Source organism: Felis catus, chromosome B1, assembly GCF_018350175.1.
Source record: "Felis catus isolate Fca126 chromosome B1, F.catus_Fca126_mat1.0, whole genome shotgun sequence".
Taxonomy (NCBI): Eukaryota; Metazoa; Chordata; class Mammalia; order Carnivora; family Felidae; genus Felis; species Felis catus.
In genome coordinates, this window is record NC_058371.1 from 131,109,949 (window position 1) to 131,182,037 (window position 72,089).

The 72,089-nt window shown below is 37.4% G+C and overlaps 2 long non-coding RNA genes across 3 annotated transcripts; both read left to right on the forward strand.

Annotated features, from left to right (window-relative positions):
• The first annotated feature begins 1,534 nt into the window (after positions 1-1,534).
• On the forward strand, positions 1,535-8,881 carry LOC111560166. Of its 2 annotated transcripts, none has more exons than XR_002741830.2 (3): positions 1,535-1,634; positions 5,519-5,607; positions 8,220-8,881. It is a non-coding gene; the product is annotated as an uncharacterized LOC111560166 (long non-coding RNA). The 2 variants fall into 2 exon arrangements; XR_006596953.1 differs by having other exon boundaries at positions 1,554-1,932.
• A 15,076-nt stretch (positions 8,882-23,957) lies between these two features.
• LOC109499073 lies at positions 23,958-50,265 on the forward strand. Its single transcript, XR_002741829.2, has 4 exons — positions 23,958-24,190; positions 25,994-26,098; positions 44,093-44,188; positions 49,667-50,265. It is a non-coding gene; the product is annotated as an uncharacterized LOC109499073 (long non-coding RNA).
• Positions 50,266-72,089: the final 21,824 nt, after the last annotated feature.

Genomic DNA, 72,089 nt, shown 5'->3' on the forward strand with positions numbered 1-72,089 from the left:
AGATTCTTTTAAAAAGGGGAGGGATCCTATCCCAAATCCATTAATTAAAATGAAATGTGAAGAACTTAAAACTTTGAGGTGCTTATTGAACATCACTTGCCCATGAGCAGCCAGCTCTTAGTACAATTTATCATCCTTTGCTCTTATGAAATACTTAGACATACTTTTATTTGAACTTACAGCAGTATCCAATTATTTCTATATCTGGAAAAGCACATAGCATGAAAGACAATTTTCAAAGCCAAGAACATGAAATAGACACAGTTCAGTTTAAATGGAGGTGGACTTTTTTTTTCCTTCATCTCTATAGATGAAGAAATATATAAATATGGGGAGGAAAGAGACGCACTATAAGGGGGAGAAGGAAAAAGTGATTTGGGGAAATTGCTGGGAAAACTATTGTAGCTAAAAAAAAGTTTAAATAAGTCAAAAAAACTTCTTTACTGAGTTCGAAAATCTCTCACGGACTCCACATACCTGTTCAGTTAATTCAGACTAGCTCACAGTGTTTAACTGTGTCTTTATCAGCCTTTTCCAATGGCTATTATAAAAAATCATTAAGATATATGTGCTTATAAAATTTTGCAGAACTAAACAAAAGGACAGAAATCAAGCAAAAAATTATTATAGACAAGAATAGCCAACAGAGGACATCTAGTGGTGGTCAAGAGTAGTGCTATGTTCTTCTCCAGTATGTTTTGTGTTTCACAATTACACAAGAGAGGTCAACTGTAAGAAATTGTCAGATGCCTGCTTTCTATGTCACTTTCAACTGAGAAAGAGGTGCCACAAACAGTGAATCCAATTAATAAAATAAAATTTAAAAACTACTGTTTGATTTCTATTTGAGAATTTGTCTTAAACCATTTAAAAATGTAGTCTGATAGACAACAAAATTGTATTATAAACATAAAATTGCTTAGAGATTAGAACTTAATTGTTTCCACCCTAGAAGAAATGATAATCATGTGACATGAAAGAAGTGTTAGATAATGCTACAGTGGCAGTCATGTGTAAGTCAACTTACACAATGCTGTATGTCAATTGTATCTCAAATAAATTTTTAAAAGTATAGTCTGGCTGGGAAGTTGTAAAGCAGAACCTGTAATCACACAATAGATAGTTCTATGAAAAACAAACTTGCCTGTTCTTTAAGTGCCAGATTAATGTCAAATATTTTTTTAAACGGCAAATGCACTCAATAATTCCATAAAACAATGATGTCATTGTTATTATATATCATTGTGCCTATCATGAAGCTAGACACCATGCTGGGTACTGGGAGCACAGAATGAGTCTAATTCTAAGCATTAAATTACATACACACTCATGAACTCATCTGTGGACATCCAATATGTCCACAAATCCTTTTATAGTTCATCTCCCAAATGCTGGAGCCTAATTCCCCTCCCCTTGAATATGACTTAGTGACTGACTTCTAATGAATAGAAACTGGTGATAGTGAATGGCTGACCTCCCAGATTATGTCATAAAAGGCATTATAGCCTTCAACCGGCACTCTCTCTCAGATCATTCATTCTGGGGCAAGCCTGCTGCCATGTCATAAAAAAACTTATGCAGACCTATGAAAAAGCCCTTATGGTAAGGAACTGAGCCCTCCAGCCAACAGCCATGTGAGTGAGTCATGTTGGAAGATCTTCTCTCCCCAGTCAAGCCTTGCGATGACTTCAGCTCCACTCAACATCCTGACTACAACCTCATTAGAGATCCTGAACCAGATCATTCAGCTAAGCTGCACCAGGATTCTTGCCCCACACAAGCTTTGAAATAATAAGCATTATAATTTTAAGCCTCTAAATCTAGAAATAGATTACTAAAACACCATCCTTCAAGCCATCTTCTTGGCTCATGACCTAATCCAGAACTTGTGGACAATAATGCAGATGCAGAATTATTATTTTCTCTTTAGAGGTATGAGTATTTTTCTACCTCCATCCCTGCCATAAGATGGAAATCTCAATACTCACCCTCTCTCTAGACCTTCTTCTGCCTGACGGTGTTATTGTTAAAAGGCCTAGTTGCCATTTGAAGTCTACACAGCTCTTTTAACTAGTGTGTTCAGTCTTTATAGTTTAAGAAAGCAAACTTGGACAATCACTGAACATCGCTTCCTCACAATTCTTTCTGCTCTTTTCTATAGCTTTGGTCAAAGTACACACCTTCCCCCAAGCCAGGATAAACTATTGTAGATGACTGTACTCACTACAACTCCTGATTAGCAGGCATAACTCAAAAATCCAGAACGCAAAGAAAGAGGCTCAGGGTTTTACTTTTTTCACATAAACATAGGGACTCTTTTCAATGCAACCACAAGAAGCTTTAGTCTCCCAAAGTAATTATAAACACTGAAATTATTAATGGCTCTGGATTAAAAAGACAAAAACAGTGCAGTGGAAAGATCATCAGTTCTAAGAATTCAGGAATATACTGAATGTGAAAAGTCCTCTATAAAGTACTTTACACATTGTAGTTGTTGTTGTGGTTGTTGTTTTATTATATCGAGCCACCCATGAACACATACAAATCACTTAAGAAATGGTCAGATTCCTAGGTCTAAGAGACTTGTGACATTGCCAAATCTGTCTGTTCTCTCAGCACAGTGGAAGTGTAACACTATATGTGAAAACTGCAGAAAGCTGCATTTTCCGGAAGCTACCACCTAGCTAACAAAACCAGGGGCAAGTTGCTTGTCTTCAAAGGCCAGTTTCCTCATCTAGAAAATGGGTAAATGAGTTAGAGAACTTTAAAATAGCTCCTTGGGTGCTGGTAACTATAAAATAACACTTGTGGTTAAATGGCAAAGGAAGAATTTTAAAAGTCAGAAAAATAGTCAGCATATATTTTTACCTACTCTATTAAGGAAATAATTTTTACTCTGCATTCATTTCATTTGAAACGGTAAGTGTGAAAATGTTCTTACATATCTGTTTTGATAAGTAGCCAGATGGTGTCTAAAGATACATTTTCTTTGTAGTTTAATGCAATTGAAATGAGTTCTCTAGTCACCTCTTGAAGCCTATGGAGCTTTAAAATCAATCATTTAGAATATGAAGATCCTAGTGAGGCTATTAAACTCTATGACTTTTAAATGTTAAAATCACCAAAGCACCTTTAATTTTACTGGTAATGACATATACAACCTTTTATACTGGATATTAAGTATTCATATTAAATCATAATAAATATTCATGCTGAACCATAAGCCACCTGATATTGCAAATGGTCATTTATGTTGTCATTTATGTACCAGTGTCAGTTCTGATAGGATAATGTTTATAATTTATTAAGCAATATGTCACAAGAAAATGTCCATTTCCACACTATTTCCATATTAGTAGCAATGAATGTTGCCAGGGCATGGTGGAATATAAATTATTTCTCAGTTTGAACATGATGCTACTACAATAAAATGCCCATGGCTAAAAAAGTCATTAACATGCACTATAGAACAAGCTTGTCACACATAATACACACAGACACACACGCGCACACACACACACACACACCCACACACAATTAGGATATTTGGTAGTGCAGACAAAAAGAAATAAAAAAAATAAAAAGCAGTAAACATCAAAGCTGAAGGTCCCCTGATTTATAGCAAGCACAGCAGGGATGCATGGAAGTCTCACAATGAGACGCATGGAGAAAGGTTGGCTCCTTCATAGTAAGCCAAAGACTTTCCCTTTATCTACAAGGGAGCAAGGTTCAAAGCCAGGTCAGCCAGGCAAACTTGGAACTTAAGGGAACTAGAAAACAGAGATCTTTTGGAAATAGCTATTGCTTCCAATGGATGACTATGTGCCTAATAAAAATGGAAGGCCTTGTTAATTTTATTTAACTGTTAATCACCAGATGTTCTGAGCCATATGGAAAAAAATTTAATTTAATGTTTTCAGAGCAGTGATGTGTGTGTGGGGTGTGGTAGGATTTGTGTTTGTGATCGTGTGTGTGTGTGTGTGTGTATGTGTGTGTGTGTGTGCATGTGTGTAAGTGCAATACAATCAGATATTTAGATCCTCAGAAAAGGAATTTATCAGGTCTTTTATCTCAACAGGAGAGAAGGCAGCATTGTGATATTTGTGATAATATCACCCTAGCACTATACAATATTTTTTAGTTTATAATAGATTTTTACAGGTACTATTTTATCTAGTTTTTAACAACAATGCTATTATAACTAGTTTATTACAGAAGAAACTCAGATCCAGAGAGCACTGAGTCACAAAGTTCATAAGTACAAGATCAATGCTTAAAACCAGGAGATCCACACTCTCCACCAAAGTCCATAAGAAAATGTGGAGAAAAGGCATATAATGTGGAGAAAAGGCATATAATTGAAATAATTTTCTTGGTGCTTGAGAAAACTGTATTAGGTTATTTCTTATCAATGTTCATTTAAATTATTCATCTTCATAATTAATTAATTGATTTTAATTCATCTTCTTAATCTTGTCCCCCCTCATTGTCACTCTCTAAAGACTGAAAATATGGCCCATATATTCACTCAACAAAATTCTTGGTATCTATTATATGTCTGGAATAGACACTGATAATATGTCTATGAAAAAAAACACAAAAAACAAAACACCTGACTTCAGGTCACATTTGTTTAAAGTCTGCTAAAGGAAAGAGTCAAATACTTTTGGTATTTGGGCACTCAGAATACCTCTAACTCTCCCCAAAGATGGCAAGAACAAAGGCAAATATGTTAAGAAATCCTGGGTACCATGGGTATAAAACAGTCTGTGACGTCCTGTGTTTAAAACTAAAGTTTAATGTGGGTTCTTATGTTCTTACTCATATTCTCATTTTATTTCTCCACCTCCACTTTTTTATTTTTTCTTTCTTTTACCTTTCCCAACCAATCAACACCACTGTTCTATCTCATCTGTCTGAAGTAAGTATATGTTCAGTGATCCAGGCTTTAGGAGACCAAATCTCCCTGAGTGAAGCTTCTTCTTTGGAGGGCCTCTAGAGGTGACACCTGCACCTGCAAGGGATTTGATAGTGTTTCTTGTGGAGGAAGTCAGTGTCTCATACTGATAAGGATTGAGATTCCTTTCTAAGTCTGAATCTCTATTGTTGAATTCTTGTGGAGGAAGTCAGTGTCTCATACTGATAAGGATTGAGGTTCCTTTCTAAGTCTGAATCTCTATTGTTGAATCTCTATTGTTGAATCTCTCTAAGTCTGAATCTCTATTGTTGAATCTCTATTGTCCCTAATGCCAAACTGTAGGGACAGTTGCATGTATGGGTACCTTTCCATAGAGTGCACAGAAATCTTAGTTTAAAATCTGAATGAGTCCAATATGTTGATTTCAAACCGGAATCCTCACCTGGCCAGACTGGTTTAAAATTTAACTTCAACCACTTTACTATAATGACCCTGATGGTTTTATCTGTTAGCAAGGCATTCCAAAGACTCCAACCATAAAGCATCTGTTCTAGTTACCTCAGAAACTCCCATTGTGCCATTGTTGTCCACCCTCTGCAGGTCTGCGGCTCTCATCCTTGTGAAGAACAAATGAATCTTTGGGAAACCATACAGCCATTCCTTACTCAGGATCTACCCCACACTTACAGGTACTGAAAAGGAGATTTTGCCATCTCCAGTCTCAGAGGCTCACTCTTTTCCTGAAGGAGATTCTCCTTCTTTTGAGTTTTGCTTTAATATGCCCTTCTCTTCTCACCCTCAGAAGCCTACCACAATCTCCTCAGAGGGCTTAGACTCCAAAAATTAAAAGCCACGATATGATGTGCCCTTCATTCTTGCATGTACATTCTGTTTTCTTCCATGCCACAGACCTCCCCTCACACAAGGGAGCCATGGTGTCTGCTAGTTGTTTGAAGGCAGGTTATGGAAATACAGAAAGAAAAATGTAAATCATCGTTTTGGAAATTACCTTACTTCATTAGTCTTGGCAGACGTAGAGACGGACAGAGTTTGCACCTCAGAATGCTAGTGTGTCATGATCTTCACGGGCTACAATCTGCATGGAGTGAGTTAGATCTGGTTTTGATGGGGAAAGGGAGTTCTAAGGTCACAGGCAGATTTTAGGCTGGTGGTTGTGTTGGTTGTTGGAGGGCAGAACAGTTTCCTTGATGCAGACCCAATGGTTTTCCCTTCATATTTTAGTTTTATCCAGAGCTGAGAACCAAGTTCAGAGGGTCACTTGGGTCATATCATGGCAAAGGACAGGTAGCCACAGTGAGGTGTGAGCTGACATCATGGGAGACTAAGAGAGAAAGAGCAAGGTTTTTGATAAAAGCCCATGGCATAAGTCAATGCACCTCCTTTGCTATCTGAAGGTTCAGGCTTCAGACACGTCAATAGACACAGGATAAAAGGCTTTAGTTAATTAGTTAGTTAGTTAGTTAGTTAGTTAGTTAGTTAGTTAGTTTTTTTGTGATTGCAATACCCTAAAATGATTTTATTGGAGGAAGAATGAAAATATCTGTAAAATAATGTTAATTTTAAATATCAGAGACCCTTAATTTTCAAATAATAAGTTTAAACAACATGTTAGATTTAAACTACTTGTAAATCATCGTCTTTAGAAGTAGCAACACCTCTTCACCCTTGATTCCTCCTCTAGAGGAAATATTTAGCATTAGGCTGCCTAGCTCAACCATAACTTTTGCATCTTTAATCTTTCTCTGCTTTTTGCTTGGTTTAATACATATCCTTGCAAAAGAGGAAAATGGGAGAGGGAAGTTATAATTTATTTATGTTAAATGTTTTTTCCCCCCTTAGGATTTTCTTCCTCTTTCTTTCTTTCTTTCTTTCTTTCTTTCTTTCTTTCTTTCTTTCTTTCTTTCTTTCTTTCTTTCTTTCTTTCTTTCCTTCCTTCCTTCCTTCCTTCCTTCCTTCCTTCCTTCCTTCCTTTTTAAATTTAAATACAAGTTAGTTAACATATAGTGTAATAATGGCTTCAAGAATAGAATTTAATGATTCATCACTTACATATAACACCTAGTGTTCATCCCAAGAAAGTGTCCTCCTTAATGCCCCTTGACCATTTAGCCCATCCCCCCACCCAAAACCCCTCCAGCCACCCTGAGTTTGTTCTCTGTATTTAAGAGTCTCTTATGGTTTATCTCCCTCCCTGTTTTTATATTATTTTTTCTTCCCTTCCCTTATGTTCATCTGTTTTGTATCTTAAATTCCACATATGAGTGAAGTCATATGATATTTGTCTTTCTCTAACTGATTTGTTTCACTTAGCACAATACACTCTAGTTCCATCCACGTTGTTGCAAATGGCAAGATTTCATTCTTTTTGATTGTCAAGTAATATTCCATTGTGTGTGTAAATATATGTGTGTGTGTGTGTGTGTGTGTATGTGTGTATACCACATCTTCTTTATCCATTCATTAATTGATTGACATTTGGGCTCTTTCCATACTTTGGCTATTGTCAATAGTGCTACTATAAACATTGTGTGTGTCCCTTCAAAACGGTACTCCTGTATCCTTTGGGTAAATACCTAGTAGTGCAATTAGTGGGTTTTAGGGTAGCTCTATTTTTAATTTTTTGAGGAACCTCCATACTGTCTTCTAGAGTGGCTTTAAAATTCATTTGGAGTTAGAAAAATAATAAGAGAAGAACACGACATGGCAATTTCAAAATAAAAGCCAAAAACTTGGCTTTTTTTTATTTGTTCCCCACAAAAGACATGTAGTTGAGTGCATAAGCTATGCCCTAAGTAGAGCCTCCATATGTAGATGGCTAAAGAGAAAATTTAACCTTCAGGAAAACTTAGATATTGGAGTATATACTGCCATAAATACTTCAATTTTTTCCACAAGGTGGTAATGCTTGGATGCTGCTTTCCAAAGAAGCCCAGTTATATGAGAATTGACTTTCAAATCTCTTCTCTAAATACACGTACGACTCAATGAGTGGTTTGACCAAATAAGGTTTAAGTTTATAGGTAGTAGACTCCAAATAAATGGCAAAAATTGAATGTCCTGATGAAGCTAAAATAACAAAGCTTTGACTTTTCTTTCAGTTCTCTTTCTATTTACTGATTTCTTCAACTAATATGGGCAGCAAGCATTGGTGGTCTAGTGATGAGTATAGCTGCTTTCTAAATAATATGGGTTAAGCTTAATGTATTAGTTAGCTATAGCTGCCATAACAAAAATGCTACAGACTGGGCGGCTTAAACAACAAGAATCTATTTTCTTCCAGTTCTAGACTCTGGAAGTCCAAGATCAAGATGTCGTCAAGGTTTGTTTCGGTGAGGACACTTCACTTTTCCTGACTTGGAGAAACCCACCTTCTGTCTGTGTCCTCACATGGTCTCTTCTCTGTATGTGGCATGGGGAGAAAGAGCAATCTCTTATGTCTCTTCCTTTTCTTATAAAGACATCAGTCCTGAGGTGCCTGGTGGGCTCAGTTTCTAGAGCACCCAATTCCTGATGTTGAGGTCATGAGTTTGAGCCCCACGCAAGATGTACAGATTACTTAAAAAATAAAATCTTACTGAAAAAATGCATCAGTCTTATTGGACTTGGGGCCCATCCTTATGACCTTAATTAACCTTCATTACCTCCCTAAAGTCCCGATCTTCAATATATAGTCAAATATGGGATTAGGGCTCAACATATGAATTTTGAGGGAATGAACACAATCTAGTCCATAACACTCAATATGAGTTTTATTAAAATGTTTTTAGACTTTGGGAATATCACTTCAGCTTTGACAATGCTATTTTCTTAAGGAAGTGGTAGTTAAGTAAGCTACATAGAAAAATCTGGTTCTGAGTTGTGTGGTAACCTCTTGACCCTGTAGAATTTTAAGTTTATTTATTTTTGAGATACAGAGAGGGAGGGGAAGAGAGGGAAACAGATGAACTGAAGCAGGCTCTGTGATGACAGCAGAGAGCCCAATGTGAGTCTCAAACTCACAAACCATGAGATCATGACCTGAGCTGGAGCAGGATGCTTAACCGACTGAGCTACCAGGTGCCCCTAGAATTTTAAACTTAAGATTCATTAAACATTTAGAATCAGTTTTATCTACCATTAGAAGTGACTCAAGCTTCACCAACAAGTGGAAGGTGGTCTAGGTATAGATGCTAAAGAAGGAACCAAAATTGACCCTTTGACTTAGAAAGAAGAAAGACTTTTTGTACATATTTTAAAATTCTAATTTCTGAGTAAAAGTAGTTTGAAGGACTTTTATTATGTGGGAGCAAATATTTAATTATAATATGAAGGGGGTTTGGTGTGATTATGTGTAGGTGTCAGCAAATTGGAGGCTTTGAATTATTTGACAAATGGTGAAAATAGCAAAATGTTTGAGCACATGAATTCAGGGACCAGACTGCTTGGATCCAAAATCTGCTCTCCACTAACAGCTTGTGTTAAACTACTTAAACTTTGTGTCCCTCAGTTTCTTTATCTATAAAATAGGATCCATAATATTAGCTACTTCATAAATTTGAGGTGAAAATTCAATGAGTTAAAACATGTAAAATTCTGAAGCTTCTCTCTGGCAATACTAACTGTTCAACAAATTTTAACTTCTATTACTATTTGAGTATCATATGAAATAAGAAAATGATGATATGAATTCTATGGAAACTCTTCATTGCAAATACAACCATAACTGCTGAAAATAAAATGTTTAAATACGATTTGAAGTCTCTAAATTATCCTAAGGGCATATAGAAAATGAAAACATTCAGTTAAAAAAAATCTATTAGATCTCTGTAAGAACAGTCAGAACGTGTACATTTCAGCCATGACGTCAACTTGAAAATGGAAGTTCCACTTACATGGCTGTGGCCAAGAAATGGAAATTCCTTCCCCCCAACTCCCACTCCAGGTTGTGGTGTCTCCCAGAGAGGGTCAGGCTGCCAGCATTTATCCCCTCCAGCTCTCTGTATTATTTCATTTTATTTTTTAATGTTTGTTCATTTTTGAGACAGAGACAGACAGAGCACAAGCAGGAGAGAGGCAGAGGGCGGGGGGGGGGGGGGGGGCACAGAATCTGAAGCAAGCTCCAGGCTCTGAGCTGCCAAGCCCAACACAGGATTTGAACCCACAGACCTAGAGATTATGACCTGAGCCAAAGCCAGATGCTTAACTGACCGAACCACCCAGGTGCCCCCAGCTCTGTGTTTTAAAGGCTGAATCCAGGCAAGTGCAGAAAAGAGGTCAAGGATCGCTTTCTGCTACTCAGCCCTCACTTGTAGGTCAGAGGCTCTACCCCAGATGCAGAAGGCTGAGAATACTGGGACCCCACTGATCTTGCTCCAGCAAACATGTAGGGCAGAGATTTCACTGTAAGAAAATCCCCACTTAATACCCTGCTCATAAAGCAGGCACACCACTCTAAGAGAAATGGCCACTGACCCTGCTTCCACATCCAGAATAATGGTGTAGGGATTTTGCTGAGGGGCAAGGCAGAATATAAAAGCAGAGAGTTCTGAAGCTGTCCCCATGGGAACTCAGTTTATTTGGAACAGAGTATGAAGAAGTTCAAATCTAAATATATCATCAAGATTAATGAAGATTTTGATGATAAACAATTAAGAGGAGGCTGATAGCTCCATGAGAGCAATGAATTAAACTGTAGACCAATGGAAGTTTTCCAGAGATAACTAGGATAAAAATTGTTAAGGAGAGCCCCACCCCACCCCAGGGTTAGAATAAACCACATAGACTGGCCTCAGACTATCCTGTAAAGGGGACTGAGTTTAAATAGATCAGAGTGTAGAGTAATTCATGCCAGGAACATTGTCAAGAACAATAGAGCAAATAGCATGAAATGGTAGAGGCTAACAGCTGGTTGTGATACCAACAGGGACAAAGACCTTAACAGCAATATCAAGGGAAGAGACAGTAAAAAAGAGGCCAAATCATAGTCGTCCCTGGATGATTGGGAGCGTACCCAAGACTGCATTCTCCAAGCTGAATACTTGAGGGGAAACAGACTTCACTACAATGGTTCAGCCAAATCAGTAAAATATTAAGCAAGCAAATAACAAAAGGCCTCAGAAAAAAGGTATCAGTTTCCAGAATTGTTATATTATCTAAAAATTTCACTTTTCAACAACAAAAAAAATAAAAGACATGCGAAGGAACAGGAAAGAATGATCTATAAGTAGGGGGAAAAGCAGTCAACATCTGCTTTTGACAGGGTCCAGATGTCCAACTTAGCAACCAAAGACTTTTGAGTAGCTATTACTCATGTTCAAAGAACTAGGGGCGCCTGGGTGGCTCAGTCGGTTGATCGTTCAACTTCGGCTCAGGTCATGATCTCACGGTCCGTGAGTTCGAGCCCCGTGTCGGGCTCTGTGCTGACAGCTCAGAGCCTGGAGCCTGCTTAAGATTCTGTGTCTCCCTCTCTCTCTGACCCTCCCCTATTCATGCTCTGTCTCTCTCTGTCTCAAAAATAAATAAAAAACATTAAAAAAAATTTAAAAAAAGAGCTAAAGGAAACAATGCTTAAATAAGTAAAGGAAGGTATAATGACAAGCACGTAACTAAAATGAAAATTTTATTAGAACTTGAAAGGGCTGACAGAAAAGAATCAGCAAAGTTGAAGAACCAAACTTGAAGAATAGAGGAAAAAAATAATAAAAAAAATTTTAACAGTCTGAGAAAATTAGAGGACAGTCTCAAGTGTACCACCGTTTGTGCAATAAGAGTATTGGGAGAGAGAAGAGAATGACAGAAGCAGAAAATATTTAAAGAAATAATGGCTGAAAATTTCACAAGTTTAAGGAAAAACATTCACCTACACATCCAAACACTCAATGACCTAATGCAAAAGATTTACATCCAGACATATCATGGTGATAATGTTCAGAAGCAGAGAGAAAGAAAAAATCCTGAAAGCAATAAGAGAAAAAGATTCATCCCATACAAGGGAGCCCCTGTAAATTAAAAGCTGAGACTTCACATCAGAAACAATGGAGGTCAGGGGCGCCTGGGTGGCGCAGTCGGTTAAGCGTCCGACTTCAGCCAGGTCACGATCTCGCGGTCCGGGAGTTCGAGCCCCGCATCAGGCTCTGGGCTGATGGCTCAGAGCCTGGAGCCTGTTTCAGATTCTGTGTCTCCCTCTCTCTGACCCTCCCCTGTTCATGCTCTGTCTCTCTGTCCCAAAAATAAATAAACGTTGAAAAAAAAAATTCATTTAGAAACAATGGAGGTCAGAAAGCAATGGGATAACACATTCAAAGAGCTGAAATAAAAATAAATAAATAAAACTATCATCCAAGTATCTTGTATCTAGCAAAACTATCATTCAGAAATAAAGTCAAAATAAAGTCATTTCCCTATAAACAAAAACTGAGAAAATTTGTTTCTAATAGACTCAATCTACCATCTAAATTCTTAGAAAGTCATGAACTATCAAAAATGATTTAAGAAATTATAAAAATCTGATAAGATCTATAATAAGTAAAAAGTTGAATTAGTAATAAGACTTTCCATGAAAAGAAATTCAAATCTAGATGACACGGCTGATAAATTTTACCAAATATTTAAAGAAGAATTCTTTTCAAACTGTTCCAAACAATAGAAAAGGGAACACTTCTCAAGTCATTCTATGATGCCAGTATTACCCTGATGCCAATGCCAATACCAATACCAAATGCATCACGAGAAAACTACAGACCAAAACAGGTATCCCCAACTTTTTTCAAGTTCTCATTATGTAATTTTGCTTTTGCAAAAGACCTAAATTTGTGCCTATTTTTGCTAACTGAAAGAAATCCAAAGAAGAATTTTGCTTTTATGAAAAAAAAGGTGAAAAGCAAAAATAGCATTCAGCTTTTGTTTTGCAGCAAGCCATTCCTTATGGAGGCAGCATGCACACAGAGCAGTAAGCGTTCCATAACCAAGCTCCCACCCTAGAACTACACTCAGCATCTTAGAGTAAAGCTGTTATAGTTCTTGAATGTGTCTGTGAGCATCTATCTGTGCTTTATCTCAATTTATTGTGTGTATCAGTTACCAAAATGTTTCCTAAAGTATCAGAAAAGCCTAACAAAGGTTACTTTTCAGGTCCAAGAATGCTCAAAATTTTTTCTACATAAATTAATTGCATATCTGCTTTATGCCATTTCAGCTTCTGAAAGATTTCTTAGGAATGCTCTACTTTCAGAAAGTGGGAGAAATCTGCACTTCTTACGAATATAGGTGTAAAAATCCTCCACGAAATACTAGCAAACTAAACCCAACAATTTATCCAAGCTTGGTTTAACAATCAAAAATCAATTAATAAACCATAGCAATAGAATGAAGGACAAAAACCACATGGTCTTCTCAATAGACATGGAAAAAGCATTTGACAAAATTCAACACCCTCTCATGATAAAAGCAATCAACAAACTAGGAATAAAAGGGAACTTCCTCAACATGAAAAAGTTTCCAGTGCCTGGGATGAGCCAGGGCCCACAGTAGCCTCAGAATGGAATGCTTAATTTAGCCCAGGATTCCTGTAGGTCCATTGCTCTTCAGACTATTGTCAGGGTATTGTCCAACTCTACCACCACCACCATAATGTATGAGGTTGACCATATAGTCATCCAAAGACCCTGGGGCCTAATTTTGGAAGGGTGACCTGGTGATAAGATAACTCTCACTAGTCAGCATTGGATTTCTTTCATGCTGTCACACAAGATTAGGCTGTTGGAATACCACTAAATTGCCTATATTGAGTGAATCTCACTCACAGCACACACTGAACAACTAGGGCTCACAGCTACTAAAGGACCACTATGATCTTTGCACTTGAGCCATATATGTAGGCCCAAGGGTTAGCTCTCACCATTCTACTTCAACTGTTGTTGACCGCAGCCTCCTTCTCCAGTTTACAGCACCCAAGGACAGTGGTGGTAGCAGTAGATTTCCTTTACCAAGAGCTCCCTAATTCTGATACCCAGGGCAGATGTCTCATCCTCTTTGCAGGCTTCTTGCCACATATCAGGCTATCCTTCAAGTTTGTCTGCCCCCATCTTTCAAGACAATTACCCTATAAGGCCAATCAACCTTCAGATTGATATCGTTTCTTGCTTATAATCAATGTGGTGATATGTGCTCTCCCCAGTCAGCTTTAAGCTATACCAGAGAAAGGAAAAACATTTCTCGAGTGACAGTTCTTGTTCAATCCATAGGCCCTTTTCCTGTGTTCCCCCATTGGTGGCATAATGTGTAAGGCAGGATTGCAATCAATATTTGGAGAGATCACATTTTAGGATTGTTGTGATTATTGTTCTAGAGAAGACCTGGTTCTGCATTTATGCTATAAAATTATAAACAGTAATTTTAATATGACAAGGAAACAAGTTTTTATTTACATTTTCCTTGACACCCTGGGTAAGATTTGCATGTGTGCAATGAATCAATGAAGTGCAGTAACAACCTTTGAGTTGTTGAAAGCCAGTATTCACTAGCAGTTCCACAGTGAGAGAAAACTTCCCTGAATTTCTCAATATTCTTGTAAAGAAACCTAGCCTCTTGATAGTTTTTGTAGGATATGAGAATTATATCTCTAGCCATCTGTCTGGTTAAATGCTCTGATACAGCCTAGAGGAGGTCCCTATATTAAGCCCCAGGGTACAAGGAAAACTGAAGGCTATCTCTCTAAGTATTTAGATTTCAAGGAGGAATGAGGCCCTGAAATATGAAAATATCCTTACATTGGAAAAGCAGAGACATAAGGACTGACTCTTGGAGAGATTTTTATTTATACACCAAAGGTTGGAGTTAGGATTCAATCCCATTTATTTTTGGAGGAATAGGAGGAGGGGGAGAGGGAAGGGAGAAGGGGGGAGGAAATTTTCTTACCTCATAAGCAGAGAAATATTTTTTCCTGATTTCTCACCTATGGAGTATCCAGCTCCTCATGCAGGACAGGGTGATCTAGCTCTCATGTCACCCCAGGGGTCAGCCCTGGGACAGAGGACCAAGAGGCTTGCTAAGTGAATGGTTAAGAGAAAAGTATGCAGTAACCATAAACAGAATAAGCAATGTAGTGGGTAGATTAGAATTTTAAGTGAAATATGCAGGAAAGGACTCGCTGAGGTTGCATTGGAGTGAAGACCTGAAGGGGGTGAGAGAGCCATGCATTCTGATATCCGGAGGGAAAACATTCTCAACATAGGGAAAAATGAAAGCAAATCCTCTGAAGCTTGAGTGTATCTGGCATTTTTTGAGGAAAAACAAGACCAATGTTGTTGGAAAAGAAAAGAAGGAGCAGGAAATAGTAGGAGAAGGGACCATAAAGGTATCTGGGGCTAGAACTTCCAGGGCCTGTAGGCCATGCTGTTAAGATACAGAAGAACTAGTATTCACCATTTATGGAAGCCATGAATAATACTGACAATTACCTCGGTAAAATTATTGCAACCAAACACAGTAATTATTATTATTACGGTGGTAATGGATTATTACAAATTAATTCATAATAAAAGTAACAGCTTAGGAAGAAATATTGAAGAGCTATTGTAGCTTTTATAAAATCTCTTAGTTATGGATATTAAATGATTCTGCTATTGATGATCATATGATATGGGGACATGCCACACACAGCCATAAAAATGACTTGCACTTTGTGAACAGAAAAAAGTACTTTCTAAAATTATCTAAAAATCATACAAAAATCATGCCAAAAATAGGGGTAAAGATCATCATGCATAAGCTATGTGCTCTATTTTCTCATGATATGAAAGAGAGAGAGGGGGGGAGAGATTCCAAGAATTATCTTTCCCAGAATAGTAACTACCTATGGGGGAAAAGACGTGTTGAGAGGGGAATAGCTGTCATAGTGTGTTTTGTATCTCTCTGTACAACTTAAAAATTCTATTTCTATACTTTTGTAGCTTTTTAACAACAGCAAGGGTTATCTAATGGGAAAATGATATTTTCCTATTTCGTTTTATTCTTTGTACCTACTGTATTTTTAAGTGAATAAGTGTTAACATTATAAAAAAATTCTGCAGTCTTAGTATGAGTATTTTATGAGCAATAACACTATAAAACTTTTCAGAACGTTTTAAATAAAGGCAAACATTGCAACAAACTAGTCTTTAGGCAACCCTTCCTGGATTCCCAAGAAATGGCAGAACTGACAGAGCAAATGAGGATGGATCTAGAATTAGAGTGCTATGTATGGGGCACTTGGGTGGCTTAGTGGGTTAAGTATCCAACTCTTGATTTTGGCTCAAGTCATGATTTCAGGGCTGGTAAGATCAAGCCCTGTGTTGGGTTCTGCACTACCAGCATAGAGCTTGCTTGGGAGTCTGTCTCTCTCTCTCTCTCTCTCTCTCTCTCTGTCTGCCCCCTCCCTCTCAAAATAAATAAAAAGTGCTATGTACATTTTAAAAACGAATATCTTTCCTAAAACAAATCTTCTAATAGCTCAAATTGCTGGAACAAAGCATGGGTGTTTTAATTTGTTCTAACAATATAATAGTATTTCAAGTTCCATAGTGGTTCGTATTGCTTGTACTCATTATTGCATCAGGAAAGAAATCACTTAATGTCTGTTAGCTTCAGTTTCTCATCTGAAAAATGGACATAATCATGCCTACCTTTCAGAACTGTACAGAGTCTCCAAAACATGTCTGTAAAGTAGCTGACATACCACCTAGCACAAGGTGCTCAACAGATTGTAAGCAAATTAATGTCAGAGTTTAGGTGATCACCTGAGTTCACAGCTTTTTAGTGACCATGCCAGAAGTGGAATTGCTAACTGAGTGTTTTCTGTTATGTCATGAGTATGAGTCTAGGCACTGAGTTCTGGACCTCTTACCTGCTTAAAATGTCTCATGCTGGTTCATGAGGGCCAACTGTGAGCAATACTTCTCAACTCTTCATTTGGTGACATTATATTGAAAATTTAAAATTGACCATGATGGGTATATTTATGCCACAAAAACCAACAAATGCTACAAATCAAGGATTTTGTTTATAAGAGAGCCAGTTATTACATATTCACCAGCATACCACTAGTCTAGGCTTGTAGATCTGGAACTAAGGGCACAGATAGCATCTATTGTTTGGCTCACTATGATAAATGTGATGTAGACATCTCTTTGAGAGGCTACTAAGATTTTCAAGATTTTCAGTGTGTATTTAATTAGCTTGGGGCAACTTCTAAACTAGGTGACTCTTACTCTATAAGTCATTAGACATCTTTTTTAAGAATCTTAGAGTATTTGTTTTCTGAATGTTGCCTTCCCCCACATTTCCTGAAAACGGAATAAAAGGCTTAAATCAGGGCACTCATTTTTTTTTTTCCATCTCTTTTCCGTTGCCAGTTCAGTGAAGCTTCCTCCCCAGGCAGAATTAATCGTTCAGGCTTCTGTGCTCCCTAGCATTTTGCTCAAACTGTTAATATTGCACTTATCACATTGTATTACTGTCAGATTTTTCCTGCTTCTTTTCTTGGCACGATCATGAGCTGCTCAAAGATCTCTCATTCATGTTATTACCACTAGCACCTAAAATGCTACCTGGCTCACAGTAGGGCACTCAGTAACAGCATATTGAGTTCAGTTGAGCTGGCTTACAAGAAAATAGAAGGAGCCACCTTATTTTGATAGGAATCCCTCAATTAAAAGAGGGCTACAATTTTGAAAGCTAATGACAAACTATTTTTCTAGGTCACAAAATATTTAAATAGTTCCTTCTACAATGAAATTAAAATGACACAACAGATGTAATACAGAAGGAAACGATAGAACAGTGAGATTTTTATCAAAAAGGTACAGAGGCAGTGCGCCCGAGCTCTTTATGTGTTACCAAGAGCCTTAGTGTTTTAAAACTACCGGCCTGAAGAGACTCTAGCTTTTTTGTAAAATGAGGATAATCATACCAACCATACCTAAAACCCAAGGCTTTTGTGAGAATTAAATCAGAAAAATGTTTCTGAAAGTTCCTTATAAACCATAACACCCCAAACAAATACAAGGTATTATTCTATCTGCAGAGACTTACTTTGTAGAAAATCTGGAAATTTCTATAACTCTGGGCTCTTCTCACAGTTTCAGTATTGCCTTTAGAAGCTTGTCTCCCCATGCCAAGATAAACACTCACCCAGAGTTACCACTGAATGAACCTAGTTTCCTAACTTCCTTTTGGGTTTTGCTATTTAAAAAGCATCTGAGGGGCGCCTGGGTGGCGCAGTCGGTTAAGCGTCCGACTTCAGCCAGGTCACGATCTCGCGGTCCGGGAGTTCGAGCCCTGCGTCAGGCTCTGGGCTGATGGCTCGGAGCCTGGAGCCTGTTTCCGATTCTGTGTCTCCCTCTCTCTCTGCCCCTCCCCCGTTCATGCTCTGTCTCTCTCTGTCCCAAAATAAATAAAAAACGTTGAAAAAAAAATTAAAAAAAAAATAAAATAAATAAAAAGCATCTGAATCTGATCTGTAGTATCATACTAACTAGTTGGGACTGCCATCTAGTGACTTCCATAAACCAATCAGCTAACTCCAAAGAAATTTAGCTATCCAGATATTTAAACAAATCAATGCATAAATATCCCATTTTTCCAAAAGTGACATTTGTCTCTCATTTACATGAATTTTGTGTGTGTGAGAGAAAGCTACTATCAAAAATAGTTTTAAAAATAACATGCTACTAATACCTTGTTGCCTAGCTGCTTTGCAGCATTATAGCATTATTTTATTATTAATATTATTATTAATTTTGCACTGTCTTAACTATTTCTGGAAGATACTTAAATCTTGATATCCATATTAGTAGCATTTCTTTTTCTGCCTCAAGAGAGAAATTATTGTGGATCACGGGTAGAATTATTCTGGATTTATTCACACATTGCCAGTATGTCTTGACCCCCAAAGACAGTGATCAAGCAGCTGGAATCTGAACAAACAGCGCTGCATCCTATCTGATTTCTCTGACACGTCCTCCTCTTGCCTAAGGGGCCCTGAACTAAGAAATGGAGTGGGGCTTTGTACCATGTCATGTGAAGTGCCATCTAAGGTCAATGTGTCATCAATGGCTTACATAATTATACCAGGATTCAGCCTGTGATGTGGGGCTTGCAGCCTACATGTTACTTAAGGCATGTGGCTTAGGAAAAGATTCCTGAGAGAGCTACTAATGAGAAAAGCAAACATCTGTTTGCCTCATCTGGAGTCTATTTTTTTTTTCAGTATATGAAGTTTATTGTCAAACTGGTTTCCATACAACACCCAGTGCTCATCCCAAAAGGTGCCCTCCTCAATACCCATCATCCACCCCCCCCCTCCCTCCCACCCCCCATCAACCCTCAGTTTGTTCTCAGTATTTAAGAGTCTCTTATGCTTTGGCTCTCTTCCACTCTAACCTCTTATTTTTTTCCTTCCCCTCCCCCATGGGTTTCTGTTAAGTTTCTCTGGATCCACATAAGAGTGAAAACATACGGCATCTGTCTTTCTCTATATGGCTTATTTCACTTAGCATTACACTCTCCAGTTCCATCCATGTTGCTACAAAGGGCCATATTTCATTCTTTCTCATTGCCACGTAGTACTCCATTGTGTATATAAACCACAATTTCTTTATCCATTCATCAGTTGATGGACATTTCGGCTCTTTTCATAATTTGGCTATTGTTGAGAGTGCTGCTATAAACATTGGGGTACAAGTGCCCCTATGCATCAGTACTCCTGTATCCTTTGGGTAAATTCCTAGCAGTGCTATTGCTGGGTCATAGGGTAGGTTTATTTTTAATTTTCTGAGGAACCTCCACACTGCTTTCCAGAGCGGCTGCACCAATTTGCATTCCCACCAACAGTGCAAGAGGGTTCCTGTTTCTCCACATCCTCTCTAGCATCTATAGTCTCCTGATTTGTTCACTTTGGCCACTCTGACTGGCATGAGGTGATATCTGAGTGTGGTTTTGATTTATATTTCCCTGATGAGGAGCGACGTTGAGCATCTTTTCATGTGCCTGTTGGCCATCCGGATGTCTTCTTTAGAGAAGTGTCTATTCATGTTTTCTGCCCATTTCTTCACTGGGTTATTTGTTTTTCAGGTGTGGAGTTTGGTGAGGAGTCTACTTTTTTTTTCCAAATGTTTATTTATTTTTGAGAGAAAGAGAGAGAGAGAGAGAGGCAGAGAGACAGAGAGAGAGAGACAGAGACAGAGACAGAGCATGAATGGGGGTTCGGGGACAGAGAGAGTTGGAGACACAGAATACCCAAACAGGCTTTTCAGACTCGGAGCTGTCAGCACAGAGTCTGACATGGGGCTCAAACTAATGAGCCATGAGATCATGACCTGAGCTGAAGTTGGATACTTAAACAACTGAGCCACCCAGGTGCCCCAATCTGGACTTTTAATCTCACTTTTCTTATATCATGTTTTTACCCAGTGATCACTTTATTGCATGATTTTTTCATTACCACCAATGTTTCTAAATGTAGCATTGTATCATTTCCTATGTTTTAAAAGAATGAGTTAAAAAAATTAAAAAGAAAACCTGGATTACCAAAATGCTTAAGGGATTGTGCTTTGTTTTTTTTGTTTTTTTGTTTTTTGTTTTTTCTACTCTGATTTGCCCAAGAAAATCAGATCCCTCTCTCTTGTGGGCTAGTAGCACTGTGTCTTACTGTCTGGAAGTATTTATTACAATAGTAATTAATTTTGGCCAAACATTTGAAACATCTGCAACCCTGCTAGAATGAAGGCAATTTACGAGCAGGGATACACGGCATCTGCCTTGGCCGTGTTTTCCTCCCCAGAGCCCAGCACAGTGTCTCCCTGTGTAAGTAGGCACTCTCAGAGAAATTTATTGAATGTAAAATAAATGACCCCATGTCTAAAGATTAGTCTTAAAATTATGTCTTCTGCACCTTATCTCTGTAGATTATAAACCATGCACAGAAAGTCTATCTCTACCACTTTTCTAAACCTTAGCTCTATTATCTTAGCTTTTTCATTAATGAGCTATTAAACCTTGGTCTTGTCAATTGATCCCTTTGTGCTCAATTCCCTCATTTGTGAAATCAGAACGTTTCAGAAAACAGTGATAATTTTTTTAATTTCTTTCTTCATTTAATTATGTTTTATTTCTTTTTTAGAGCATATTGCCTTGGTGAGAACTAAAAGAACAATGTTAAACAACAGTGAGGGTGGAAGAAGGAGACCCTGGGTTTTTAAAGGCCTATGTGAAAGGCCATTTGAAGTACACCAGTGTTTCCCAAGATGTGTTGTTCGAGTTCTTTTTGAGGAGTGTGTTCCAGAATACTCCAAACTCTTAAAGTCTAAGATCAAAATGAACAAAACTGGATAGAGAAAAAGCATAGTTCCTTTTAAACAAGCTGCTATTTTAATACTTTAAAATTGAATCTTGAATTATAATGCAGCAATAAAATCATCTGAGTGCAGGCAATTAGTTGAAAAGGAGAGATGATCACATAGCCTTCTGAGGTAATAATTTGCAGGAAAGCCCATAGATTCAATGTTTTAAGTACTCTTTTCATATTTGATCAATGTAATCTTCTTGTTCATTTTAATGATGATGTTAACATTAGGCTGTCTGAATCCTTTGATTTACTGTTAATTGTCAATTTCCAAGCCTTGCTCAGCAGATGCTCATGCCTGCATTCATAGATATAATTATGTGAACCATCTTTTTAGCAGTCAAGGCCATAGATTTAAAATGTAGGTAAAATAGTAGCTTTGGGAAATAATTATTTTCAAAATCCAGGGTTTCTTTTTATGATTAACAAAAATCTATCTAACAGTGTATAGATGAATGCTTTGCCTTTCTAGAACCACTCTTAATTTGTTTCTTCCATATGCTTTTTGGTATTTTCCAAATGTTCTACAAAGGGCTCATAAACTTTAAAGAATGTTCTCTTTGTAAACTGCTTCACAAGGGAGGCCATTTCTCCTCAGCAACCCCTCCAATCACTCACCACTTCCAGGAAATTAATGAGACTCAAATTCCTTCATAGAACAACCACCCTGGTCATTGCTTAATGGGCACATATACAAAGTGGCTATGGCTCAAAGGGAGAGGCCAAACTGCCAACAGCAAAGATTAAAATTGAGCCTCTGATGTAGAACCTTTCCCAAGGTTACCAGAAGGGTGAGATTGGCTCTTTCAATCAGGGAGGAAGCAACCATTTTTGTCACAGGAATGGAAATATATTCCTCATACAAATTTATTTTCTGTGCTCAAAATGTCTCTGCTACAACTGGAATTTGTGGCATTCCTTATTCATCATTACAGCTTCTCATATAATAGAACTTCTGACCAAAGAAATAATTTTATGGTGAAGGATGTACAGCAATGTGTCTTGCCCGTAGGATTACCGGCTATAGACAAAAAAGAGGCAGAGCAAGATAGCCAACTAGGAGGTGCCAGACCTTGTTCTCCACTAAAAACTATGACCTAACCACTTCTAGAATAAAAAGAACTCTGGAAAAGTTTCACAGTCCAGGTTAGAAATTGCAACAAACCAGTGGGGCAAAAGAACTAAGGATAACTGTATACAAGATAGTGGGAAAAAATAGTTTCACGTTATCCCTTCCCCCAGGCACAGCTCAGTAGTAAGAAGAATCCTTTCAGCTTTGATTTCCCCCTTGGGGAAAAGCAGTATAGGAAGACACCAACAGTCCTCCCACTGCCAGGGACCAGATTCTTTGCTGCTAAGGAACCCCACAGTCTTCACCAGTAAGAGCCCCAGCTTCTGGAGCCACCAGGAGCTCAAACTGCCACATCTCTCCAGAGCTGCAGATATTGCATGCCCTCCCTAACTGCCACCACCAGGCACCACCTCTCAGCTGACACTGCTAAGTACCCTTAGTACCACCACATACCCCTGGACTTGGAAGCCCCAAATCCAATTGTCCACGTGCCCACATATGCTTCTGGAACCAGGTGTTACCATGCCCCACCTCCCAGAACTGGTACCCATACATTCTCCTAAATCCAGCACTCACTGGACCTGGGTGCCTCCTGGATGGGTGCCACTGCACACCCCATCCTAGACGGCAGCCTCATGCCCACCCACAGATAAAACTCCTTCCCTACTGAATCCGGTATGTAAAGGCTATGAGGAAGTCACTGCTTCTTCTAGTGAGCAGACACCAATCAAGGCTACAAAGAACACAAAAAGTTGGGAAGAAAGACAACCCAGAAGGAAGACAATAAAATTTCACTAACAAACTCCTGAATGTGGAAATCTATGAATTGCCTGACAAATAATTCAAAAATAATTATTTTAAAGAAGTTTAGTGAGCTTCCAAAGAATACAGACAACTCACTGAAACCTGAAAAATAATACACAAAGTTCAACATAAAGATAAAAATCATAAAAAAAAATATTTTCTGATAAGCACTCTCTTTCTGACTTGAAGATAGTCACCTTCTTGTTATGTCTTAACATGGCCCTTCTTCTGTGTATGTGCTGAGAGAAAAAGAAACTCTCCCATGCCTCTTCCTCCTCTTTTAAAAACATCAGTCCTATAGATTAGGGCCCTACCTTTATGACCTCCTTAACATTAATGACCTCCTTAAAGGCCCTCTTTCCAAATAGAGTCAGACAGGAGGTTAAAACTTTAATGTATAAATTTTAGGGGAACATAATTTCATGCCATAACATTTTTCCCCCAACCCTCCCACCACCAACAAATTCATGTACTTCTCACATGCAGAATACATTCACCATGAACCAATAGCTCCAAAAAGTCTTCATAAAACCCGGCATCAATACTAACTCAAAATATCATCTACATCTCCTCTAAATCATGTATGGGTAAGACTTAAATTGTGCTTTATCCTGAGACACAATACCTCTCCAACTGTGAACTCATGAAACCAGACATATTAGGTACTTCCAAAACACAGTGCTGGGACAAGCACAGGATAGACATCCTCATTGCAAATAAGAGAAATAGGAAATTAAAAAGGGGGGATGTGTCTCAAGAAAGCCCATAACCCAGCAAGACAAATTCCAGTAGATTTTTTTTTTCCCCAATAGATCTTAAGACTCGAGAATAATCATCTTTGGTTCAGTTGTTTGACTTCCAGGCCCACTGGGGCGGCAGTCTCACCAGCATGGCTTTGAGACAGTGGCCCCACCTCACCTCATCTCTGCAGCATAGCCTGGCTACTGACACCAAGGAAGTGGGCCCACCCTATGAAATTAAGAAGAAAGAAGCCTTTTGTACACATGGACTTGTGGATGTGAGTGGCAGCCTTGATTATCTCTGAAATGTCTTTATATACGTCATTTTCTCCCTTTCCTACAGGATATGGCATGCTCACAGCTGGATAACTTTATTGTTCCATGTGTGAAACCCCTGAAGTCTAAAAGCCTTCCTTTATTTCAACTGATCTCTGTCCCTTTCAATGCAAACTAGTACCGTCTGTATTGGTGTAATCGCATCTTTATTTCTGGCTTCTGCTGAGATTGTTGATTAAAATTATGTGGCTCAGTCAGTTAGGCATCCGACTGGCTCAGGTCATGATCTCACATTTTGTGGGTTCAAGACCCGCGTCAGGCTCTTTTCTGACAGCTCAGAGCCTGGAGCCTACTTTGGATTCTGTGTCTCCCTCTCTCTCTGCTTTTACCTCACTCATACTCTCTCTGTCCCTCAAAAATAAAGAAACGTTAATTTTTTTTTTTTTTAATTATGCACAATCTCTTTATGAGGTGATTGCCCAGGCACACTGGACAGTGATGTTCTCTCCAGAACATACATTCTCATTTTTTGCCATATGCATGGACTGAGAATTTTCCAAATCTTCAATTGTGGTTACTTTTTACTTAGCAGTTCTTTCCATTTCTTGCTCTCTTCTCACACTTTACTATAAGCATTAAAGAGAAACCAGGTGATAAGTTCAGCAATTTGCTTACAAACCTTTTCAACTAAATATTTATCACTCATAGGGCTAAAGACAAAGGAATTGTACCCAAGCACTGTACTTGAGTTCAAATTATGTTAATAATTCTGAAATCACAGTACACATATAATGGAAATGAACACTTAAGAAAATGAATGGCAATAGTGGGAGCCAGGTTTCTCATGGCTGGAGTAGGAGGAGGCAATGGGAGAAGACTATATTGATTCACATGGTAATGAATTAAAGTTCTCAACATCAATATGAATTCATGGTTAGCTTGCTATAGATACACATTCTTACATATAACAATATTTATGAACATGTCTCCTTAAAAAGAAACAACAGGTCTAAAATGGAGTCACTTTTGCTAAGCCCCACCAAGACTTAATACCTAACCTAACTTCACTTTCAGCCTTTCTCAATAATAGAATTTTAAAACAATTAGTCTGGAATTTCTTGACCAGTACTAGTGAGGAAATCTACATGATAAAACCCCCTGCCTTTCCTTAAAGGAAGCTAACTTTCCCTGAAATAATCCACTCTTTTAACTTCCTTGTCCTATCCTCCTGCCTATAAACCTTTTCTTTTGTGCAACTCGTCTGAGCTCCTTCTATTTGCTAGATAGGATGCTGCTCAATTCATCAATTGCTGAATAAAACCAATTAGATCCTCAAACTTACTCAGTTGATTTTTTTTAAATAGGATACACACAGGTTAGTATATGCACACATATTCTGCCCTGTCAGCTAAGAGGACCTAAAAGAAATGACATCTCACTAGCAATAAGCAAATCTAGTATCCACATCTTGGTTTCTGATACTAGTCTCAAATAAAGAAAATTCAAAGAAAATTTCTCCTTGGAGAAATGGCTGATTTTAAGACTGGGGCAGAAAATACACAGGGTGAGCCTTTAAGCAACTGGTAAGTAAAATTGTGTTGGATTATAACCCAAAGTATAAAATAAATATCCATAAGTCCATATAGGTATAAATGATTGGCTACGTAAATGGGTGGAAACAGACAAATCACCGTGCAGAGCAATTAAAAATAATTTATATAGGTACTTTACCAGATGCTTCACTCTCAAGAAGGGGAGGAAAATTATCCACTCTTGACATGTGTGCTGTATACTTCCTTCCAAAGGCTGCAGTCTGAAAAGAGTAGAAAAGAATAACTTTACATTGGAGAAGCCTAACAAGCACTACTTCAGCCAGGTGATCAAAGTTGACATCAATCGTGATAAGTCATGTGAGTATGAGTTATCCTTGATAAGGTATGATGAGAATCATACTTGATCTGTTGTCTTCCTCACAAAAGCCTCAATACCAGTCTAGTAGTAAAAGACAAATTCCATCTGAAGAACATTCTGCAAATATCAGACCAGTACTCCTGACAACTGTCAAGGTCATCAAAAACAAGGCAAGTCACTAAAGCTGTCATAGCCAAGAGGAGTCTAAGGGGACATGATGATGAAATGTAATGTGGTATCCTGTATGGGATTCTGGAATAGACAAAAAGTCAGTAGGTAAAAACTAATGAAATCTGAATAAAGTATGGACTTTAGTTAATGATAATGTATCAGTAGTGCTTTTTAATTATGACTAATGATCCAGACTAATATAAAATATTAATAATATAATTATTATGTTCTTATATTTATATTCAAATATAATATTTAAAAAATATAAAATATTAATAATAGAGGAAACAGAGTATGAGGTATGCAGGAACTCTGTAGTATCTTTGAAATGTTTTTGTAACTCTAAAACAATTCCAAAATTTAAAAAGTTCATTTAAAATAATCAATTAAATCCCTTCTCTCAAAATGAAAATATGTCTACCACAAACAGTTCAGTTAAAAAAAAGCAGACTTAAAAAGATATTACAATAAACAATAATGATAGTAATAATTAAAATTTTCCATCAAATCCTTTTCAGATATTTATGAATGACTAGAAATTCCCAGAAATACCTTTGTCAGAGGCTTCCAATTCTGCAGCTGCCTTGCTGCATAAACTCAACCTCTGTCAAGCTGGATAAGTTTTTACTCTAGATTAACATTTTACTCTAGATTAATTCACTTATGTATCCATCTTTAAGTGACTTTGTGTATCTCATTATCTATACTAATTGTAAGATTTAGGACATTTTAAAAATTTATGCTCTAAGATCATCCATAATGTGCTATAATTCACTACTTATCATTATAAATGGTGAAAATAAAAACCTGTGTGGCTTGAATTGGTGCCCATCCTCCTTTGTCATAGGAGTCATGTCTGTCTTGTTAACACATCTGTACACACATCTGTGCACCTCTTGTAAATTTTGGTTAGTACTTTGAATGTTAGCCACATGGAATGTTAACTCCACAATGAATAAGAGATCCCTAACTCCATCAGGTCAAAATTCAATGTTCCTCCAAATGCTAAATTTTTGCTAGGTGGAGGTAGACCTCCCAGTAGGGCATAAAGCACTAAGTCATTTATAAAGCCACATGGTCACTTAAATCTTTTGGGAGACAGAGTAGGAAGATGAATAAATAAATTAAACATAAAAATTTCAATACTAGGCCTCCCCGAGACTGGAATAACTTGAAGACATAAAAATTTTTCTTACTCAAATTTTTAATTTTAGAATTCCAGTTTTCTCAGAAAACTATAATTTGATGAAAACGTGTTATTTGGTGACATAGCTATACATAGCATTTCATCAAATAGCAAAAGTAATCATAAATAGAAGTATAAAATTATGAAGAGATAACAATTTTATTTTTGTGATTACCAAGAAGGAAGCAAAGATTATGCACAATAAAAGAAATAATATAAGACATGTGTACAGTATAACAAACAGAATGGAGCTTACTCAACTGTAGTAATAATTTAGAAATGATATAAAGATGAACATGAACTTAATAATTACATACATTAAGATGACAATTTAAAAAACGGGCTTACATATACTTATGAGGGGCTTTTCTCATAATGCTTAGAGATGATTGATCAGCCTGCTCATTTGGGAAGGGGAAGAAGATAATTCAAAAGTGAGATAACCTATCCTCCATAGAGTCAAAGATCACAATTATGAACAAACCAGAGGGTTTTTTTTCGTAGGGAACAATTAGCACAGCTCTCTGAGACTTAGTCTTCACATTCAGAAATTTTAAGAATTGTTGCAATATTCAACAATTAAACAAGAAGCTTATCTTGCACTCAAACAATTGTTTGATTTGACAGTTTTTATTTTATTTCTGTTACTCTAAACTGGTTGTATATAAATTCATGAAAGCTAAATTTCTCAATTATGTCAAAACCATTTGGCATTATATTAGGCAATTCCTTGAGTGTTAATTTCTGCCTTTCTCAAACATTCCTTCTCCAGGTGCTGCCCTGACTGTTTTTCAACTAAGGCCAGTTAGATGAGCCATGCATAGAAGGCTTAGCTCCACTGGCTGGTGGGGTCTTGGTTAATTTTTGTTGCACTTAAACCAGTTTAAACTACCAAGGGTTAGTGCCTCATTTTTCACTAAACCTCAGGGTTTCTGTTAAACCCTTTCTTCTTATGCTCAGGATTCAACTTTTGTTGTTGTTTTCTGATCTGTACTCCGGTCTCCACCATTGGGATTTGATTGGTATCTCTGTCATAAGTTAATTAGAATGCTTTATCCTGCACATAAGAGATGCTTCCTCAGACTTGTACTACACATAATAACCTGTAAGAACTTGGTTATGCAGTACGTTAAAACTGCTGTGACCAGTAGAGAAGAAAACTATGGTACTAACTTAGTTTGTCTCCTAAAATAGCAGTCTGCAATCCAAGTCTTAAATGGCGTGGATGGGTCAGGTTTGGAGTATATCAGTGTCAACATCTGAAACTCTGGCAAGGTGGGAAGAAAACTGGGAGTGGCCTAATTTAAAAGAGAAGAGCAAAAGAAGCAATGCTATTTGAGTCATGGCAGTGTAGCTCTACCTTATTTGAAGCAAAACCCTAGCCAGTAATAGGGATTAGAGCTACTTTGCACTTTGTTCAGAAGTGTTCCTTTGACTTCAATACCATTCTGAGACTGGACTGCATGGTTCATGACTTTAGAAGTATTGTAGTTGTTTATTTGACAAACTTTATTTTCCCAAAGAAATTATCCTTATTTGATTCTTCAGCAATGCTACTTTAGTTCACATGGCATACAGTAAATGGTAAAGATATTTTCTGTGCACCAAAAGTTATGTTCTTTCCATAATATAGAGTTCTTGCCAGGATGCAGTGGCTAGGATAGGGACTACAGTCTCCAACCAATCTTGTGTCCAGATATGTCCATGTGACCTATTCTTAACTAGGATAATGTCATTTTACACCCGAGAATTGATTTAAAATTCATTGTATATAGCAGCCTGTGGGAACCAGACTAGGTTCACAACAGAAGAATAGAGAGGCATTTAAGCTGAACTCTCCACAACATACTCTAGGTTACCAGTGAAAACAGGCCACAATAAAAATCTCTTCCAGGCAATTATTCAAGATACTCTCTCACATTTGATTCCCAAATCAGTAACTGAAATCATTTTCATAGCATCAGCCTCCTAGTTCCATCTTGCTAGATCTAGTTACTCTGTGGCTATTCACTCCTACTGGCTTCTTTGGTACCCCAAGATAGCATTCTCCTTTTAGGACTCAGATATTTCCCTGTTCTGAATTCTCTGTCCTATGAAAGAATGAAACCAGTATCTGTATCTTTTTCTAAGAACAGAGTAAATGTGGAGGACAGAGAATTTAAAAGCTTTGATACAAGAAAATGATATTCTAGAATATACTGACATTACTCCCAGAGAAAAAGATCAGCATAATTTTACAAGTTAACAATTGGAATCTAGGCTTTTGAAGAAATTAGTAATTAATATCAGAAAGCCACTTCCTTTCCTAGATTGGAGAAACAAAGGGATGAGTTTGTTTATCCGATACCAAAGTGTAGGGTCAAATGACAGTAGCTGTAACCACAGCAGGCCCAAACAGAGGAAGCAGGAAACAATGAGGAGATACAGCCACTGCTAGAGAAGCTCCTCTAGGTAGGGAGGGAAGAAAAAAAAATAGCCTAGTTGGTTCTTCCTTAGTTGCCCTCCAATCTCCATCAGTACTTCCCATTGGCCAAATCCAGCAGGAAGGCATCTGCTAGCATGGAGATCACTTAGTTTCCCTTCAAGTCTTTCTTCTTAATAAGCTGGAGTCATTTAACACAAGAGATTGCAGTTCTCTTTAAACCATCAAAATAATAAAATTAGTCTGTTCATATAAAGGACTAGCTGCCTGTATTGGAAAGGTATCAAATTATTTTTAGTTTGAATATCAGAAATTATTGGGTAAACAGATATACAGTGAGAGTAATTGAGGAGTAGCCTTCAAGGTGTCTAGAAGTTCTTTTGTTTTATTCTAAAAATTTCATGAAGGAAAAAATTATATTTTTCTTTCCTAAAGTACAGTAAGAAATAGTACTTATGCAGCACTTATAAATGCATTCTTTAAAATTTTTCTTAAGTTATTGTACCTCATCTAAAACTAGCTATGTGACATTTAAATTGTATTTATTCTGATGAAAAGATTTGCAATAATTTAAAGAGGATCATTATTATGTAGAAAAAACAATAATCTTACTGAATTTCATTTAAAGTGATCTTTCAATAATCCCCTTAATTCTGAGAGGTGAGGACACAACTCTGTAGGAAGACCCTAATGAGTAGAGCCCTTAGGCAATTGGTAGAAAGAGGAAACCACTGCCCTCTAAAATTCCTCCTCAAATGCCAGTCTTAAGGAATAGAGATAGAGTTGCAACAGACAAGAGGTCAGAGTTGAAAAAAGAAAATCACAGAACATAAAGGAAACAAGCCACCATGTATAAGAGTCAGCAGAAAATTATAAACAACAAACCTAAAACCACAAAGACATCTGATATTGTTGTTTCGATACTGAATACAAAATAAGTGTGTTTACTATGTGAGAAGCAAGTTTAAAAAAACTGAAATCATTAGAAGAAAGAAAATTAGATATTGAATCTACACTCCATCTTAACCTAGAAGCTTTGACGTTATTGGTTGAAAGCTTAGAAATAATTCCATCTACACTGCAGAAAACTCAAAAAGTTCAGAACTAATAATATCAGGAAATAAAGTCACAGAGAAACAAAGAGATGGAAAATAATAAGAGATTATGAGACACAGAGAATCATAGTAGAAGGTCCAATCAACCTTTAAGTGGAATTTTAAAAGAACATACTGGAAACAATGTAAAAGGATAAATATGGAAGAAATAATGCTAAAAAATTATTATTAAAAAATCATCATATAGAGGTATAAAATCCCAAGCAGGATAAGAAAAATCTAAATCTTGATACACTGTTCTGCAGCCATATAAAATGTAAAAAATAAAATATTAAAACCATTGAGAGGAAAAGTTACATTACCTACAGGGAAACAGCAGTTAGATCAAAACTGATTCCTCAACATCAGCAAAACAATCAGAGAACAAATAAATCCATATATCAACAATCATAAAAGACATAGGTATGATGACTTTCCAGTTAAAAGACTGGATATAAGTTAAATAAACAAACAAATAAATTCAGCTATGTGTTTATAAAAAATATGTACAACATAAGAACACAGGTAGTTTGAAATTAAAATTACAATTGAAAATAGTTGATATACCTATATTACTGTATTAGGGTTCTCCATAGAAACAGAACCAATAGGATAGATAGAGAAGTAGATAGATATATGAAATCCATTATAGGAATGATTTGTGCAGTTATGGAGGTCAAGAAGTCCTACAATCTGCTGTCTGCAAGCCAGAGAACCAGGAAAACTCATAGCATAATTCAGTCTGAGTACAAAGGCCTGAGAAGCAGGAGTAGATGGGTTTCCCAGCTCAAGAAGAAAGAATAAGAATTTATCTTTCCTTTGCCATTTGGTTCCATTCTAGCTTCCCATGGATTGAATGATGCCCATTTACACTGGTGAGGGTAGAACTTGTTACTGGTCTATTGAATCAAATGCTAATCTCTTCCAGAAACACCCATACAGACATAGCCAGAAATAGAGAAACACTCATACAGACATAGCCAGAAATAGTGTTTTAGCAGCTATCTGAACCTCCTTTATCCTAGTCGAGTTGATATATAAAGTTAACCATCATAATTACTATTAAAACACTCACAAAGATATAAGAGAAAATAGACATTAATATTGAAAGCAGTGCCAAAGAATGAGTCACTGTAACAGAATTTTCAGTTCATCAGGCAAAAATAAAAAAAAAAAGAAAGAAAAATTAAAGTCATTATGTACCTAATAACCTAGATTCAAAAACTGAAAAATCAACCAATCCATTGTCATATTTGTACATTTTACCATCCTCATTCTTGACATATACAGATATAGAACTCTGTACACAATAACTATGGATTCCCACAGTATCTTCAAATTTATTTTTGAAACATTTATAAAAACCAAGCAGATATGAGAATAACAACAGCAACAAAAAAGGCTTAAAATTTTTCAAATAACATATATAATATAAAACATGGGGGGAGAGGATTCTTATAATCTGTATGTTATAATCTATACAATACAAATCATATGAGAGAGTGGTAGAAATATAACTTTGTAAAAGTACTTTGAAAGTAATTTGATCAATTTGAAGATAAACATGTTTCATGACCCAACAATTCCCCTCCTAGGTATACTTTTATTTATATGTAGCAGAAAACTTGTATAGAAATGTTTATAGTATTATCTGTAATATCAAGAAAACTAGAAAGAACCCAAATATCAATTGGCAAATGAATGGAGTGCAGTATAGTTACACAATGAGATACTATATAGCAGTGAAATAAATAACTCATAATCATAAAAATCCAAATGTATGAATATCAGAAACATGTTGAGTGAATAAAGAAATATCAGAAAAATACATACAGTATGACAAAGTTCATAAGAAGCAAAATAAAGCATTAAATTCTTTTAGGAGATACATATATGGAATAGAGATAGAAAAAGTTAAAATAATAAATATAAATTCCAGGTAAGAAATTTCTGGCCTGGGGTTCACGGGGGTTGTGATCTAGGAAGTAAGTACAAGGACCTAGATCAGTATGGTGAATGCTCTATTTCTTAAGTTGAGTGTTGGCTTTTCTAGGGTTTAATTATTAATCTTTACATTTCATACTTGTCAAACATAAACTTTTATATACAAAATATTTCATAATTTTGACCAGAATGCAATATATGCAACTGCCACTTAGCACATAAAAAGATGTTCAATATCCTTAGTCCTCAAGGAAATGCCAGCCCAAACCACAATGGGATACCACTTCACAACTATTTAGATGGCTATGATTAAAAAAAGAAAGAAAGAAAGAAAAGAGAAAAAAAAAGGAAAGAAAGGAAGGGGAAAGAGCCAGTGTTGGTGAGGATGTGGAGATATTGGTACTTTCATGTATAGCTGGTGGGAATGTAAAATGTTGCAGTCCCTATGGAAAATAGTTTGGCAGTTCTTTAAAAAGTTAAACATAGAATTACCATATAATTTAGCAATTTTACTCCTAGGTATAGGTATACCTAAAAGAATTGAAAGCAGAGATTCAAACATAAAGTTGTATACCAATGTTCATAGCAGCTTTATTTACAATAGCCCAAAGGTGGAAACAACCTAAGTGTTCATGAACAGAAGTATGAATACACAAAATGTGATATATACAATGGTATATTATTCAGTCATAAAAAGGAATAAACTTCCAATATATGTTATAACATAGATTATAGATTATAGATTATAACATAGATTATAGATCATATTTCAAGTTCATAGATGAACTTGAAAACATGCTAAGTGAAATAAGCCAGACAAAGAAGGACAAATATTACATGGATTCAACTTATATGAGTACCTAGAATAGGCAAATTCACAGAGACAGAAAGTAAATAAGTAAACAGGAACTAAGGGAAAGAGGAAATGGGGCATTATTGTTTAATGGGTACAGAGTTTCTGGGTTAATGAAAAAGCTGTCGACATGGATGGCACTTATGGTTGCACAACATAGTAAATGTACTAAACACCACTGAATTGTACACTTAAAATTAGTTTAAATGGTAAATTTTAGGGGTGCCTGGGTGGCTCAGTTGGTTGAGTGTCCGACTTCAGCTCGGGTCGTGATCTCACAGTCTGTGAGTTCGAGCCCCGCGTCGGGCTCTGTGCTGACAGCTCAGAGCCCGGGGCCTGTTTCAGATTCTGTGTCTCCCTCTCTCTCTGATCCTCCCCCATTCATGCTCTGTCTCTCTCTGTCTCAAAAATAAATAAACATTAAAAAAAATTAAAAAAATAAATAAATGGTAAATTTTATGTTATATATATTTAAACACAATGAAAGATTCTTCATAAAAAAAAAGAATTATTCAGATCCAAAATATTGACAAGGAACAATCTCTCAGACATATTAAGTTAAAAAAAAGCAACATGTGGAATGGTGTATATAGACAATTGTACCACTCTTAGAGAAAAAATTGGGAGCTTCCTACACACATCTGCACATACATGCACACAAAGATATGTATACAGAGAGATTTTCTGGAAAGACACCCAAGAAACTGATAACTATGGTTTTCTATGAAGTGAGAGATAGGGTAGAAGAGTGATTTACATTAGATTTTTAATTTACTTACCACATATGCATCATCCTATTAAAAATAAAATAGATTTGAAAATAGAGACTTTTAGTCAATAGCATAGTAGGTATTTTGGAAAAATTAAACTTTTAGAAATGCACATGATTGATTGGATAGGTAAAAACCAGAGTTACAATACTATTTGATTATTTTACTATTGTAAACATGTGACAGTTGGCATCTAAACAAAAACTCTGTCATTGGAAAGGAAATTGAGAAGTGACGTAAATATTGATTTAATAGGTATAAAGGATAAAGAATAAATGAAAATACAGAGATAAATTTCGGGGTCTGGTTGACTAAGAAATTGATTGACAATCCCTTAATTATGATGAATAAATAATAAAGAAAATTCTCTGCATGTATAGATACATTCCTCAAACATTTATCAAGCACCTATGTTGTGCTTCCAGACATCGGGCCAGCACTGGAACACAGAGTTGAGCAAACACATCTCCTACTATGGAGACACAGTTTTGTAGGGAAGACAAATGTAACTAGAAAATTACAGTGTAATAAAATAAATGCTGTGATGTCTTACCAATCAGTGTAGAGAGAACACAGGGTAAGGGGGAATGATAAGAGCTTTCAAAGAGGGGTTACAATCTGAACACCAATCTGAGGGAGGATCTAGAACCACCCTAGACAAGGACAGAACTACCAAGTATACGAAATGGGTCTGGCATTTTTCAGAAGTGATGAGAACTTCACGGGTCTGGAGAGCAGAGTGTCATGTGGATAAGAATGTAGGGAAGTGTTAAGTCTCCCAGATCCCCAAAACCAACACATGCAAAATGATAGTCCATGAGTTATGCACAAAAACCTGCTGCTCTTGCTGACTCAATAATTTGGTTTTAGGCATCACAGTCCTAAGCATATTCACTTGTGATTTATAGTTTTGATTATTTTGTGTTCTATGCCTTGCCAGCTTCCTCCCTAAGTTATATATATATATATATATATATATATATATATATATATATACACACACACACATACATTTTCTTCCCTGAGGCCTTAAAGTCCTACTTGTTAAGTTTGGGGAAAGGAGGAGGTGATGAGTAAGAATAATCATGATTCTGTCTTTATGCTTCCAAGCAGGCTGAGGAAGAGGGAGGTATTAGAGAAGATGGTGGGGACTTTTCAAAAATACATCCTTGAAGACCTCAGTCTTTCATAAGTTCTTATTAAGAGCTGTTGGGGGTGCTTGTCCAGGCACCCAACTACAGTGGTGAGAATGTCTGTGGAGTTCTCAGTCTGCTACCTCAGTGACAAGGCTGCAAAATGACATTACTCAAGTAATGAAATCAATACTCAGGTGAGGCATCAGTAAGTGATTGAGAGAATTAACAAGAGACATAGGAAAATACACTTGGTAGATGATCGCTTTGTGCAGCAAAAGTATTTTATTGTATCTGACATGAAAATGTTAATTTCCACAATTCTCAGCCTTCTTTTTTCCCCTCTCACCCTCTTCTATTCTTTCTCTGTAGGGCAAACAGCATGCACTGACACACAATAGAAATCAGCAAACATATTTATGACAAAGACCTAGTTGTTATAAGTACTGTCTTATGGGTGACAACAATAAAAATAATATTGATAATGGATAATATTTGAGAATGTACGGTGTTCTAAGTGTTTATTACAGTTTGGTTTGGTTTTGCTTCACTACAAACCTTCAAGGTAGGTATCATTGTTACACCTATTTTTAGAGATGAGAAAACTGAGACATGAAAAGTTGAATAAATTGCCCACGGCCACACAGCTAATAATGACAGAGCTGGGATTTGAACTAGAACAGTCTGGCTCCTGAACTGTTAAATGTGACACTGTAAAACTCTTGAGTGACATCTATTACTCTGAGCTAGCAAAGGAAACATGGGTATAGCCTCAAGAACCTTATTACAGAGAATTGTAACTGGTAAACAAATTTGTTGCGATGGGATCATACAGAGTCTATTACAATGGCCAAGATATTTATCTCCTAGATTGACCATTGAGATACTAGCTTTCAATATTCTTTCATAACTTTATAAATTAATTGCCTATACACATAAAATCTCTGAAGTTAAGACTTTTTTATGAGGATCTTGGATATGCTACATTTTTATAATTAGAATTGAAATATACTAAGTATGTTTATAAAGAAACAGAAAATAAAATTTGGAAACAAATAATTCCCATGTTTTTGCTTATAAGACTCTATAAGTTATATTATGTCTTATCAAACCATAATACCATAAACCATAGAAACCAAAATTGAGAAATCTTAGCTCTCCTTTTGCTTATCCTTTCTGCAATTGCTGTCATTATTTTTGGTTAATGGTCGAAAGGCAGCAGTAATCTCAGACTTTTAAATTTGTGGAAATCTGGGAAATAACTGCATACATTTACAAATGATACATTTTAATCTTTTTACACTTTTCTTCTCAGTATTTTTTTCTTTTCAAAAGGCCTTTATCCCTTTATGTTCGCTTGTTAGACACGAAGGTCTTTCAGTGTTTCAAAAATGCCACATGTCATGACGACATTTTATAAATGGCACATTTGCTCCCGGACTGCATTTAGCAAAATACCCTCTTAGTGCAGTTCATGATTCTCACCAACGCTGACTGAGAAAGGGATGCTGTCATCAAAAGGTATTCATTATATTTCAAGAAGGCAATATTAAGTCAAAGGAAGGAGACCCATTTCATGACAATTTACACAAAGGAGAATGTCCTTGGAGATGGATGGCAGAGATTTGTAAAATGTATGCTATAATTAAAATTGTAACCACGGGTTCATGATTTTCTACAGATACCACAAGCTACATTAATTGACTAGGTGGAATTTCAAATTAGCAAAGTACTATAATCAAGATGAGGAGGATTATAATTAAATGTGCTTGCTGGTAAGGGTCACCAAGTGAGACAAAAGTAGATTCTATTGGCTGCTGCTGCCCTTCAAATGATTTAGAGCAAAATTATGATGTAGCAACTTAAGCTAAAATATTGTCTTTAGTGATTTATTAGTTCAGAATCATAAAGGCATAAGGTGTGATGAACATAGGTAAGTGTGTAACATATGAAATTCAAACCACTCTTAAAAGGAGAAACACAGTGGAGAATTTTTTATATATGTAAACACATAAAATCTAACACATAATTCCCTATATATGATATATATTTTATAAAATATGTTTGTCATTAGTATACATATTTATATTAAAATATATATAATATTAAAAGAAAATTTTTGTTCTATATATACTTAAATCCTAACCCACTGCTCCATTGGGAATATCGATGAATGAAAAATGTCAGTGTTCATGAGGATAAGTACTCTTCCTTCTGTCACTTCATTTGTTTTTTTTTTTCTTCCCTTTTAGTAAGAGGAGAGTATGTTGGAGAAAAGCCAAAATGTTCAGAGCTATTCTCACTATTTAATAGCTTTAAAGCTCCAAGTTTCAAGCAAATCTTTTCAAGAGCCCTCAGCTGAACTCATAATAGATGTTGATTCAAAGGAAGTGACAAAAGCTTGCCTAGTTGCCAAAAGTATTTTTGTGGAAAACACGAAGAAGGCAAAGGAGGTGGAGAGTAAAATAGTATTCTCTATTCCAAGGTTAAATACAGGTAACCTTTGAACAGCATGGGGGTTAGAGGCACCACGCCCCTTCCCCAGTAAAAAACCCATGTATAATTTTTGACTCTCCAAAAACTTAAAAACTAATACCCTACTGTTAACTTGAAGCCTCACCAATAGCATAAACAGTCAATTAACACATATTTTGTGTGTTAGATGTATCATACACTGTGTTCTTACAATAAAGTAAGCTAGAGAAAAGAAAATGTTATTAAGAAAAGTGTAAGGAAGAGAAAATACATTTAGAGTACTGGACTATATTTATCAAAAATATCTGCATATAACTGGACCTTCACGATTCAAACCCACGTTGTTGGGTGACTGTAGTCACAATTTTAAGTCCAAGAGAAAAGACTTATGAAATGTTTTTCTTTTTTACAGCTTCCTCCTTTCCTCAAAACAACTTAAATGCATTTTAAATGTTGTCTTCGTCTTAATTCAGCACTTTTTGCAATTCCTTTATATTTTCTGCCTCTCTCACCTACTGGAAAGTAAATTACATGAAGGTTTGGATGATCTTACCTTGCTCACTGTGGAACTGGATGTAGATAGCAAGTGCTTGTATTAGAATACTGTTCCCCTTCATGTCTGTTCAGCCTCACCTGTATTCCAGCCACAGGGGTCAATCAGCTTTCCCATCTGCAATTTGACAAGGCCTCACATTGGCCAGTACCACACACCCTCCTGACTCAGGACTTCCCTGCATCAAGAATGCAGCTGGAGGCACTGGCCTCCATCTTGGAGGAAACTCTTGGATGAATTAGAAGAACTCTCACAAGAGGGAGGACTTGAGGTCTGCAAGGAGTGGACCTTACCCAAAACTTTTCTGTACCACTTTTTATCCATTTATCTACCTCTCGTTCCAGCCCCTGTTCCATTCAAGAACCAAAATGATGAAGGTTTAACTTGCCAGTACTCACCTAGATCAGTACTACATATTTTGCCATTCCTACATAAAGGCCCTTCTAATGCTACAGTATGACTTCCCCAGGTGAACCCACTCAACCTAGCAGAAGCTACTGATGCACAAGCCAGAAGTGTGAGTTATTTAATTTTTTTTTAATTTATAAATTTTTATTTATTTTTGAGAGAGAGACAGAATGAGTAGGGGAGGGGGCAGAGAGAGAGAGGGAGACACAGAAGTAGGCTCCAAAGTAGGCTCCAGGCTGTGAGCGGTCAGCACAGAGCCCAGTGTGGGGCTCGAACTCATGAGCTGTGAGATCATGACCTGAGCTGAAATCGGATGCTTAACTGATTGAGCCACCCAGGCACCTCAGAAGTGTGAGTTACTTAAACCTGTGTGGTAACCGCTGGCCAATGGAAGGCAGAATTCCATAGATAAATGTGTCTTCCTTTCATCCCTGGAGTGTAGAGTCCTGAGAAATATACATAAGTTTCCTCAAATTATCCCAGAGGGTTAAGCATTGGTTACCAGCAATGAGAGCCACCTTGATAATGCTCTCTTATTTTACTCCACTAATTCCTCATTTCTGCCTTCTAGCTGGGCTCACTTCTAAATAAATTACTGAATGCATACTTTCATCTCAGATTCTGACTTGGGGCCAACCCAGGTTAGGAAAGAGATCAACATATATTCTTTGAATGAACAAACAAACAAGTAAATATTGGTAATTCGGCACCTTCTCCATTCAGTTCTTTTTCTTTTCTTTTTTTTTTTTTTTTTACTTTCTCTTCTCAACCTTAAATGTTGGTACTATCCAGACTTTGAACTTTCATTCTCTTTCCTTTTATGCAAATAAAATTCCCCTGAGCAGTCCCAATACACATCAAGGCTATGGCTAATCTCCATTCTGACAATTAGCTCTTGCCAGGTTCAGAAACTCCAGAACTGTGCATGTGTCAGTGTGCACATCAGCATATAGTGAATGCTGTAACTCTGTAGAGTATTCCCTACTGTTTTTCCACTTGAATACCCCATAACCATTTTAAACTCAATATATCCAAAGAAGAAATCATTGTCTTTCTCGTAAAATCTACCCCTTTTCTGGGTTTCCATACACTCAAACCCACAAGTCAGAAGTTGGAATCTTTTTTTGATTCTGATCCATCACTACAATAACCAATTAGATACAAAATCCTATATACTAAGATATTTAAGAAGTCCATTCTATCTCTTAAATATAATGTAAATCTCTCCCCAATTAACATTTCACTACTTCCTTAAATTGAATGCTTATACTGCTACAACAACATCATAACCAGTTTCTCCAATTTCATTCTCACACCTATATTTTGAAGATGTAGTGATTTTCCTAAAATTCTTATAATTTCCTGGTTTTAACTTCTTAGCAGTATCTCATGGCCTTTAGCTTAAAGGTGAAATTTCTTAACAAAGGTCCTTTATCATATAGGTCTTCCCTATTTCTCTCATTCTTTATCTTGTCCCTACACATACATTTTGTATCAATCATACAGAGCTCCCAAACAAGCCATGTTCTTTTCTACCTCTGTGTCTTTATACATCAGGGGTGCTTTTTCTAGAACAGCTTTTTTTCTCTTGTCCACCCATCTGATTATCTGTCATCATTCAAAAAGCAACTCCAGTCTTACTTCCTCTTAAAAATAAAATAAAATCTTTAAAAATAAAATCTTTCACCAATTTACCTCACATCTTCTCAATACCAAGGCTTAATTAAATATTATTCTTTTAAAAAAAATTTTAAGTTTATTTATTTTGAGAGAGAGAGAGAGACAGTTTAAGTGGGCAAGGGGCAGAGAGATTGGGAGAGAAAAAGACTCCCAAGCGGGCTCCTCACTGCCAGCGCAGAGCCCAATGCAGGGCTCAAATTCATGAAGCTGCGAGGTCATGACCTGAGTGGAAACCAAGAGTTGGATGCTTAACCAACTGAGCCACCCAGGCACCCCTGGATATTACTCCTTATCACACTCTTTTTTTAGTTCTTTACCATTCAATGTCTTCTTCTCTGATAGCATTATTTTAAGTATATTAGCTATTGGTTTTCTTAATTTTCTTTTACACAATATGCATCTTTAGGTTAGGAACTTAACAACTTTATATTTTTGAGATACATTGGAGTGTCTGAATATAACTCCTCAATTAATGCTGCCAAATAATATAATCAATATTAATAGAGATTATTCATTGTGTAATAACATTTTCAAAAGTATACTCTAAGAAAGGCATTATTTCCCACCATTTTTTGGAAAAGAAAAATGAAATTTAGAGAAAGTGAGAGACTCCTTCAAGTACACAGCTAGGCAATAGAAAATAGCAAAATTTTGCAAACCTTTGTCCGTATCATTATAAGGCCCATATCCTTACTCTATGCCACATTATCCTCCAAGGCCCAAATCAATTGTGTATGGAGAAGAAAGAGTCAGTATTATGAGAGGTAACTGAAGAAAAAACAAAATCCAAGTCAAGCTACCACAAATATCTTTTTATTTCTACTCATATTTTTGTTGTTACTTTCCTGCTAGTTTATATTATTTAGATGAGAAAATAGATTCCTACTTCTTTTAACAAGCCACCTTAAGAGCAGAATCTTCTACTGACAAAACCAAAAATTCATCAAGTCCTACTTTGCCTTAGTTATTTTCTTCCAAACTTTGGATGATCAATAAATGACTTGACTTGAAAAGCAACTATTTCCTTTTCATATCCACTATTCTTCATATTTGACAAATCAAAAAGAAATGAATCAAACAATTTGTTAAACATCAAAGAAAACAGGATCTTATACAAATAAAAACAAAGACACATTTTTAACATTAGAATAGATCTTCTTTGTCAAACTGGTTAATGTAAGAAGAATAGCTATTTTTTTCCTATTATTTTATTTTAGAGCAAGAGTTTTGTTTTAGGCCAAAAGTGCTATTTGTTTTTGACACTCTTTTGTCTCCTCTTGTTTTCCAGATATATAGACATTTAAAGCCCTTTGTCAGGCAATGCAAACAGTGGAGACATTCACCAAAACAAAATGAAAAGGAATAATGTGACATTTATTTCCCTACTCTATAGATTTGCTTAGAATTATACTGTGGGAAAAAATTCTTCACATATATATTATATTCTAGATGAAGATATGAATTCTGAAATGTTTAAAGATGAAGTGTACTGATAAAGTGAATTGCCTTGAAAGCATAAAAAATTATTTGATATATTTATGGAAGTTGAATAAGATGACTGGATATTTGATAAATAATTATAGCAAACTGAATAATCCTTTCAGTTTTTTTCTGTATTTTGGATAAAATTTATTTAAAAATGTGAAAAAAATCAATGGAAAAATATAATTGATCCTATGAACAATCTCTGGACTTAAAGTCAGTTTTCAGAGCCAGAACTCATTGGCTGAAAGAAAATTCTGGGATTCTGTGAGAAAATATCATTTAAAAACAACTTTTTTTTTAATGTTTATTTTTGAGAGAGAGTGAAAGCAGGGGAAAGGAAGGCAGGGAGGGAAACACAGAATCCAAAGCAGGCTCCAGGCTCTGAGCTGTCAGCACAGAGCCTGATGTGGAGCTAGAACCCACAAACTGTGAGATCATGACCTGAGCCCAAGTCAGACGCCCAACCAACTGAGCCACCCAGGCACCCCAGGAAACATCATATTAAACTACGACAAGTATGTTCACTAGTAATTTCCCCATGCTTCTCTAAATGGAACTACAGCCCTTTTCTTCATTAACCACCTATTGGTAGAAGAGAATTTCTCCAAATGTTGAAAGTTAGGTATATATCGATATATTGTCATTGATATTTGGAGGTCTAGGGTGCCATCTTCATCTCTCTAATAGAATATGTAAAGATGCTATCTAGGTAATAAATGTTCTCTTAGAGTAGGTTCAACTCACAGTTGTGGTCACACCCAATAGTTATTTCTCATTCTCTAAATGTGTAATTGTATCAGACATAGTTGGTAATTGGTAGAAGCCCCATATTAGTTCCTTGAACTGTGGTATAAGAGAAATAATAAGGAAAAGACCAAGTGGAAGCTACCGAAACTGCCCCTTTACCTCTGGCCAAGATAGTAAATATAATAAATCACGAGCAATAACATATTATCAAATGAATCAAAGAGATTAGTGCCACACTAAAGGCATAAACTACGATGGGGTATTGGTCTTCATCATATTCAACTCAATTCAAAAGTCTGGCCCCTACAAAAATTAAATAAATACAGAAAACTAGCTGACTAGGAGCCCACATTTCAGCTTCTGTGTCAGATATGGCATCTATGCTAGAGCAAATTAACACAGCTCCAGTATGTATTATGTAGCCACTGATCCGCTGAATGCCTTCTTGTCCATCCTTACCAGTAAGGAGGATCAGAAACAGTTTATACTTATATAAGATAGACAACAGTATGCATGTATTATCTTACCCTTAAATTTTCCTGTTCTTCTCCGAAGTATAGTCCAGAGTGACTTGAGCCCTATCAACATTCCACAGCTACTATATCTATGACATTATGTTAATTTGGTTAAAATGTAAATTGGCAGCTTAGGTAAGATAAATGTGCTCCAAAGGTTGAATAGCACAACTTACAAAGACTCAAGGTCATGCCTCATCAGTGAAGTTTTCAATCATCCAGTAGTCTGTGACATGCTGTGTTATTCCTCCAAGGTAAAGGAGGAATTTTTGTAAGTGTTTTTTAAATGTTTATTTATTTATTTTGAGGGGGGGGGGAGGGGAAAGGTGGAGAGAGAGAGAGAGAGAGAGAGAGAGAATCCAAAGTAGGCCCCACACTGTCAGAGCACAACACAGCACTGGGCTTGAACTAACAAACTATGAGATCATGACCTGAACAGAAATAAAGAGTCAGATGCTTAACTGACTGAATCACCCAGGTGCCCCGGGAGGAATTTTTTTGTATCTCAGATTTTCCAGCACAAAGAGAGACATATAATATCTGGTTTACATTTTCAGACTTTGAAAATAGCAGCTTCTGAAAACAGAGGAACAGTACTCTGACCTATTTATTGAATGACAAAGAAGTCTAGCTTCGACTGGAGCCCAGAAGAGGTAAGATCCCTCAGTAGTTTCAGGGTGTGATTCAAGTAGGTCTGTCCTTTGAAATAACCAGGATAAGAAAAGAATACATGTGGTGTTTATAGTAAGACCAAGTATCAGAAGATTCTGAGGGTTCTGAAGAAGTGCTATGTTATCTAGAGCACAGAAAGGATAGAGTCTTAAAAAAAAATGGTATTGGAAAAATTGGATAGTTGTAAAATAATGAAATTGGGCCTCTGACCCACACCATAGATAAAAACCAATTCAAAATAAACTAAAGACTTAAAATGTACAACATGAAATCATGAAACTACTATAAGAAACATGAGCAAAAAGCTTCATGACATAGGTCCCAGTAATGGTTTCATGGATGTGACATGAAAAGCACAGGCAAAAAGAGCAAAAGTAGATGAGCTGGACCAACTCAAAGTAAAAATATTCTGCTCAGTAAAGGAAACAATTGACAAAATGAAAAAGCAACCTGTAGGTTGGGAGAAAATATCTTCAAACTACATATCTGATAAAAGAGTAGTATCTATAATATATAAAGAATTTCTACAACCCAACAGCAAAAAGCAACCCAATTTAAAAATGGGCAAAGGATTTTAATAGACATTTCTTCAAAGAAGACATACAAATGGCCAACGGGTATATGAAAGGATGCTCAACATCACTAATTATCACAGAAATACAAATCAAAACCACAATGAACTATTACTTCACACCTGTGAGGATGACTATTATAAACACACACACACACACACACACACACACACACACACACACAATATCAATTTTTGAGAGGATGTGGAGAAATTAGAACCATTGTACACTGTTGGTAGTCATTCAGGCATTATGGAAAAAACTAGCGATGTTTCTCAAAAAATTAAAAATAGAACTACCAGATGATCCTGCAATCCCACTTTGGAGTATTTGTCCAAAAGAATTGAAATCAGGACCTCAAAGCTATATTAGCATTCATATGTTCGTTGCTGCAACATAATAGCCAAGATATGAAAACTTAAATGTCGTTCAACAGATGAATGGATAAAAAAAATTGTGGTATATACGTACAATGGCATACTATACTACTCAGGCTTTAAAAAAGAAGGAAATTCTGCAATATCTGACAATATGGATGAACCTTAAGGACATTATGCTAAGTGATATAAGTCACAGAAAGACAAATACTGCATAATATCACTTAATATCAAGTATCTAAAATAGTCAAATTTATAGAATCACGAGTAGAATGGTGGCTGTGAGGGGCTGGGAGGGAAGTGGAGGAGAAATTAGTAGTTCTAATCAATGAGCATTACTTTCAGTTAAGCAAGATGAACAAGATCTAGAAATCTACTTTACAACAGTATACTTATAGTCAACAATAATGTATACTGAAAAATTTGTAAAGAGGTTAGATTCATGTTGTGTTTTTATTATAGTAAAATAAAATTTTAAAAAAATTATCCGATAGGGGTGCCTGGGTGGCTCAGTCGGTTGAGCATCTGACTTCAGCTCAGGCCATGATCTCACTGCTTGTGAGTTCGAGCCCTGTGTCGGGCTCTGGGCTGACAGCTCAGAGCCTGGAGCCTGTTTCCAATTCTGTGTCTCCTCTCTCTCTGTCCCTCTCCTGTTCATGCTCTATCTCTTTCTCTCAAAAATAAACTTTAAAAAATTTTTTTAAAAATTATCAGATAAATGGCTGTTAAATGGGTTTAATCCCACATTTGCCTAATTTTAAATTCTATGCCCTTTCCATTAAAAATACTGATCCCCTGAAAATTATTTTGATTGCAGAAGAGTCTTACCAAAATCTGATCTGCATGGGGATATGTGAATTGTAGAAAATGTTGAAAGAGATAACATGAGTTTGGCCATGTATTTATCTCACTATCTTCAACATATGAAAATATATCCAGTGTACAAGAGCTTCGCATTCCCTAGGGAAGATTTATTGTTGTTACTGTTTTGCTTTGTGTTTTAATTTTATGATATAGAAGTATTTTGTCAAGTCTTACAATTCCTGGACATTTTTTCCTTTAAAACTACCAAATTTCATAATTTTTTATTTGCTATGAAATCATTAAGGCCTATAATTTTGTTTACTCAGCAGGAAGGGGTACCCTAGACAAAGGAAATGCATGCTTTAGTCATTAATCATTACATATTTTACTATAAATGAAGAATTAGGATTCTATGTTAGTCATTGTTGTCTCATAAATTTATTTTATGAATGAGATTTTGAAGGCCTTTTTAATAATTTCTCAACCTATAACACAGAGGACCAGCAACTGAGTGACAGAGGTACCATATAAACCAAACCTCCCTGCAGGTGTTTGCTATGAATTCTTTAACTTTCACTAATTCAAGTTGAATCTTATTTCATTGATGATCCACTTAATTACCTCAATTGATAGGCATATAATTATTCCCCCCAAAAATCAGTGTTTGGTAACTGGAGGTAATCAAATATAATTCATGACTCTATTAAACTAGGAGTGACTAAAATGAGACAAATCAGAAACATTAATCAATAAGGCTAATGTATTTCAGACCACCAACTAAGACTTTCAATATGTATCCAAATCAATGGAAAAGTAGTATAAAGGGTTTTGTTATAAAATTCTTTACTATTGAAATACTGTGATTAGTAAAATCAAAGAAGATAGAGTGAATGGGACTGAAAAGTCACAGTCTGTTAGCAAACCCACTAAAAAAATTCAAGTTTAAGGCTTATATTTACTCTTAATTGATGTGAAAGCACAGATAAAATCATGGGCAGGGTCAGACTCACCAAAATGACTAGTGTTCTGAAATTTCCAGTACCCCAAATGACAGGGAAAATCACAGGACATCTGGAGTGCCACATAATCATTAGCTTTATGATCTTGGTTGTAGCTCTACCTCTCTGAGGGTCAGTTTTTAAATCTCTAAATGGGGATAGAGTACTTATCTCTCAGGGATTTTTAAGGATTAAAGAAGATCATCTGTATGTCTATTGTGACAGAGTTACATTTCGCCCTAGCACACAGCTAAATTCTATTTTCCAGCCTCTCCTACAGTTAGGTAGGGCCAAAGGATTAAATTCGGAGCAATGGGGTGTTGGTGGAAATGATGTGTACCGTTTCCAATAGCAGCTCCTAAAATGTCCTCTACAATCCAAATTCTGTCTCCCATGTGCTGGCTAGATGACCTCAGGACATTAAAGAGAATGGAGTATTTATCAGACTTGACCCCTAAATTAATGGACTTCCAGAAGACCCTCATTAGACAATGAAGTGAACGTAAATTAAATATGATTATGGCTCTGGTTGTACAGAAGTTAGTTAAGACTGACAAATACTACAGAGATGCTGCATTGTTGTTTTTTCTTTTTCCATTATTAACTAGTCACATAAAGTTAAAGGGAAATCTATCTGACAACACAAATGCCATTTGATCTGGTTTAATTAATTTATCTATTTAACAAGATTAATTGAATCCATATGTGCCCAAAACGGCTCTAGAAATTAGGAAAAGAATGGTAAATTCAACATAGTCCACACTCTTATATAGCGAATATTCTATTGAGTGAAATAAACAGGCAAATTTACACACACACACACACACACACACATTATATACATAATATGTATTATTTAGAAGTTATATGAAGAAAAATATAATTGTATAAGAGAATATAGTATGATAGGGGACTATTTTAACAAGGCATTCTGGAAAGTTTCTTTGGGATACGAACTGAAGTATGAATGTAGAGAATAAACCACTCCAAGAAGAAGAAATTGCAGACGCAAAGGCCTGGATGGAAATACGCTTGGCAAGTTTGAGAAATCTCAGGGAAGTAAAACTAGAGGCCAGAGAGTAAGAGCTAGAGTGGTAGGAAGTGAAGCCACAGACTTATCATTTATATGTATCATAACATGTATATTGATAATATACATAATGTATATATTTATTCCATATAATATATATATATAGTTATAATATATACAGATAATAATATATACAGATAGATCCATTTGTTATATATATGTCCAATATCCTATATATGTACATATGTATGTGTGTGTGTATCCAGATCACGTAACAACAAGGTCATAACAGGGGTTTGGGTTTTTTTATTTTTAAGTTTATTTGTTTTGAGAGAGAGAGAGCATAAGCATGGGAGAGACAGAGAGAGAGGGAGAAAGAGAGAATCCCAAGCAGGCTCCACATTGTCAGCCCAGAGCCTAATGCGGGGCTCGAACTCACAAACTGTGAGGTCATGACCTGAGCCGAAACCAAGAATCAGACGCTTAACCAACTGAGCCACTCAGGTACCCCGGGGTTTTGTGTGAAACCTGATGGAACTATGTAAGAGTTAAGACAGGAAATAATATGGCTTACCATTTTAAAAAGTAACTAGCAACTTTGACTACTGTGCAGAGAACAGACTGTAGAGTGCAAGAGTGGAACCATGAAGAACTGGCAGGAGGCCACTGAGATAATGCACATGAGAAGGGATGCTGCCCGTGAATAGTGTGTTGGTGGTATAGGTGGTGTGAAATGAAGGGCTTGTAATTCATTGCAAAGGTGCAGATTGCTGGGGTGTTGAAAAGACGTCAAGTGTGGCTCCAAGGTGCGATGCGTGAAACGGAGTCAAAACTGGTGCCATTTGTTGAGAAGGAATATACCATGAAAAAGATGATTTTGGAGTGGTCACAGGGAAGAATCAAGGGTTTGGTACATATTAAGTTTTACCAGTAAAATGTCTATTGTTTACTCTTATACCCCAATTGTCTTAAGAAAATAAAGGAAGTTTGAAAAAATTAGGCTGCTCCAAAGATCTTTCCCCAGTGGCACTATGGGCATCCAGGAGAAGGCCTACTTTTATCACTATAGCAGCTTTGAAGGAGGCCAGGACGTGAGTTCCTGTATTGGATACCTCCTATACCCTACCTCACCTCCTCTCAGCCCAATTTATATTCCAACCTTTGCTTCTGCAACTAGCTTTGTGTACTGTGACCTGATGGTTATCAGCACCTCTCTCATGCCCAGCTGTATTGCTCTGGGTTTCCCTGAGGTTTCAGTGAGGGATTGATATGAATGGATCTGGATGTATAAAGAAGCTAACACTCCATGGGACAACCCACAAACAAAAAAGGATGAGAACTGGTAGATAAATGTTTCCTCCTTCATCCAGGTGGGAAATTCTAAGTCTCTTTCCAGCAGTTCCCTAGAACTTTGTGGCAGGACCAAACTCCAAGAACCAGTATCAGTAACCTATTTATACACCTGGCCTTTTTTCTTTCTCTATTCTACTATCTCCAGTCCCTTAGTCGATCTCCCTGGGATCATTTTCCAAATAAACCATCTCATGTGGAAAAAAAAAAAAAGCGTATCTTCTGTATGGGATGCTGGAATGAGATCACTCACTCATCACATAAAAAAGGAAGGTCTCAGGATGTAATAATTTGTTTCATTAACTGTCTGCTATTGTGTCTTTTTCAGGAATTGTTGTCAGATACCACCCTAAAAGCTTTGTGATGGACTGAACTTGAGTGTAACCTAGTGGTGCTAACTATGAACAGAATCAAGAGACTCTTATACCTTCCCTCACATCTTCCTGGCTGCCCTGCTTTCATTCCAGCCATTCTGGGGCAACCAGCACAGAGCAGATACAACCTGACAGCGCCTTGACCCAGCTACACCTCCTGCCTCTTGCTTTCTCACTCAGACCTCTCTAACTAAACCTTGAAGGACTCCATGCAGTAGTGGTCTGAGACTTCAGATGATCAGATCTGCCAGATTCTGTGTAAAATAGAATCAGGAAGAGCTAAATGGTGTCCTGAGGCTCCTTCCTGGTTAATTGAGTAATTGATTTTGAAATGCAATTTGATGTTGATACACAATAATTTCAGCACCCAGGTGCTTTTTCAGCAACAACTTCAGCTAATCAGAAACTATTTTAGTTAAAACTAATGTTTTCCATATTTTGAGCCAATGATGGAGTGGGAAGTGTTAAAGGAATATAGCTTAACTAAAGACCATTATGCTTTGCATATATAGATACTACAAGTTTTAAAAAAATTTTTAATGTTTATTTATTTTTGAGAGACACGGAGCACAAGTGGGGGAGGGGGAGGGAGAGAGGGAGACACAGAATCCAAAGCAGGCTCGAGGTTCCAAGCTTTCAGCACAGAGCCTGACGCGGGGTTCAACCCCACAAACTGCGAGATCATGACCTGCACCATAGTTGGATGCTTAATCAACCAACCCCCCCAAAGCCCCAATACTACAAGTTTTAAATAGATATAGATGTCTAGAGTAATGAAATGCAAACTGATCTAAAAATCGGAATTCATAGTAGTGTTTGATTAGTATATATTTTCTCAATAAATGGGTACTAAATATACAACTACTATCACGGAGAAATGGTGCATAATTTTTTCTCAATGTTAAGAATGACTCATAATGCTCAGAAATATCAAGAGCTATTGTGCCAGAGGATGGAGTTTGCCAGAAATGTTACTTATGAATAATGTAAGGAGAAGTACAAATTGAAGATAACAGGCTAATTCTCCCTGTTAAAAATAATGTAACAGACTTATCTTCACTTCTTAGAGCATTTACTTTAGATAACTTGTAATTGTATTTACTTCCCCCTCTCTTAAATTGTGTAAGTCTCAGGGCGCCTTGGGTGGCGTAGTCGGTTAAGCGTCCGACTTCAGCCAGGTCACGATCTCGCTGTCCATGAGTTCGAGCCCCGCGTCGGGCTCTGGGCTGATGGCTCAGAGCCTGGAGCCTGTTTCCGATTCTGTGTCTTCCTCTCTCTCTGCCCCTCCCCCGTTCATGCTCTGTCTCTCTCTGTCCCAAAAATAAATAAAAAACGTTGAAAAAAAAATTTAAAAAAAATTGTGTAAGTCTCTTTGAAAAATAGGACTTTTGACTGCTTTAGGACACAAGGCTGTGTTACTCAAGGATCTGAGAACAGTCTCTTTGAAATATTAACATCAAAGGAGATAATACTCCCATCTCCCAGTTTCTGTGGGAGGGTAGGAGTGTAATTTCAGTGCCCTTGCTTCGAGTTGCAAAACTAACTCCTACCATAAAGACATGAGAAGTTTATTTTTCTTCTGGATAAAGTCAATTCGTTACCATAAGATGGTCACCCCAATTATGAGATGAATCTAGAATTAACTGTGTGACAAATGGTGCTGTCATGTCCTCTTACCTGAGCATTAGGTGTCATTTATCTTGAGAATGCAATGGGTCCTATCTGCTTAACTCTATAAAAGGGAGAGATTTCTGTCTTTTTAATATCTCAGTGAGTTGTTGCCTGTGATGTGCATCATATTCTCATGTTTATTCAATCATAAAACTGTTTTCTTGGCTGCCTTTGTGGAAAGGTTTTACAGGTTGGGAGATCTTGTTTTTAATTATATTTTCCCAATAGTAAAGAAGAAAATAACTCTTCCAGTGGACCCAACATTTATCAGGCCAACACGGAAATGAGCAATACAGCAGATTCCATTACAGAATATCTACCCTTTCTCCCTCATCCCTGAGGCATCTTAAACAAACCTGAACCCTGTAATCACTGCTCACATGTGTAATGGTAGCTCTGTGTTACCCACGGACCTTCCACCTCCTTTTCTGAATATAATGAGGCTGCTAAAAACATTTCCTCACATGATCACTCTTTAAGTTTTCCTTCTTCAGACCTTTTTTGGTCATTGCCAGTTCTTCAGATTTCCCCCACTGAAAGCTGGCTTCAATCTGAGCATTCATCCTAAGCAGCTCAGCACCTGCTTGTCCCTTCTCATTATCTTTTACTGCAGTCCCAAATTACAGCCACTGTTCAGAAATTCTCACCCTCATGCTTCAGAAATAACGTCATTTCAGAGTTTTTCCTTTACTCCATTTTCAGATTAAGAATAATTTATACATTGAAAGAGATGCTATATGCTTGTAGTAGCATTTTTCTTTCAAGGATGGTAGAAGGTCCAAGGTAATTCCACTATGCCTGGGGCAATCTTTTTGTATCAACAAGCCAGGACTACATTTCAGTTGGCAATTATCAGTGTGCCTACTGACTTAGTCTCTTGAGTTCTAGCCATCCTGTTTCCAAACTGTCACCAGTACTGTGGTATCCCAGGCGCAAAATGTCAGTAACACTGATAGAAGGATCTTACACAGCACACAGTATGGTAGGTGATGTTCATTAGCGATGACCCTGCACTTATTTCCCAAATGCGATTCTCAGACTAAAGTAACACCCAGAACATCAGCTTGTTTAATTGGACTGTTCTGTTAGGCAGTGACTCAATCACAAAAGGAAGAAATAACACATGCTCTTTCAGAATTCACTGACATCTCAGTCACACCATTCCACAGTGATTTAAATGGAGCTTACAGCTGTTTTGTGCTCAAAAAATATCTCTTAATTTTGATGGAAGTCCCTGTTGACAGTCTCATCAGGAACACTGCATACCCTTTTCTGCTATTAGCAACAATTTTAACAGAGTTACCCATCACATATGTCTTTTCACTTTAAGACAATACATCTAAAGTTATGGTTCCTCTTTTGCCTTTCCATAATACAGGAAAAAAATCCATACACAGATTACTACAACATTTTGAACTTTTTTATCAGTGATTCTTTGACTAGTGATAACAACTCCATGGCTCCTTATAATATACTCTGGTACAGAGCAAAGGAAAGCCATCATTTTCTTTTACCTGGAGATTTTTAGGGCAGCCATACACCAGGATGGATGATCAGGCTCTTAGCAATGATGCTACCCAATAAATATCCGGATTCACTGAACCGATTTGAAGTCAACACAACAAAACTGTTGTAAGAAATCATCCCTTGTGGAGAAATTAGAACTCTTGTGCAGTGTTGGTGGGAATGTAAAATGGTACAGCTGCCATGGAAAACATTATAGAAGTTGCTCAAAATATTAAAAACAGAACCACCACATGATCCAACAATTCCACTTCTTGTTATTTATACAGAAAAACTGAAGAAAAAATATTGAGATCTGCACTGCCATGTTTATTGCAGTGTTGTTCACAATAGCCAAGTTGTGGAAGTAACCTAAGTGTCCACCTATAAGTGAATGGATAAACAACATGTGGTGTATACATACAATGGGATATTGTTCAGCCATAAAATAGGGAGATCCTGTCATATGCTATAAGATGAATGAATCTTGAGGATGTTTTGTTAAGTGAAATAAGCCAGTTATAGCGGGACAAGTACTCTGTGATTGTACTTATATGAGGTATCTAAAGGGGTTAAATTCATTGAAGCAGAAGGTAGAATGGTGTTGCCAAGAGCTGGGATGGAGGAGAAATGGGGGGTTGCTATTCAATGTGTATAAAGTTTCAGTTATGGAAGATGAAAAAGTTCTAGAGATCTGCTTTGCAACATTGTTCTTATAATTAACAATACAGTGATGTACACTTTAAATTTTTGGTAAGAGCCTAGAGCTCAAGTCATGTGTTTTTTACCACCATAGAAAGAGAGGGAGGGATGAAAAAGGAAGGGAGGGAGGAAGGAAAGAGAAGGATAGAGAGAGAAAGGAGGGAACAAATGAATGAACAAAGGGAGGGAGAAAGACAGACTGGCTCATCTTTGTGGCCACTATAGTCAAAGCATAATTGTCAAAATGATGAGGTCTGAGTTATGACCTCTAATCTCACACACAATACTGTAGCTACCAATGATAGCACATTTCTCACCTCTGTTCATGTTCTATGAGCATCAGAGTGGTCATAAATGGCAACTCTCACACTAAATAAATATATTTAATGGTATACTTTAGTTGGTAAATTTGTATGATCAACCCTGATATGTCTACATTTAATTAGACTTAGGTAACGTGATGACTCAATCATAAAGGGAAAAATAACATGGGGATTTTTTTTTTTAATTTTTTTTTCAACGTTTATTTATTTTTGGGACAGAGAGAGACAGAGCATGAACGGGCGGGCGAGGGGCAGAGAGAGAGGGAGGCACAGAATCGGAAACAGGCTCCAGGCTCTGAGCCATCAGCCCAGAGCCCGACGTGGGGCTCGAATTCACGGACCGCGAGATCGTGACCTGGCTGAAGTCGGACGCTTAACCGACTGCGCCACCCAGGCGCCCCAACGTGGGGATTTTCATAGTGAACATAGACAGCAGTTTCTATTAGCTGTTCCCAAGTCAGTTAAAATACATCCCTGTTAACTTGTACTAAGTTGGGGGTTTTTGTTTGTTTGTTTTTAATTTATAGGTTGATTTTTTGGGAAAAAAAATCATTGATCTTTTCAAATGCTATTGCGCATAGGTTGTACCAAAGTTTGGATTCTGGAATGGGTACTAGCCAAATATGGTGTTACTGTGGCTTCAGCTGAATATGAACTCATGTATGATCAACGGATATGCGATTATGTAGGAAACCTTCATTCACAGCCATTTTAATGTCATTAATGATATGAATAAGATACAATGGACACTGTGGTACATCACTGAGGCATTCATTCTTCCTGAAGCCAGGAGAACGGACTGATGAGGTTCATCGCTGAGTCCTTCCCCATGAGTTGGCCTCCCACTGAAGGAAACTGCCTTATCCAACCCCCTCCCTGATCCTTCCCCAGAGATCCTGGTCTATGATGTATGTTATGTTGTTTTAGAATTATTATCTTTCCTATTTATGAACATTTTTAAACATATAGAAAGATTTAAAAAAACATTACAGTAACACTGTATGTAACACTATGTACCTATCACCTAGCTTCTACCATTTACATTTTACTATACTTGCTTTTTCGGATATGTATCTATCCATGTTGGATTTATTATGAACATCTGAATATTTAATTTAAAATACTGGTAATCAACGTAAAGTGTAAGGTTGCAATGAAAACCTACCTCACCAAAACCAGGCTACATGTTATTAAGATATTTTAAACTACCTTATCTTGCACTTATTTAAGATGTTCAACTTAGATAGAATTAAAACCATCACATGTTCAAAGGCTACTTGAGCAAAGAAAGCAAGTTCATTACATACTTTGCAGATATAGCAAAAACTAATGGTTGCTTGCAAAGTTCTCTTCTGCTGAAACCTGGGGAAGAAATCAAACCAATACATCATGAGATGTATTTCTTACATGCTACCTGATGGACAGACCCTCCTATCACTCCATCATTCCTCTCCAGGAGTACTTGTCAGTGAGAGACAGAAACCTGAGTGGCAGATAGAAATTCGAGAACAATTTCACTATCCTGAAAGCCAGTCATATTTTTCTATTGCCAAAATTTTCATCCCAGGTTTAAGGACACATTTTTTTTCAAGAGGTTTTGTGAAGCAGACAATGACTGTAAAAATAATTAGATATAAAAATATAAGTGAGATTCACAATTGCAAGACTGTTTCTGAAAATATTCAGGAAGTATCTTGTTCAGTGTTGATACAGAGCTTCAGTTTGTGGGGTCACATCATCAACATCGCTTTATCATCACCCTCTAGTCCAGAAGCCAAAGAGGTGGGAAACTTAGTTACAGTTTGGCAGGGGTATTGGGGGGTGGGTATTAATAACTTGGCCACATTATTACATCAGCTGTACCCTAGATTGTAGGAGTTAAACAAAGGAAGTTGTTCCTCCACTAATCTCAGCCGAAAATGAAAGTCTATTTAGTCTAACATGCAATATAATTACCGTAGGAGAAAATATACCAGCCACCAATGCTGAAAAATACTTCTGCTCTATAATGTCAAGCTTCCAAATGCGATTACTAAAATTATAAAGAAAATCTCAAGAGCTAAACTTTATTTAGTAACATTTCAGATTTGTTTTGCATTTGACATGTTTTTCTATATTATGATACCCATCTTGGCCAACTGTTGATTTTAACATTTGAACATTCAACATTCAGTCAAAATGTGTATTCACTACATCTCCAGTGAACTTGATAGACTGTTTTTGCTTTGTTAAGGTGCCAGATTTTTATGCTGTTGGAAAAAAAATATGTCCTATACTTTTATATTTTAAAATTATATAATGCTCCTAGAGAATTCTTTCCATTTCAGAATCTTCAAGTACCTTTAAAAAGCAGTATTAAATTCATTCTCACAATTATCTCTTGGAATTAGTGTAAGCTCCCATAAAATTAGAAAGAAAAAACCCAGATTTTGTTTTATTATTTAGAATATATACATGGATTTCAGAGCTTGTATAGAGTGATTTTTGGTTTCAAAATTTTTACTAAAATAATGTGGTTCTACTTTTTGTGGACTGCATTATCTTATATAAAGTTCCATTTTTGTATTTTCTTAGTACGACAAAAAGTCAAAAGTTAAATTTTGAATGTATGGCTTTACTAATTAAATATCTGATACTCATTAAGGGTGGTCAGAAGACAAGGAGTGAAATGCAGAGCCTGTGTGAAAGAAATGGAGCATCTATGCAGTGGGAAGGATGCTGTGAGAGCTGGGTGCACAATGAGCCCAGACTCGCTCCCATATTAGGAGCAGGTGCACATTTGAGCAGTAGCTTATGTCCATTTTTAAGGCTGTTATTAGAAACAGCTGGACAAATATTTCACGAATCTCAGGAAATAAACTGGAAGAGAATGGTTGATAGGAATAAATAATACAGAGGGCAAAGGGTATTTGACTCAAGTATGGACATAAGGAAATTTGCCAGTTTAAACAGGAAACAGAAAGGAAAGGTCAAGCTTCCTGACATGAAGCAAGACTCTGTTTAACAAAATGAGGCTCATCTTCCAAGGGAAAATGGGATTAGTAGGTAAAAAGCTAGCAGATCTTAAGTGTAACCATTTTATTGACCCAGAGGGAGGTCACAACTTCTAACTACATTTGATAGCTGACTTTCAAAGGAGTTGTTCATACTGAAGTTTGTAAAAATGGTTTAAAGAAAGTGTTTGCAGGGTGCCTGGGTGGCTCAGTCGGTTGAGCGTTCGACTTTGGCTCAGGTCATGATCTCGCGGTTGACAAGTTGGAGCCCTGCGTCGGGCTCTGTGCTGACAGCTCAGAGCCTGGAGCCTGCTTCAGACCCTCTGTCTCCCTCTCTCTCTGCCCTTCCCCCATTCATGCTCTGTCTCTCACTGTCTCAAAAATAAATATAAAACGTTAAAAAAATTAAAAAAAAAAAGAGTTTCATTTCATTATAATGTGGGTGCCCATACAAAGGATTCAGTATACAAAATGTTCTTTAGTTTTTAGTAGTTAATGAAAGGAAGACTATTCTTACCCTTGCGATAATGTAGATGTAACCTCTTCTCTAAGTATATTGGCTCTTTAAAAATAATAATAATATGGACTTCTTTCTACTCTGTATAAAAGAAACCTGAACTTTTAATTTCTTTTTTTTTTAATTTTTTTAACATGTATTCATTTTTGAAAGACAGAGAGAGACAGAGTGAGAATGGGGGAGGAGCAGTGAGAGGGGGAGACACAGAATTCCAAGTAGGCTCCAGGCTCCAAACTGTCAGCACAGAGCCCAATGCAGGGCTTGAACGCACAGACCGCAAGATCATGACTTGAGCTGACATCTGCTGCTTAACTGACTGAGCCACCCAGGTGCCCCACTTTTAATTTCTTATTAAGAACCAAACAAGCAAGTGGAATTCTTTTGAGTTCTGTATTGTGGTACAATTACACTTTCTCTTAGTAGCTTTCTTGTAGTGAATCTTGGCTCACAATTTGTTTTAAGAGAGGTAATGATTTCAGCTGAAGTTTCACCAATAACCTTGCTTAGCTACATGACTGGAGTGTGAAAAGGCAGGAGCATTTCTAGCAGTCCAGATATCAAATGTGGGTGTCACCTTGGTAGCACAAATCTCAAGGCATCGCTAAGACCCCAAGAGGAAAATCCTTCTCTGTGGGGAGTATTCACCATTGTCAGAGCAGATGTAATTAGGAATGCTAAGAGTATTTAGTCCCAGAGATTTTGGCTTGCCTGAACAAAACACGTGTTAGCTTTTGTTGGTTCCACATTTTGCCAATTTTCTCACTTTGTTACAGCTATTTTAATCTGTTCACTTTTCAAATGCTATGCCTGCCTCTGCCACCACAAGTGAAGAAAAAAAATAAATACATTCTCTTAAACGCTGATAGATCCAAGAACTGATGCACAGTTTAGACATTGCCTGCCCAAGAGGTATAATTTTGAAGATAGTGGCAAAACCTCTCCCAAAGCCCAACTTAGATCACTGCCGTATTGTTTGAAATTATACCCATTTAAGGCTTCATTGGATGGAAGAATTCAAACAGATCTTGTAGTGTATGTCTGTCTTTCAGAAAGGAAATTGTGTGAAGCTTTAATGTTCAATGACAAAACCTGTTCCAAGAAAGGTCAACATTTTTGTTTCAGATAAGCTGTTTATTTCCATGTTTGGAAAGAACTGAGCCAAAAAACAGAATGGAAAATGGAATGAATCCCTAGTCCTTCTTGTGATTTGGGTTTATTCCAAGTATTTTCTTATATTGCAAAACATCGGACATAGTAATATTCAAGTATGAACACATAAACACAGCATTCAGCAAAAATATTAGAAAATTATATGCCATTACAAAGAACCTTAATCTACTTCTTCAGTTCATTAATGAAGACCTGTGAAAGCTTTTAAATTCCTTTTATATGAATGCGACATAGAAATATAGGAATAGCAGTATTTATTACCCAGTGCCTACCTCTCCTCGGATATCTGTAGGCAAACACAGAACTTACAATTAGATTTACTTGCCAGTAAATTTATTCTATATATACCGGCCCAAAGACTGTGTGCCCTCAGTGCGTCTATACGTGTGTATGTTCACAAGTTCCTATGTGTACATTTGCATGCCTGTGGAAAATTCTGCATCGAGAGTGGTATATATATCTACATTTTGTTATTTACTGAGTTATGCTGATAACTCTAGATGATCTATCAGAAGTAACTTTTGCTACTTCACAATCACACTTCACATCTTCTCTGTCACCCATCTGTGAAAAACCCAAAATGACTTAACGTCAACCTTGAGAAAAATTAAGAAATCATGTCATGATTAAACCAAGGATTTAAAATCTAGTTGGCACGCTCTGTTCAAACCTTTTTTTTTTTCTTTTTTCCTATTTAATTCACATGGGATTCTTCCCCTTAATGTGAAGTACTGTCTATGTATCTGCTGCTCAGCATAAAATAATTTGTTCTCTTACTCTGGGAATATGAGACTATGAGCAGTAAAGGAAGCCTGGATGAATGCTGGTTTGAATGTAAGCTCTGCCTCTATCAGCCATGGGAGCTTGGCCAATAACTTCTCTGTGTTTCAGTTTCCCTATCTCCAAAATGTGGAAAATAATATCTACCTCATAGTGTCATGTAAAGATGAAACGACAGAATATATGCATCTTGCTTAGCATAGTACCTGGGACACACTGGGAGGCAATATTAGCGTGGGGTGGCTAAGGGTACTCCCTTGGGAGCCAGACTCTGCCACTCCTCGCTCAGTGATTCAGGGCAAGTTACCTGATACTCTGTGCCACACTTTCCTCATCTGTAGTAGTGAGGGTATGATAATAACACCCAACATGCTGGTTGGATTAAACAAGACACTTAAAATAATTTTATAATAGTAGCTGTTAATACCATATCAGTGGTTAATATTAATATATGTTATAAAAAGTGCAATTTTATTTTTATGAGGAAAAAGTATTTTATTTTATTTATTTTTATTTTTTTAATTTTTTTTTTTTTAACATTTATTTAGTATTGAGAGACAGAGCATGAACATGGCAGGGGCTGAGAGAGGGGGAGACACAGAATCTGAAGCAAGCTCCAGGCTCTGAGCTGTCAGCTGACAGAGCTGGACATGGGGCTCCAACTCACGAACTGAGAGATCATGACCTGAGCTGAAGTCAGTCGATTAACCGACTGAGCTACCCAGGCCCCCCGGAAAAAGTATTTTATTTTTTTATTATTTTTTAAATTTTTTTAATGCTTATTTTTGAGAGAGAGAGAGACAGAGTGCAAGCAGGGGAGGGGCAGAGAGAGAGAGAGAGAGACACAGACTCCGAAGCAGGCTCCAGGCTCCGAACTTTCAGCACAGAGCCCGACGCGGGGCTCGAACTCACAAACTGAGAGATCATAACCTGAGCCGAAGTCAGACGCCCAACTGACTGAGCCACCCAGGCGCCCCACCAGAAAAAGTATTTAAAAAAAATAGAAGCAAAAAAGCAAAATATCCGTTGGAAATGGCTTACGCTCCACGACTTTCACCTCACCGCCAGCCTTGCCTTCACAGATGGGGGACTGACCAAAGTTTAACCACCGTGGGAGAAAACAAGAGCTGCTGTGTGGCAGGCCCTGCTTCGCTCCCTGGTAGCTGCCTCCTAGAGATGCCTCTTTCAGAGCTTCTTCGAAGAAACAATAATGCAGACAAAAGGACTAGATTAGTTCTGCCCTGTGGGAAGGAGGGTCTTTCCTGCGTCTCAGTTTTCATCTTCGTTGTGGACCCATGTCAGCCTTTGCAGATTTTTTTTTAATTTTTTTTTCAACGTTTATTTATTTTTGGGACAGAGAGAGACAGAGCATGAATGGGGGAGGGGCAGAGAGAGAGAGGGAGACACAGAATCGGAAACAGGCTCCAGGCTCTGAGCCATCAGCCCAGATCCCGACGCGGGGCTCGAACTCACGGACCGCGAGATCCGTGACCTGGCTGAAGTCGGACGCTTAACCGACTGCGCCACCCAGGCGCCCCACGCAGATCATTTTTAATCCAGTTCCAGGCTCGTCCTTTCTCCTGGTCTATGCCCCAAATTCCCCCAACCCAAGGCTGGCAGCCAGAATGCCTCACCTTGTAGTTGTTGCTCAGCCAAAGGTTTTCTGCCAAAATGAAAAACAACTAACTGCTACAGCCAGTGAGAATGTTCCTGACCAAGTAACACCCTGCAGTCCGACCACGGAGGTCAGGCAATTCAGATTTGGAAACTAAAGTTGCAACATGAGTACAAGTGAGTAATTTACACACAAAGGCAGGAGTCCCATTTGTAGACAAAAATAAAAAAATTATATAATGAAACAATTGTCTGTAATGGAAGAATTAATTTGAGATTTTCAATTCAGAAAAACCAGTTTTCTATGTACCATGTGATCAACATATGCACAGAAAATCTCCAGAAGGACATGCATATATCAACATGGTAACAGTAACTGTCTCTGGGTAGTAAAGTCATAAACTATTTCCTCTAAATCTCTGTTTCTATATTTGAGAAAATGTGTGATTCTTTTATAACATAACATTAAAATTAAATTAGTATTAGAGATAGCCAGCCTCGAAGATGGTCCCCACTGATCCCCACCTCCTGGTATTGACACCCTTGTGCTATTCCTTCCTACATTGTGCCATTGTTGGTCTGTGTGACCAATAGGATATGACAGAGGTGACGGTACATCACTCTCAAGATGAGGTTATAACAGATGCTGGCTTCTGTCTTGGGTTTTCTCTGCCCCCCTCCCCCCACCATCACTTGCTCTGAGGAAAGCCATTGCCATGTCATAAATACATGACCTACTTGGCAAGGAATGCCAACCTCCAGCTAACAGCCAGTAAGGAACTGAGGCCTGTTAACAACCCATGAATAAGCTTAGAAGTGGATCTTCCAGCCTCAGCAGAGCCAAGAGACATCTGCTGCTCCTATGGAAAGTTCCATACAACTATGGAAAGCTGTAATCTCACAAGAGACCCTGAACCAGAACCAGCCACGTTCTTCACGCTCTCAGATTCTTGAGCCTCAGAAACTAGGTGATAATGGATATTTGTTATTTTAAGCAGTTATATTTAGGGGTAATTTATTACTCAGAAACAGTTAACTATTTTTTTCTATACTATTGAAGATAAAGACAAATAAACTGATGGAAAAAAATGTATTTTTTCTTTAAGGTGGCTTGCACACTTTTCCAAGGAGGGGACAGGGGGTTAAGCATTATTAACCTTTATCCATAAAGACTTCCAAAGCGAAATATCTGATTGATATGAGGACTTCAGAACTCCTTCTTCAATTTTGTTCAGATCTGTGAAGAGGGAATATTTCCTAGCACACATTATATCTGGACTGATAGAAAACCTGAGGTAAAGTGAATCTAAGTGTGGGTAAGAACCCTTAAGGCTAAAGTAATTTTGTACCAACTTGGGAATTTTATAAAAATAGCCTATGGCTATAATTTTATTAAAAACTAGACTAAAGGAGCAAATCCAAATGGAAAGCATTGAGTTATTACTTTCCTGCTCTGACAGCACAAAGATATCATTCTAGATCTGGAAGGGCCCTGGGGCTCTCTGCTCACTAAATTGTACCTATGAAGAGGCTGACTGAACATGGCGCTTTATGCATTACTGACACTTTACCAAAACTTGTCTGGAAGGTGAAGGCTTTGTGTTTTTGTTTTTGTTTTTTAAATGATTCTTATTCCTTGAGGAAATAATAGAAATAATCTGCCAGGTCTTTTTATGTCTCTATCCTGGATACCTTTCCAAATAGGCCCCAGCTTCCTTTTAAAGCATACAACAGATGAGATGATTTGTGTCTTTCAATTTGTTCTTACTCATTTGGCTATTTCTAGCTCCTCATCTCTTGGGAAATGTAAAAAAAGAAAAAAAAGAAAAAAAAAATGAACAGAAATTGAGAATGACCAAATCTTTTCATTCTATATGATCGACCATGCACAGATGTAACCAGGATGCCTGGAAGCTATTCTTGTCAGATGGTTGTATAAGCACATAAACACCCTCACATTCACTCAGGTAGCAGCATCAGAGCCACAGTGGGCGCCCTGTCAAAATTTCATCTGTCAAGGCATTGCCTTCCTGAATTTTCCTCTTGAATGCTTAATCAAAAATTCTTTTTATTCTTTTTCCCCAATTGCTTCATCAGTATATATTTTTTTAATTTTTTAAATGTTTAATTTATTTTTGAGGGGGGAGGGGCAGAGAGAGACACACACAGAATCCCAAGTAGGCTCCAGGTTCTGAGCTGTCAGCACAGAGCCCTAAGGGGGGCTCAAACTCGTCAACCGCGAGATCATGACCTGAGATGAAGTCAGACGCTCAACTGACTGAGCCACCCAGGCACCCCATCCATCATCAGTACATTTCTTACACCCTTCTTTTATTCTGCCTTTTACTAATGTTGTTTGTATATTTGTCTTTATTACACACAGATGGACTAGCAGTAATTGTTCTAGACACTGGCAATACAATGATAAGGGATGCATGGTTCCTCAGCCAGAGCTAAGAGGACTCCACAGGGATCATCACAATCCTCAAGAAAAACCCTTCTCTTTCCCTATCCCATTTTAAAATACTGCCTGTGTCACCCCATAACAGCCAAAGAGATCAGTATCTAGAAGGAGACTATAACTAGAACCTATTATTCTTCAACATTATCTTTCCTTGCAAAAAAAAAAAAAAATCACACAGACTACCCTCATATTTACAACCTTCCTCCTTAGACATGGGAACTCCTAGTCTTCCAGCCTTTCCTTCTGCATTGCCCCTTAGCCATCCAACCTCTCAGCACGCTGCCCTTCACCTGCACTGTGTCTTCTAGGATGACATCCACAAAAGAGCTTGCATCGTTAAGTTCTTTGAATGTCCCTGTAGCCTTCTGCGTCTTTGAAACCAGGCTATGCCTCAAGGACACTACCCTCCCTGCAGGCCTTGGATGTGGGGCATTTTGGTTCTCCCTCTTCCCACATCACACTAGGCCTAAGTGGGGTTGGCAGCATCTTTGCTTCCCATCATGGCTTCCAGATCAATGTTCATGCCATAAAAAGAAAAAAAAAAAAAACACCACATACTTGAAGTACATGTCATCATTATACCAACTTTCATTTCCACAGGTGTCTACTACTCTCTGCCTGCTCACTCCCTATTCATTGACGATTTTAGCACTTGGCTTCAAGTGCTTATTCCTACAGAATTCCTGTCATTGCTCCTGGTGAGTTTAACATCTATGTAGATGTTTCGTCTGCACTTCTAGCTCTTCAAATCCTCAATTCTTTTCATCTCTTATACCCAATGTCTTATGCTTCACTCTCAGCCACTTATGTCCATGGTTTATATCCTTAACCAGAGGGCTGGCCTATGGCCTACAGCCATGTCTAGCCCACTAGCTGTTTTTGTCCAGCCTGCAAACTAAGGATGGATTTTATATTTGTAAGTGGAACACACCCATGTTCACTTTTTTTTATTGTCTGTGACTGTTTTCCTATTACAATGGCAGAGTGAGTCGTTGAGACAGAGACCCCACAGCCTGCAAAGCTGAAAATGTTTATCATCCGGCCCTTTGCTTAAGGTTTGCTGACCCTTGCCCTACACTTTCGTATTACTAATAACTGCAACACCTTCAAAATCTCATTTTCAAAAGTCCCCCTCTTTGACAGCTCCCTCAGCTCTTTCTGGTTTGCTTGAACAATCTTTAACCACCCAACCTACTGATGCTGTCATCACTTTTTCTCCACCTCACTTCTCTCATTTCTCGGATTGGATTCCAAATCATCAGCACACTTTCTCCCCTGCACATAGCCTCAGCTTCCATGTCCCTTTTTCTATCATTCCAGCTTCTTATGACTGTAACCAAATCGTTGGTTAAGTTCAACTATCTGCCTATTCTGTGCCTGCCCCCGAGCAGGTGAATGTGGCTGCAGCCATAGCAGCAGCAATGGGGCCTTGATAAACATACATCGGATATCCCCAGTGGCCATCCAGTCCCCTCTGTACTCCAGAGGAGTATCATGAAAATAGGCGTCCTTGACACTCCAGTCAAATACCCATGAGGGATTATTCAGAGCTCTCATATATTAATGGGTGATGCATCACCATGTTAGTCTTGCTTTCCCTTCAACTCTGTTTTATCATGGATTTACCTTGACCTCATCTTTTACAGCGCCAAAGACTTTTTGGTTCCAGCTTGCCTGCAGCTATGTTTTCACGTATGTTTTTTGTGCATATTTACTCCATATCCTTTCGACAGCATCTTCAGTTTACTTCCAAGTGGATAGTGACCAAAATAATGATTCAAATATATATCTGGAAATTTCCAGGATATTTGAAAAGGATATTGAAAAAGGTGCCACCTATTTAAATTGTGAAGGAAACAGGATTATAGAAATTGTGGCATATTTAAATTTGGAGGATGAATATATTTCAATGGTATCACTGTAGCTTGGTGTGTGTTTATGTAAACTGATTTGGAGGTAATATCAAAAGCCCAAATTTGAGTCCTACATTAAATGCACTTCCTGGACCTTTATGGTAAAACTGGCTGTGTACCTAGAAGACATTTAACATTTCAGTTTTCTCCTATGTGCAGTGAGAGCATTTGCTTAGCTACTTCTAAGGGCCCCTCCTATGTTAAAATTCTATTATTCTGAGATCTACTCCTATTCTTCTCATATTCCATTGAAGTAAAAGCCTTTGGTCTGTTAGCCAACTTCATCTCTTATTGAACAAGAGTGGTCCTGTGTTCTCAAGTCTGATCTAAATAGCTCTTAAAGAGAAATCAAAAAATTTTTTGAGACTCTTGAGTCCTGATTGACTGAGACCTTTACATCCTAACAATAGCTATTTGATATAGTCACTGGATAAAGCAATGGCTCTTCCATTGATGTGTCCAAGTGTCTGCGAGTTCAGCCAACCAAAAAATCCATTTGGTTGAGTAGTCTTAGTACTGAACAAGGTTTCATCCCAAAGGAATACATCTTATTGTAAGATAAGAGAAAATGTTGGGTAATCTTTAAAAAAAAATCTTTGTGGATCCAAATGCTTCAGCTGATAACTTGGCAGGGGGCGGGGAAGTAGTTTAAATACATCTATTTTTTTAAAAGTGAATTCTATAAGATCTCAAACAAAAGCAGCAGTTTGAGGGAATAAGCTACATGTCAATATGTCAATGGTGCAGTAAAAATAAATGCTGATATTAGTTCTGTATTTCACAAGAATCCCTATAGTCAAAGAAATGGAAATATACATTTTAAGTGAACTTACCTGTACTTAGGCAAAACTTTTTATCTTAATAGCTATGAAAGCATAAGATAAAATCAAGTCATGATTCTGAACTATTAGTCAAATGCCTTAGGAAAAGTTGAAACTTTATGGCAAAGGGAGTTCTATGTTTCAGGCAGGAAATGTATAAATGAGGCCAAAAAAAATCCCAAACAGAATTTTTAAATATCTATATGATGAAGAGTTATATTTATAAGACTTTTGACGTTTTCAAAGTGTCTGAATATCACTTTTTAATGGTTAGTTGATATTATTAGCATCTAGCCCTGTGTCTTGCTCCAAAAGTCCAAAAGGTATATTGAGAAGATCATGAAAATTTAAACTATCCTTAATGAGCTATATAAGATGAGTTTCTACTTTTTTTTTTTTTTTTTTTTTTTTGGTCACACTAACTCTTTTTTATTCTTAAACATCTCTCCTCTGAAATTTTTCTAATCCTATTTCCCCTGGCAGGTTAATCACTAGCATTCTGTTTTTATTTTAAACAGAAAACTGGTATATTTTGACATTCATGTTTTAATTATTTGCATATCTGTCTCCTTCACAATGCTCTTTTGTTCATTTCTGTGTCCCTAATACCAAGCATGGAGCCTGGCATACATAAGAACCTAATAAATCATCTTGAACTAGTGAGAAAACTGAGGCCCAGAAAGAGGCTGTTTCCACAGATCATACACCTAGTTAATGACAGTGCTTTTGCTAGAATTCCATGACCTTCACATGATAATCTTTACATGATTCATAAATATTTAAGAATTTGATGAACCAACAGGTTAATAAGGCAATGATTCCTAGGAACTTCCCATTGCACTGTTCTGATAAAACAATCAATAGAGCATGTCTCATTTTTTTTTTTCTAACCAGTCTTCTGACTACTTGGTTTTAATGAGGAAATAAGATTAAGATACACAACAGGGGTGCCTGGGTGACTCAGTCATTTAAGCATCCGACTTCTGATTTCAGACCATCATGATCCAATTATCATGATCATCCAATGATGGGACATGATCATGATCAGGTCATGATTTCATGGTTGTGAGATCGAGCCCCACATCAGGCTCTGTCGTGGGCATGGACCCTGTTTGGGATCCTTCCTCTCTCTCTGCACCCCCTCTCAAAGTAAATAAACTTTAATATATGTATATATATATATATATATATATATATATATATATATATATACACACACACACACACACACACACACACACACACACAACATCAAAGGGACCAGATATTTCACGTACATTTATTATTTTGGTTTCATACATACAAAATCTATATCAGTCATATAAACTAATTTTAATCTGTTAATAAATATCTGTTAGAGGGGCACCTGGATGACTCAGTCTGTTAAGCATCTGACCTTGGCTCAGGTCATGATCTTATGGTTTGTGAGTTTGAGCCCCACATCGGGCTCTGTGCTGACAGCTCAGAGCCTAGAGTCTGCTTCAGATTCTGTGTCTCCTTCTCTCTCTGCCCTTCCCCTGCTAAGGCTCTGTCTCTCCCTCTCTCTATCTCTCAAAAATAAACATTAAAAATTTTTTTTTAATCTGTTGGATAACTAATAGTTTAAGCCAATGATCTGAGAGACAACTTTCTTACCAAGTTGAATATGTATCCTAGCAACACAGTTATCTAAGAGTGTTTGTTTGAAAACTAATCTTGGACATGGGTCAGTCAATGTGTCACAGATGTTTAGGGAAAATTGAATGGTTTTTTCTCTTGTTTTGAAAGCACAGGGGTAAACTTTTTATTGACTTGGACAATGCAGAACTTCCCATTTTACCTCAAGAATCCTAGTATGCTTTGGATATATCATTTCTCCAAAGCAAAATAAGAAACCTCTGCCCTTAGATAAACACAAGTCTTATTTTCTCATGTCAACCAGATATCTGTACTTATATCACCTTACCAAAGAGGCTTTTTCTGATATGTTTGAAAACAAGACCCCATACAATTTATTTCTGGGCTGCAGGGGTGGTACAATATTTGCAAATCAGTCAATGTGATACATCACATCAATAAGAGATTATTTCAATAGATGCAGAAAAAGCATTTGACAAAGTACAACATTCATTCTTGATAAAAATCCTCAACAAAGTAGGCTTTAGAGGAACATTACTCAATATCATAAAGGCCATATATGAAAAACCCATAGCTAACTTCATAGTCAATGGGAAAAAAAAACTGAGAACTTTTCCCCTAAGGTCAGGAAAAAGACAGGGATATCCACTCTCACCCCTTTTATGCAACATAATACTAGAATTCCTAGCTACAGCAATCAGACAACAACAACAACAACAGGCATCCAAGTTGGTATGGAAGAAGTAAGACTTTCACTATTTGCAGATGACATGATACTGTACTACATAGAGAAAACCTGAAAGTCTCAACCAAAAAACTGCTAGAACTGATAAACTAATTCAGCAAATTTTCAGGAAACATAATCAGTGTACAGAAATTTGTTGCATTTCTATAAACCAATAATGAAGCAACAGAAAGAAAAATTAAGAAAACAATCCTATTTATAATTGTACCAAAAATGATAAGATACATAGGAATAAGCCTAACCAAAGAGGTGAAAGACCTGTACTCTGAAAACTGTAAGACACTGATGAAATAAACTGAAGATGACACAAACAAATGGAAAGATATCCCATGCTCATGCACTAGAAGAACCAATATTGTTCAAATGTCTATATTACCACAAGCAATCTATACATTTAATGCAATCCCTATCAAAATACCAACAGCATTTTTCAAAGAATTAGAACAAATAATCCTAAAAATTGTATGGAAACCACAGAAGACCCCAAATGGCCAAGGCAATCTTGGGAAAAGAAAAAAAAAAAGTCAAGCTGGAGGCATCACAATTCCTGACTTCAAATTATGTTACAGAGCTGTAGTAATCAAAACAATATCATACTGGCACAAAAATAGGCACATAGATCAATAGAACAGAGTAGAAAACCCAGAAACAAACCCACAATTATTTGGTCAATTAATCTTCGACAGAGGTAAGTATATCCAGTGGGATAAAGACAGTCTTTTCAACAAATGGTGGAGAAAAATGGACAGCAACATGTAAAAGAATGAAACTGGACCATTTTCTTATACCAAACACAAAAATAAATTCAAAATGGATCAAAGACCTAAATGTGAGATCTGAAACCATAAAAATCCTAGAAGAGAACGTAGGCAATAACTTCTCTGACATTGGCTGTAACAATTTTTTTCTAAGCAGGTCTCCTGAGGCAAAGGAAAGAAAAACAAAAATGAACTATTGGGATTACATCAAAATAAAAAGCTTCTGCACAGCAAAGGAAACAATCAACAAAACTCAAAGACAACCTACTCAATGCAAGAAGATATTTGCAAATGACATATCTGATAAAGGGTTAAGATCCAAAATATGTAAAGAATTTATACAACTCAACATCCAAAAATCAAATAATCCAATTTAAAAATGGGCAGAGGACATGAACAGACATTTCTCCAAAGACATCCAGATGGCCCACAGGCACATAAAAAGATGCTCATCATGACTCACCATCAGGGAAATGCAAATCAAAACTACAATGAGATGTCACCTCATACTTGTCAGAATGGCTAAAATCAACAACACAAACCATAACAGATGTTAGAGGGGATGTGGAGAAAAAGGAACACTTGTGCACTGTTCATGGGAAGGCAAACTGGTGTAGTCACTATAGAAAACAGTATGGAGCTTCCTCAAAAAGTTAAAAATAAAACTACCCTATGATCTAACAATCACACTACTGGGTATTTAACCAAAGAACACTAATTCAAAGGGATACAACATGCATTTTTATAGCATTATTATTTAACCATAGCCAAGATATGGAAGCAGCCCAAATGTCCACTTATGGATAAATGGATAAAAAAGCAGTGGTTGTGTATACACACACACACACACACACCAAAAAATATTATTTAGCATAAAAAAAAGAATGAAATCTTGCCATTTGCAATACATGGATGAAGCTAGAGAGCATAATGCTAAGTGAAATAAGTCAGTCAGAGAAAGACAAATATCATATGATTTCACTCATATGTGGAATTTAAGAAACGAAACAAATGAGCAAAGGGAAAAAAGAGAAAAACCAAGAAACACACTCTTAACTATATAGAGAACAGTCTGATAATTACCAGAAGGGAGCTTGGTGGAGAGATGGGTGAAATAGGTGATGGGGATGAAGGAGTACACTTGTGGATATGAGCACTGAATGATGTATGAAGTGTTGAATCACTAAATTGTACACCTAAAACTAATATAACACTGTGTATTCACTAGCTGTAATTAAAATAAAAACTTACATGATTTGTTTTGTTTTTTGTTTTTTTGAGAAAGAGAGAGAGTGAGGGGCAGAGAGAGAAGGGGATAGAAAATCCTAAGTGGGACAAGCTGCAAGATGGCGGCTTAGGAGGATGCTGGGCTCACCACGCGTCCTGCTGATCACTTAGATTCCACCTACACCTGCCTAAATAACCCAGAAAACCGCCAGAGGATTAGCAGAACGGAGTTGCTAGAGCCAAACGCAGACGAGAGACCCACGGAGGAGGGTAGGAAGGGCGGCTAGGCAGTGCGCGCTCCACGGACTGGCGGGAGGGAGCCAGGGCGGAGGGGCGGCTCGCCGGCCAAGCAAGCCCCCGAGTCTGGCTTGCAAAAGCGGAGGGGCCTGATGGACTGTGTTCCGACAACAAACGCGACTTAGCCTCTGGGAGGTCATAAGTTAACAGCTCTGCTCGGAAAGCGGGAAGGCTGGAGGACAAAGGGAGGGAGAGCTGCTGAGCCCCCGGACGACAGAGCTCAGTTTGGTGGGGAACAAAGGCGCTCGCCAGCGCCATCTCCCCCGCCCATCCCCCAGCCAAAATCCCAAAGAGAACCAGTTCCTGCCAGGGAACTTGCTCGCTCCTCGCAAACACCCAACTCTGTGCTTCTGCGGAGCCAAACCTCCGGCAGCTGATCTGACTCCCTCCCGCTGCCACAGGGCCCCTCCTGAAGAGGATCACCTAAGGAGAAGCGAGCTAAGCCTGCCCCTCCTGCCCCTGTGCACCTTGCCTACCCACCCCAGCTAATACGCCAGATCCCCAGCATCACAAGCCTGGCAGTGTGCAAGTAGCCCAGGCGGGCCACACCACCCCACAGTGAATCCCACCCCTAGGAGAGGGGAAGAGAAGGCACACACCAGTCTGACTGTGGCCCCAGCGGTGGGCTGGGGGCAGACATCAGGTCGGACTGCGGCCCCGCCCACCGACTCCAGTTATACACCACAGCACAGGGGAAGTGCCCTGCAGGTCCTCACCACGCCAGGGACTATCCAAAATGACCAAGCAGAAGAATTCCCCTCAGAAGAATCTCCAGGAAATAACAACAGCTAATGAGCTGATCAAAAAGGATTTAAATAATATAACAGAAACTGAATTTAGAATAATAGTCATAAAATTAATCGCTGGGCTTGAAAACAGTATACAGGACAGCAGAGAATCTCTTGCTACAGAGATCAAGGGACTAAGGAACAGTCACGAGGAGCTGAAAAACGCTTTAAACGAAATGCATAACAAAATGGAAACCACCACAGCTCGGCTTGAAGAGGCAGAGGAGAGAATAGGTGAACTAGAAGATAAAGTTATGGAAAAAGAGGAAGCTGAGAAAAAGAGAGATAAAAAAATCCAGGAGTATGAGGGGAAAATTAGAGAACTAAGTGATACACTAAAAAGAAATAATATACACATAATTGGTATCCCAGAGGAGGAAGAGAGAGGGAAAGGTGCTGAAGGGGTACTGGAAGAAATAATAGCTGAGAACTTCCCTGAACTGGGGAAGGAAAAAGGCATTGAAATCCAAGAGG